The sequence below is a fragment of the Nicotiana tabacum genome, chromosome 17, assembly GCF_000715075.1.
Source record: "Nicotiana tabacum cultivar K326 chromosome 17, ASM71507v2, whole genome shotgun sequence".
In the NCBI taxonomy this organism is placed as follows: domain Eukaryota; kingdom Viridiplantae; phylum Streptophyta; class Magnoliopsida; order Solanales; family Solanaceae; genus Nicotiana; species Nicotiana tabacum.
The window spans coordinates 62,777,816-62,849,904 of NC_134096.1; the positions used below are offsets into that span (position 1 = coordinate 62,777,816).

Here is a 72,089-nt window from a genome sequence, read left to right on the forward strand (position 1 = left end):
GTTGGACTCGTAGTTGGATGGTCGTTCATATTCTGTAACTTTTGTCGGGTTCCGAGACGTGCGGCTCACGGGCAATTTTGAGTTAATTTCGAAATTTTCGTTAAAATGTTGATTTCGTTAATTAGATGAGTCTATTATTGTTTTATTTATGATATGTAATTGCTTTTGGCTAGATTTGGGCCATTCAGAGCTGGATATTCGTGGAAAAGTCATTGTGACCGATTGATTGAGCTTGGTTCGAGGTAAGTGGCTTGCCTAATTTTGCGTGGGGGAAATCCCCTTAAGATTTGGAACTATTATGCTATGTGAGTGCTGTGTACGTGAGGTGATGAGTACGTACACGGGCTAGTTGTGTAAAAATCCAATTTTCTTGCCGAGCAACAACATATTTTCCTGTTATTTTGAGTTATACCATTTTAATGAATACTAATCTATTTTCATTATTAAGTGAGTTATTCCAATATGTGTAGCTATCATGTTTAGTCTAATACAACATGTCTACGTGTCTTAATTGTTTATGTGAATTACGTGCAGCATGCTTAGTGAATTTTCCTGCTTCTTCCTTGACTGGTACTTATACTAAATTGTATGAATTTCGTGATCTAGTTGTATTTCTATCATTCGCGCTGCATATTTACTTTGGGACTACGGAAATCTCAGTAAAATACCACATGCTTTTCAAAATCAGGGTTTGAATCAAAACATCTCGTTTAAACCGAGATCCAGTAAAATCATTTAAAGATATTTTTCAACAGTTTTCAAACAAAGGCTCAATACAAGGTAAGCAAAAATGATGAAATCATAAACAGTCCCTCGGGCAAAAGTAAGCCCCTCGGGCAAAAGTATCACTCATATACAGCCCCTCGGGGAAACCTCACAGTCACTCGTATATAGCCCCTCGGGCATACCTCACAATCACTCGTAAACAGCCCCTCGGGGATATCTCTCCAACACTCATGCCTCCCAGTCACTCAGCACTCAGCACTCGGCACTCGCACTCAGTAGGTACCTGCGCTCACTAGGGGTGTGTACAGACTCCGGAGGGGCTCCTTCAGCCCAAGCGCTATATCAAGCCAAATCATGGCATAAATCAATCAGGCCCTCGGCCTATATCAAACATGATGCGCCGTGCAGCCCGATCCCATAAATATCCTCATAAATTAGGCAATCGGCCTCACTCAGTTATAAACCTCTCGAGCCACTCGGGCTCTCAGTAAAACAGGGTATTCAGCCCAAAACAACATTTATATGCATCAAAATAGAGTAATAAAAACTGTGTTATGCAGTAAACAGGTATAACCATGACTTCGTATAAATTTTCAATCGAAAACAGTGAGGGGATAGTAAGAAAAGGCCCCTAAGGGTCCAAATAGTACTGGCACAAGGCCCAAACATGGCATTCAACTCAATTTATAGAAACTCTTTCTAAAACACATAAGTATCATAGAGTTTCAACAAAATATGTAACTTTACAGTTGCTACGGGACGGAACAAGTCACAATCCCCAATAGTGCACACCCACACGCCCGTCACCTAGAATGTGTGTCACCTCAAAATAGTAAAATGATACGAAATCCGGGGTTTCATACCCTCAGGATTAGATTTACAATCCTTACTTACCACAAACCGGTCAAATCTCTACCCCGTGATGCTCTTGCCTTCCAACCCAGCCTCCAAATGCTCCGAATTTATTCACAATCAGTACAATACCATCAATATATGCTAATGGAATGAATTCCACAAGAAAAACTAACAATATAGACCAAAAATCCGAAATTGGCTCAAACCCGGCCCCCGGGCCCACAACTCGGAATCGGGTAAAAGTCACAAATTACGAATGCCCATTCACTTTCAATCAAATCCGACTTCGAATGGACATTCAAATCCCAAAAATTTATTTTATGAAGTTTCTACAACTTTTCCCAGATTTTCACCTCAAAGTACTAATCAGATGATAAAATCATTGATATATTCATGTATATTAACCAAATTTGAGTTAGAATCACTTACCCCGATGAATTTCTTGAAAATCTACGAAATCTCGCCACTAACCGAGCTTCCTAGGTCCAAAATGTGAAATAATGCCTTAAACCCCGTTTATATAGTGCACCCACTGAACTCTCACTATGCGGTCTGCGAAATTCCAAGCGCTCACCCTCTGAACTCCCACTATGCGGTCCGCGAATTTCCAAGCGCGGCCGCACCTCCCAGGTCGTGCGGTCGCGAAAAACTGGTGCGGCCGCACTTTTTGCTGGCTGTACTGTCAGGCTTTAGTATTTTGGCCATAACTTTATCTAAACATGTCCAAATGATGATTTATTTACCTTTATGGAAACTAGACACGAAGGGATACAACTTTTGTTTATGAATCATCTCAAAATTCCTTGTAGATCAAAAGATATAGGCTTCTGAAGTCGGACCAACGGATCTGCAGAACTTTTCCCCGGAGTGCGGCCGCGGCAGAATTATGCGGTCCATGAAATTCTGCTAAGGTCCGCAAAATTCTGCTGAGGTCCGCAAAATTCTGCTGAGGTCCGCGAAATTCAAAGCACCAGAACCATACCTGAGCTCCGGAAATGCCCGGACTCGCTCAAAACTCACCCCGAGGCCTCCGGAACCTCAACCAAAGGTACCATCAAGTCCTAAAATACCATACAAACTCAATCGAGCTTTCGAATCACATCAAACAATAACAAAAATATGAATCGCACACCAATTCAAGCTTAATGGACTTGAAACCTCAAACTTCCACAACCGATGCTGAAACATATCAAACCTCGTCCGAATAACCTCAAATTTTGCACACACGTCAAAAATGACACTACAAATCTAATCCAACTCCCGGAATTCCATTCCGACTCTGATGTCAAATTTTCCACTGCCGACTAGAAATCACCAAATTTCCAATTTTGCCAATTCAAGCCTAATTCTACCACGGACCTCCAAATTACATTCCGGACACGCTCCTAAGTCCAAAATCACCTAACGGAGCTATCCGAACCAAAAAAAATCCCAATCCGAGATCGTTTACTCATAAGTCAATATCCGGTTGACTTTTCCAACTTAACCTTCTAAATGAGAGACTGAGTGTCTCATTCCACTCCGAAACTACTCTGGACCCGAACCTACCAACCCGATACAACACAACACAACTGAACAACACATAAAGAAGCAGAAATGGGGGAAACAGGGCTATAACTCTTGGAATGACCGGTCGGGTTGTTACATCCTCCCCATCTTAAATAAATGTTCGTCCTCGAACGAGTGTAGAAATATACCTGGAGTCTCAAATAGGCATGGATATCTGCTCCGTATCTCCCATTCGGTCTCCCAGGTGGCCTCCTCCACGGTCTGGCCTCTTCACTGCACCTTCACTGAAGCTATGTCCTTTGACCTCAACTTTCGGACTTGCCGATCCAAAATAGTCACCGGCTCCACATCATAAGTCATATCACCTCCAACTGAACCGTGCTAAAATTCAAAACATGGGACAGATCTCCAATATACTTCCGGAGCATGGAAACATGAAACACTGGGTGCACACTCGACAAGCTGGGTGGCAAGGCAAGCTTATAAGCCACCTCCCCTATACTCTGAAGCACCTCAAAAGGCCTAATGAATCGGGGGCTCAACTTGCCCCTCTTCCCAAACCTCATAACACCCTTCATGGGTGATACCTTCAGCAAAACCTTCTCCCCAACCATGAAAGATACATCACGGACCTTCCTGTCCGCATAGCTCTTCTGCCTAGACTGCACCGTACGAAGCTGCTCCTGAATCAATTTCAATTTATCTAATGCATCCTGGACCAAGTCTGTACCCAAGAGCCTAGCCTTACTCGGATCAAACCATCCAACCAGAGATCTACACCTCCTCCCATATAAAGCCTCGTACGGAGCCATCTGAATACTCGACTGATAACTGTTGTTATATGCAAACTTCGCGAGTGGCAGAAACTGGTCCCGTGAACCCTCAAAGTCAATGACACAAGCGCTCAACATGTCCTCCAATATCTTAATAATGCGCTCGGACTGCCCGTCCGTCTGAGGGTGAAAAGCTATGCTCAACTCAACCTGAGTACCCAACTCTCGCTGCACGACCCTCCAAAACTGCGATGTAAACTGAGTACCTCTATCTGAAATGATGGAAACTAGGACATCATGCAGGCGAACAATCTCTCAGATGTAAATCTCAGCCAACCACTCTGAAGAGTAAGTAGTGCCAACTGGAATGAAGTGCGCGGACTTGGTCAGTCGATCCATAATAACCCAAATAGCATCGAACTTCCTCGAAGTCCGTGGGAGCCCAACTACAAAGTCCATGGTGATCCGCTCCCACTTCCACTCTGGGATCTCTAATCTATGAAGTAAGCCACCCGGTCTCTGATGTTCATACTTAACCTGCTGACAATTGAGACACCGAGCCACAAACCCAACTATATCATTCTTCATCTGCCTCCACCAATAGTGCTGTCTCAAATCCTGGTGCATCTTCGTGGTACACGGATGGATGGAATACCGCAAGCTGTAGGCCTCCTCAAGAATCAACTCCCGAAGCCCATCTACATTAGGCACACATATCCGGCCCTGCATCCTCAACACGTCGTCATCACCAATAGTCACATCCCTAGCATCACCTCTCCGAACCTTGTCCTGAAGAACGAGTAAGTGTGGGTCATCATATTGACGCTCCCTGATACGGTCATAAAGAGAAGACCTAGAGACCATGCAAGCCATTACCCGACTAGGCTCCGAAATGTCCAATCTCACAAGCTGGCCCGCTAAGGCCAGAACATCCAATGCCAAAGGTTTCTCTACTGGTGGGAGATATGCTAAACTCCCCAAATTCTCTGCCTGATGACTCAAAGCATTGGCCACCATATTGGCCTTCCCCGTATGGTACAGAATAGTGATATCATAGTCTTAAAGAAGCTCCAACCATCTACGCTGATGCAAATTAAGATCCTTCTGCTTAAACAGATGTTGCAGACTCCGGTGATCAGCATAAATCTCATAATGAACCCCATACAAATAATGACGCCAAATCTTTAAGGCGTGAACAATGGCTGCTAACTCAAGATCATGCAACTGATAATTCTTCTCACGGGTCTTCAACTGACGCGAGGCATAGGCAATCACCCTACCCTCCTGCATCAAAACACAACCAATGCCTACCCTCGAGGCATCACAATACACGGTATAAGAACCTGAAGCTGATGGCAGAACTAACACTGGAGTTGTGGTCAAAGCAGTCTTGAGCTTCTGAAAGCTCTCCTCACATTCATCCGACCACCTGAATGGAGCACCCTTCTGGGTCAATTTGGTCAAGGGTGAAGCAATAGATGAGAATCCCTCCATAAAGCGACGGTAATAACCCGCCAAACCAAGAAAGCTCCTAATCTCCGTGGCTGAGGATGGTCTAGGCCAACTCTGCATCGCCTCTATCTTCTTCGGATCCACCTAAATACCCTCACTGGACACCACGTGTCCCAAGAATGCTACTGAACTGAGCCAAAACTCACACTTGGAGAACTTTGCATAAAGCTTCTCCTCCCTCAATCTCTGTAATACAATCCTCAAATGCTGAGCATGCTCCTCCTTGCTACGAGAGTACACCAGGATGTCATCAATGAACACAATGACGAAGGAGTCCAAATATGGCTGGAACACACTGTTCATCAAATGCATGAACGTTGTTGGGGCATTGGTCAACCCAAAAGACATCACCAAGAACTCATAATGGCCATAACGGGTCCTGAAAGCTGTATTAAGAATATTCGAGTCCCAAATCTTCTACTGGTGATACCCGAACCTCAAATCAATCTTAGATAACACCCTCGCTCCCTGAAGCTGGTCAAATAAATCATCAATACGGGGCAAGAGATGCTTGTTTTTGACTGTGACCTTGTTCAACTGCCTGTAGTCAATACACATTCTCATGGAACCATCCTTCTTCTTCACAAATAGAACCGGTGCACCCCAAGGTGACACACTAGGCCGAATAAACCCCTTATTAAGGAATTCCTGAAGTTGTTCTTTCAATTCCTTCAACTCCGCCGGTACCATACGATACGGTGGAATAGCAATGGGCTGAGTGCTCGGCACCAAATCAATACCAAAGTCAATATCCCTGTCAGGCGGCATGCCCGGCAAGTCTGCAGGAAACACATCCGGAAAATCACGTACCACCGGAACAGAATCAATGGTAGGAGTCTCTGCACTAACATCCCTCACAAAAGCCAAATAAGACAGACAACCCTTATCAACCATACGCTGAGCCTTCAAATATTAAATCACCCTACTTGGTACATAATCTACAGAACCGCTCCACTCAACCCTCGGAAATCCCGGCATCGCCAAGGTCAAGGTCTTTGCGTGATAATTTAGAACATGATGACATGGAGATAACCAATCTATACCCAATATCACATCAAAGTCAACCATACTAAGCAGCAAAAGGTCCACTTGGGTCTCCAGACCCCCAATAGTCACCTCACATGACCGATATACGCGGTCTACAATAATAGTATCACCCACATGAGTAGATACATGAACAGATAAAACTAAAGACTCATGAGGCATATCCAGAAAATGGGTGAAATATGAGGAAACATATGAATACGTGGAACCAGGGTCAAATAATACAGAGGCATCTCTGTGACAAACTGAGACAATACATGTAATCACAACATCTGAAGCAATAACATCTGGTCTGGCAGGGAGGGCATAAAAACGGGCCTGGCCACCCCCTGATCTGCCTCCCCCTCTAGGGTGACCCCTAGCTGACTGACCTCCACCCCGAGCTGACTGGGCGGGGGGTAAAGTAACTGGTGCTGAAGTCGAAGGCTGACTCCTCTATTGAGATAGACCTCTATGACGACAAGGACACTGCCTCCACATATGCCCAAACTCCCCCACACTCAAAACAACTCCCTGGTGCTGGTGGCGGGAATTGAAGGGAGCCCCGAGCACCGAGATGACTAGCAGAAGGACCCGACATAGACGAACTCTAACCTGATGGAGCACGTGAAGAACTCTGTGCTAGAAGGGCACCAAGAGATGAACGACCCTGCTGATAACTATGAGAACCATGGCCAGATGATGCACCATGGTAAAATGGTCGAGCTGACTGAGCATGTCTGAAATGACGACCTCTACCGTGCTGGAACTGACCCCCAAAAGGAGCACCGCTGAATCCACCCTGACCACGAGGCCTCTTGGCCTCCCACTCAACCCTCTCCTGACCGCAAACCATCTCAATCCGTTGAGCAATGTCGACAACCTCATCAAAGGTAGCACCAGACACCCTCTCTCTGGTTATAAGCAACTGTAGCTGAAAAGTGAGACCATCAATAAACCTCATGATCCTCTCCCTGTCCGTGGGAACCAACCAGATAGCATGACGGGCCAACTCCGAGAATCACATCTCATACTGCGTCACAGACATATCACCCCGACGAAGCGCTCAAACTGTCTACGCTGCTCCTCTCTGCAGGACCGAGGCACGAACTTTTCCAAAAAGACCACAGAGAACTGCTGCCAAATAAGGGGAGCTGCGCCAACAGGCCTACGCCTCTCGTAAGTCTCCCACCATCTGAGTGCAGCCCCAGAAAACTGAAAAGTAGTGAATGAGACCCTACAAGTGTCTAGAATACCAGCTGTACGGAGTATCCTCTAACACCTGTCCAAGAAGTCCTGAGCATCCTCTCTCTCTGTGCCACTAAAAGGTGGTGGCTGGAGTCTCCCAAACCTCTCCAACCTACGCTGATCATCCTCAGGCACAGGTGGTGCCTGAGCGGGTGCATCAACAACTGGAATCTGGTCCCGATCTGGGACAACTGGTGGATCTGCTGGTATTGCCCCAACTGTGGTGCGGGCTGCACCTCTGCCCCTACCACGGCCTCTACCGCGGCCTCGGCCTCTCGCGGCCCTGGCTGGTGGTATTGGTGGCTGGCCCTCTTGACCGGTAGCACGAGTCCTCACCATCTGTGAGAGAATGAAACAATAGATGTTTAGTTACTAGAATCAACAGATTTGCACGACAAGAATTCAAGAATGTGGAGTTTCCTAAAGGTTTTGCAGCCTCTCAAAGATAAGTACAGATGTCTCCGTACCAATCCGCAAGACTCTACTAAACCCGCTCATGACTCGTGAGACCTATGTAACCTAGGCTCCGATACCAACTTGTCACGACCCAAACTAACCCTGTCGTGATGGCGCGTATCGTAAAACTAGGCAAGCCGGCTCATTTCCAAAACAAACCGATATTTTCATTTCAAAGATAATTTTAAGGCTATCTAACATAAAAACCTTCGTAAAGGAGTTCAAATCAAAATAAAAGTGCGGAAAGAAAAGCCCGATATCGGGGTGTCACTAGTCATGAGCATCTACTATAATTTATCTGACAATATCGAGACTAACATAGTTTGTAAAATAGCTAAATACAACTAAAGGAAGATAAGATGGAGAAAAGCAGAACTGCGATCGCCAGGCAGCTACCTCGCTATCCCCGAGAAAATCTGCAACCGAATAGTCAACAACCGGTACCGTGTCCAGCTACACCTGGATCTGCACACAAGGTGCGGGAAGTAACGTGAGTACGCCAAGTCAGTAAGTAACAACAATAAATAAAGACTAAGCAGTAGTGACGAGCAATAAGCATATAAAGTTTATATCATAAAATCTCAGTAAAATACCACATGCTTTTAAAATCAGGGTTTGAATCAAAACATCTCGTTTAAACCTAGTTCTAGTAAAATCATTTAAAGATATTTTTCAACAGTTTTCAAACAAAGGCTCAATGCAAGGTAAGCAAAAATGATGAAATTATAAACAGCCCATCGGGCAAAAATATCACTCATATACAGCCCATCGGGAAAACCTCACAGTCACTCGTATACAGCCCCTCGGGCATACCTCACAATCACTCGTAAACAGCCCATCGGGCATACCTCACAATCACTCGTAAACAGCCCATCGGGCATACCTCACCATCACCCATGCCTCCCAGTCACTCAGCACTCGGCACTCGCACTCAGTAGGTACCTACGCTCACTGGGGGTATGTACAAACTCCAGAGGGGCTCCTTAAGTCCAAGCGCTATATCAAGCCAAATCATGGCATAAATCAATCAGGCCATCGGCCTATATCAAACATGCTGTGGCGTGCAGCCCGATCCCATAAATATCCTCATAAATCAGTCCATCGACCTCACTCAGTCATAAACCTCTCAAGCCACTCGGGCTCTCAGTAAAACAGGGTATTCAGCCCAAAACAACATTTATATGCATCAAAATAGAGTAATAAAAAATGAGTTATGCAGTAAACAGGTATAACCATGACTGAGTATAAATTTTCAATCGAAAACAGTAAGGGGATAGTAAGAAAAGACCCCTAAGGGTCCAAATAGCACTCGCACAAGGCCCAAACATGGCATTCAACCCAATTTACAGAAACTCTTTCTAAAACAATAAGTATCACATAGTTTCAACAAAATATACAACTTTACAGTTGCTACGGGACGGACCAAGTCACAATCCCCAACAGTGCACGCCCACATGCCCGTCACCTAGCATGTGCGTCACCTCAAAATAGTAAAATGATACGAAATCTAGGATGTCATACCCCCAGGACTAGATTTACAATCGTTACTTACCTCAAACCGGTCAAATCTCTACCTCGCGATGCTCTTACCTCTCGACTCGGCCTCCAAATGCTCCGAATCTATTCACAATCAGTACAATACCATCAATATACGCTAATGGAATGAATTCCACAAGAAAAACTACCAATTTAGACCAAAAACTCGAAATTGGCTCAAACCCGGCCCCGAGCCCACGACTCAAAATCGGGTAAAAGTCACAAATTACGAACGCCCATTCACTCACGAGTTCAACCATACTAGTTTCACTCAAATCCGACTTCGAATCGACATTCAAATTCCAAAAATTCATTTTATGAGGTTTCTACAATTTTTCCTAAAATTTCACCTCAAAGTACTAATCAGATGATGAAATCATTGATATATTCATGTATATTAACCAAATTCGAGTTAGAATCACTTACCGAGATGAATTTCTTAAAAAACCCACGAAAAATCGCCACAAACCGAGCTCCCTAGGTCCAAAATGTGAAATAATGCCCTAAACCCCATTTATATAGTGCACCCTCTGAACTCCCACTATGCGGCCCGCGGAATTCCAAGTGCGGCCGCGCCTCCCAGGTCCTGCGGTCGCGAAAAACTGGTGCGGCCGCACATTTTGGTGGCTGCATTGCCAGGCTTTAGTATTTTGGCCATAACTTTCTCTACAAATGTCCAAATGATGATTTCTTTACCTTTCTGGAAACTAGACATGAAGGGCTACAAATTATTTTTAAATTATCTCAAAATTTCTTGTAGATCAAAAGATATAGGCTTCCGAAGTCGGACCAGCGGATCTGCAGAACCTTTCCCCGGAGTGCGGCCGCAGCAGAATTATGCGATCCGCGAAATTACAACTTAACCTTCTAAATGAGAGAATGAGTGTCCCATTCCATTCCGAAACTACTCTGGACCCGAACCTACTAACCCGATACAACACAACACAACTGAACAACACATAAAGAAGCAGAAATGGGGGAAACGAGGCTACAACTCTCGGAACGACCAGCCGAGTCGTTACAATTAATTATAATATAAATATATAAACTCTAAAATTTTACTTTCCTTTATTGTCTAAGTTCATCAATCAACTCTAATCAAGTAACAAGACATTTCTAATGATCAAATTTATTCCTCTATGTACAGTTTTTTCTCTCTGGGTTGATATTTGCTGGTTTTGGACAAAACTTTTGTCAACAAATGCTTTTAGTTTTGTATTTTTGAATAGTTTAATTAAGAATATTATAATTTATGACTCTATACACTAGTTAGTATTCAAATCGAAAGGAAAAAAATGAACCATATCAAATTTAATTAGGTACGGTATTTGTATAGTATTTTAAGAAATCGAATACCAAAAATATCGAACCGAAATGTCTAAATACCGTACCGTAGCGACGACAGCGTAACACCGGAGTAGTATCATTTGAGCTTGCTTAAGGGTACTAGCGTCTTTCCATGAATGAAGTCAACTTGAACACTCATTAAACAATCAGTGGCCTCTTTTGCTCCTGCTGAAAAGTGAAAAGTAGAACACCTTTTTCCTTCTCAGCGCCAGCCATAGTGCCGTACATTCAGCTCTCCTCCTCCATGTACACATAACATACTACTTGAATCCCAATATTCATCTACTTAACTTCACTTCAGCTTTTGGGTGACCTCAAAATTCAATGAGGCTCTTCGTTTAAGAATTGTGTGTATCAACATCACAATCAGGTTAAGCTAAAATGCTTCTCAATCAATTCGATTTTATTATCAAATTATGAAGCTCTAAATTGCATTCTCTGTTACAATCTTTTTTTTATTTTTTTATGTTCGTGTTGGTTCTTCTTAATAATTCCAGTGCTGCACCGCATTGTACCTTTCAGCTATCCTGCATGCTCCTTTTTACCCATTTTATGTATAACCCTCTTGCTTTCAGTTAATGTTAATTAATAGAAACATTCTTTCTTATGTTAGAGAGAGGACCAGTTTCTAAAATGTCTGTTTATAGTCTCAGGGTCCATCACGTTTTGAAGTTACCTTTAGTTATATCTGAAATACAACGACAATAACACTTTGGTCCCAAACAAGTTGGGTCAGCTATATGAATTCTTGCTGGCGCTCGCTACTCCATTTAAACTCATCTTGTGCCAATATTATGCAAATACAAATAAAAAGTATGTAATGTGAGGATTCATCATGAAATTTGCATGTTTTATGCTGGCTGCCAGCTTACCGCAACCTACTCCTTTATTCGGTCTTGGGAGCGGCAATGTGAGCAATCTCATGCAGGCGTAAAATGCCTCTCTTATTTTGTATCAATTAGCTTTTAGCCCTTAATATATATTATAACCAAATAACTTAATAAATTAAAGCAAAATAACTGCAATCCCAAGCACCCAAGGGTGTGGCCTAGGGTCAATGAAGTAGGTAAAGAGCCATTAGGTCTCATGTTCAAATCCCAAAGGAGGCAAAAACACTACGTGATTTCTTCCCATTTGTCCATGCCTTGCTGGACAAAGTTACCTGGTACCTGTTGCTGACTGGAGGTAGTAGATATCCCGTGGAGTTAGTCCAGGTACGCATAAGCTGGCCTGGACACCACGGTTATATAAAAAGAGAAGTGCAATCCCACGATAGTTATCACATGTGTCTCACCTTATAAAGGATTCATATAACAACCTCAAACACATTTGGGATTGAGTAGTAGTTGATTGACTGTTGATACTATGTTTATGGAATTTTGGTTCTTTATTAATTAGTGATCTCTTGACAGGAAGATATGGTTACAAGCACATTACCAGATGCATTATTTGGATCTGTTCAATATCATCCTAGCATTTCTTCGCGCAGACATCATGACCCTGTTCAATTTTTTGCTGTTAAGTCACTTTCCACAGCCAATAGAAGGAGTTCTGGTGGGAAAAGGTGTGACATTCGTTCCAGTATACACAAAGTTTGAATTATTTTGGATGCAAGAAAGGTTAAATGTGATAATCTTATTATTTCAGAAAAGTTCTATTCGCGGAAGCCTGGCTCTGCAAACCAAGACATGTCGTTTTCTCGAGCATGGTTTACATTTCTATGCCTTCTACAAGTATCTTTGATATCTTGTTATTTAACTGAGTTATGGTGCTAGTGATTACTACTACTGAAACCTCATTGTTACTTCTAGGATGATTCAGCAGAAGCTCTCACAGATTTCCTTGATGATGGGGATGGTAATTCGTTGGGGAGTAGCAAAGTAGTAGGGGTTGATGACAATGAATTGTTGGCAACTAGAAAAGCTCTCTCTGATGCTCGAGCCAGAAACAAAGCCATTGAAAAGGAAAGAGATCAATTGCTTGAAAAGTTAGCTCGGTCTGAGGCTAAACAGAAGGAGTATTTGTCAACTGTAATGCACGACAAGGATTTGGCCATATCGGAACTTGAGGTGGCGGAAGCTCTATTTAACAATAAGCTAGAAGAGTCTTTGGAGGAGAAATTTAGCTTAGAATCTAAGTTGGTCTTGGCAAAACAAGATGCTGTTGAACTTGCGGTTCAGGTTGAGAAGCTTGCGGAGATTGCTTTTCAGCAGGCAACTTCTCACATACTTGAAGATGCACAATTACGAGTTTCAGCTGCTGAAGCTTCTGCAGCAGAGGCTTCTTTTCAAATTGAAGAACAAATAAGGAGTGCCTCTGAAGGGGCCATAAACTCTGTTCTGCAACAGTCTAAGGATGCCATAGAAAAGGCTTTGGCTGTAGCTGAATCAGTTGGTGACCATACAACAAAAGCCATGGCTGCATTTGTAGATAACATGGGTCCGGTTGATGAGATCATATCAGTTCAGTCCCAGAATATTAAGTTAAGCAACACTGTGAATGACTTGGAGTCTCAATTACTGATTTATAGAAATGACATTGACAGATTGAAATTAGAGCTAAAGCAAGCGCGTAAAGAAGCAAAAGCGTACGAACTCCGTGCAAATGATGTAGAGAAATTATTGCTTGAGTTTCAGGAATCAAGTAGAAAAGCAGCTGTCCAACAGGAGGAGGAAATAAAATCATTATTAGAGAAAATGAGAAAAGATGCTACCGAGAAAAGGAAGGCAGCATCAAAGGCGTTTAAGCTTGAGATCGAGAGAATGAAGGCTTCGATTGAAGCAGCAAAAGAAATAGCACGTTCACAAGATGAGGCATATATGCGAAGATGTGAAGCACTGCAGAGATCTTTAAGAGCAGCTGAAGCTGCTTCGAAAATGTGGAGGCAAAGAGCAGAAATGGCTGAGGATCTATTACTGAAGAAAAGTTCTTCAGAAGAAAGGGATGAGGAAGCTATTTATTCTGTTAATGGTGGAAGAATAGACCTTCTTATGGATGACGATTCACAGAAATGGAAACTTTTAACTGATGGTCCTCGCAGGCCAACTCCTGAGTGGATGGCACGGAGGATAAGATCTCTCCGTCCCAGGTTTCCACCTAGGAAGACTCATGTATCTGAGGCCATGACAGCAGGATATAAAACTTTGGACTTACCAAAACCTGATGAAGTATGGTCTATTGCCCAAGAAAAGCTAAAGGAAGGAGATGTGCTAGTTGAGCATGTGATTGAGAAAGAAGTTATTGAAAAGAAGAGGAAGGCTTTGGAACGTGCTCTTCAACGGAAGACAGTTAAATGGCAGAGAACACCAGAAGAAACAAAACTAGGTACCGCTATTCATGTCAAAGATCTTAGTTTAGTTCACTCGCGAAGCTTGTTCTCAAATGCATAATTGTGTATAATCGACTCTTTGCATGCAGAATCAGGGACTGGTACTGGACGAGAGATTGTGGTCAGTATATACCAGCTTCTATTTTGATTTGTGTATGAATCAGTTTTTGGCTTGCATCAACTTATAATTGGTTTGACTGTTAAATGTAAGCTTAGTTGTGACTTGAATGAATATTGCATTTTATTTCTCTCCAACTCTTTTTGATACATTAAGAAACATATGACTGCTCCATTGATAACTTCGTCTGTTCAAAAGCCACTGCTAAGCAAGTCGAAGAAATTTATTTCCATCTTTGAAAACTAGCTGACACACCGGTTTGACTTATGTAGATTTTTTCATTTAAAAATTGCTTCCATCCAGCAAGAGCTTTTGTATAAACAGATCACAGAAAGAGGCCTTGCTTCTAAAGTAATAAATATTAATTGTTGGGGGAAAGGTGATGTGAGTCATATATCATATGTCATACTGAGAAGTGTACAGAGTTCTTGCAAGTATTCTTAGTGGAACGCTAGATTTGAGCCTGACTTGGACCGAGTAGAAGAAATAGAAGAATCATTAGTGAAGAAAGCCTACACCTAGATGGGCAGATGGATAGACCTCCTAAGACCCTGCTATCTTGGAGTCTTGTGCATTGGGTTTCTGCAAGAGCAGGGAATTACCACTTCAACTGTGCATGTTATTTCATAGTTCTACTTTCTACAGAAATCTAAAATGATAATCAAGATGATTGGTAAATCGGAGAGTTAACTATAGGCTCCTACTGCCTCCTGATGTTCCATTGCTGCAATCAGTGTTTGACATTAGCTGGGTGCTCAGTTACTACCTACTATTGGGTTAGTGCAGGAGAATACATATTTAGAGGTGGAAATTAAAATTGAAGCGAACTGGTAGTTTTTCCATATTTCTTACTTCCTCTGTGTTAACTAGGATGTCCACCTTTCCTTTTTTACTTCCTTCTGAAATACCGTATACTATCTTAAGAAAAAAATTAAGTATATTTTACTGTCTCGAAAATTTTTATCGGACCACGTTTACTCTTCACAAAAGAACTTTTCTAATTCTCTTCTCGATTAACAAACAAAAAGTATTATGCACCTACATGTTTCCCCTAGAGTAAATAATTCACTTTTAACTATAACCTAAGTCAAACTAAGATGTTCCAATTTGGGAGGAGGATGTTATATATTTTGTGTTTTAACTGTCATCATTATTATAATTCTTATTATTGTCATTGTTATTGTTATTACTGCTGCTATTGGTGTTACTATCATTGTCATCGTCATCCTCAATATTATTATAACCATCAGTATCACCGACCAGCAGTCCAGCACTACCACCGCCACCATCTTCATCTTCTAATGGATTGAAATTCACTCCGAGGCTTTCAAAAACTTATATGAAGCTCTTGTTACAACCACTTTTTATCTGAAATTTTTATCCTCTTCCAGGGTCATTATCATCTGAAAATCTTCACACAGGACACCTGCATTACATCATTATCATTATCATTATCATTATCAATGCCTATACTTCTTTTACACGCAGTCTCCTTTATTCTTAGTAGCTATAAAGCTCTCTTTGATTTTGAAGTTCCAAGGTTTCAATTGGGAAAGCTGGAGAAGAGAGTGGTATCTTGAGCTTGCTAATAAAGCTGCTGATTTGTCCCGCAGCGGTATCACAGCAGTTTGGTTTCCACCACCAACAGAATCAGTTGCTCCTCAAGGTGTCATCTTTGATCAATTTAGATTTAGAAGCCAAATGGGAACTGCTAACAATAACATTTGTTTCTTGATTTATATTATTTTGTAGATGATTGTTTTTAATTCATTATCGTTATTTGTTTCAGAGGAGTTGTTAATAATTGAACAATTCATTATAAGTTGGGGTGAAAAGATGTCCCTTAACCTCCTGAATTAACTACCTTTTATTCAATGATTTGGTTAAATGAGATTTACGGTATCACTTAGTGCATTGTAAATAACACAGAACTATTGCAGGTTACATGCCTTCTGACCTTTACAACTTGAATTCTGCTTATGGTTCTGTGGAAGAGCTTAGAAGCTGCATAGAAGAGATGCACAACCAAGATCTTCTGGTCGGTATCTAATTTAATTAGTGATTTGACTTGTTGTTCTTGGCATTTGTAGTTTAATAGTTTGCATTCACACAGTTACCATGATCCTTTAAGTTTTTTTTCCTTTGCATGAAATGCAAATCTGTATGCAGTTATGTTTATCTTTTTTAACCAGTAATATATGTCTGCTGCTAGGGCAATGGATTTACTAACACCAAATGAGTAATTTCTGAATTATGTAAAGGTTATTAAACTGCTTATGGGCATAGAACAATGTGGTTTGTCTTTTAGCTGTTCTGCTTGTGTTTGCAGGCTTTGGGAGATGTTGTGTTGAACCATCGATGTGCTCATAAACAGGTAATCATTTTCTAAACTGCTGCCCTTGTTTCTTAATATGTCATAAGAATGTTAGCTTCGTCTTGCTTGGAAATAAATGTTCATGTAGGAAAACCTTTTAGCTCTAGAAGCAAGTAGGAGTTGTTTGCAAGTCATATACTTCAAACACTATTTCATTGTGCTTGCTGGCAATGGTTTATTAAAATATCATTTTACATGGCATAGTTAAGTTGGTCCAAGTTCTGGAGTTTATATAGAAAGAAACATTCATCATGGTATTTGATTTATCTGTTAACTCTTATGTTCCGTAATTGCCTATGTCTCTCCCCGTATGAAAGACCATATTCTTCTAAGTTAGCATTGCCATCTGTACCCAATCTTTCATGGATGTGTATAGTTCCTATGCTCCTTGAGATTGTACATTTTGTATAAACCTTGTAGAGACTGCTTTGGAGTAAATCAAGGCAAACTAGTCCAATAGGTTTGCTGATCCTTTTAACTCATACTAATGCTGCAAGTGTTGATAAATGCTCTCACCTGATCGTAGAGTCCAAATGGTGTCTGGAACATTTTCGGAGGCAAGCTTGCGTGGGGACCTGAAGCAATTGTTTGTGATGATCCAAACTTTCAAGGCCGTGGAAATCCTTCAAGTGGTATAAATTTTCTCCATGAAACAAATGGGATATGTTTGTAAATGTCATGTCCATTATTGCCAGATGGAAGAGGTTTATCAGCACATTAAGATATTGGAGAGCTCCTATCACTTGGTGCAATCTTGGTTAATTTTTTAATTTAATGGAAATGACTGTTGTCATTGGTGCTCTTTTAGATTGTCTTCATCTTTGCACTTCTAAGCTTCTGATTTCACTCTTTGAAATTTGCCCAAGTTTTCTATTCAATTGCTCAACATGCTATTTTACTGTAACATGTCTTTGTCCGGTCTTTGATTAAAGAAATTACCAAAACTAATATTCTTGTACTGTAAAATCTTTTCATTGTATTTTCTTTTCTGAGAGCACCAATACGTTTATGCTTCTGCTCAGATTTGTATATGTTTCTGCAAGACAGTAGGGTATGCTTGGGACTATGTAGCATGTGGTGAAGGTGAGGAATCATCTGGAGATAGTCCAGTTTTGGTGCATAACTTTCTTGAGTTTCCAGAATAGCTGAAATCTTACCTTATTGATAAAAAAAAAGTTTCCAGAATAGCCTCTAAAAGTGTTGTTCTTCACCTGTATATTAGATTTTGATGAGCTTCACAGACTGATGAGAAGAGATTATAAGTATTTCCTCTTACAGGATTTTTCTAGTTACCCCTTCTTTGTGTGCCTTTGAAGTGTAGGTGATATATTTCATGCTGCACCAAACATTGATCATTCCCAGGAATTTGTACGACAAGATGTAAAGGAATGGCTAAATTGGCTGCGAAATGACATCGGTTTTGATGGGTGGCGCCTTGACTTTGTGAGGTGAAGCCGTAGCTCTTGTTGGTTTACTACTTTTGAACTTAGTACTTCTGTCTTCCATTTCTAGAAACAAGTCCAGTTTTTTGTAAAACATTGATTTGCATTCATCATATTGGTTAGAAAACTTGAAAATCAAGAGGAAAAACATAACTCTCTTGTTGCAATATGTGGTTATACTGCATTACCTGCTTGTTTTATTGATACTAGTTTTTCCTTTCCCGAAGTTTGTTAGGGGAAGCTGTTCAAGTCTTCTCTATCTCTGTTTGTCTGTCTGTTCTGTCTCTCCTTTCAATGGACGTTGGAAGCTAAATGAAGATGAGGTGGAAACTTCTAGTCACGCATTTGATTCTGCTGGAGTTATATGTCCACATTCTTCATGTCATGTTTGCATTAGTGGACTGAATATATCTTCCACAGAAAAGAATTTTTGGAAACAACAATCATATTTCAGACATCAGACCTCTCATGGAGCTGTATTTCATCTTCATTTTGATCTCCATGTTATCTTATTATCCTTTAGGTATAGTCTAAGAATTATGTTGTGGTCCAGAATGAAACAATGCAAGGACGACTTTGAATGAGATGTTAGGAGGGAAATCAACGTGGCATGTAATACATTCCTGGAGTTTTTAACTTCAATTTGAGTCGATACTCTATGATATTTGGAAAGTGGCTGATCTATTAAGTCCTATGAATCTTTCGACTTGATAGGGTACCTTTGTCATTTGTAGTAATACGGGCTCTTTCTTGTCTGCAGGGGCTTTTCAGGGGGATATGTGAAAGAATATATAGAAGCATCAAATCCCGCATTTTCTATTGGCGAGTATTGGGATAGTCTGGCTTATGAAGGTGGAAACTTGTGTTACAACCAAGGTGAGCATTTTTCATTTGTAGCTGTAGATTTGACTAATTGGTCTCAGCTTGGGATTGTCAAAGGAAAAAGAAGTTTGACAAGTGTTGTGCATGAAGCTAGGTTATGACAACTCATTTGGTCATTTTATGCAAATTCTTTTATCTGGGTATTTCTGAGATCTGTTCGAGCAAATAACAAAATGTGGTCTGGCTCCAACTGTCTGTGCTAGCCAGGGTCATTTCTCGGTTCAGCTTTGAAACTGATTAGGTGTCAATATCCTTAAACATTGAGGACATACAGCTTTAAGTTTCTATATCATGCTTCCATAATGTAGAAAATTCACCAGTTGTTTATAATAGTAAATTTGTGTTATTCTGATGCATCCAGATGCCCATCGCCAGCGCATAGTTAACTGGATCAATGCTACTGGTGGGAGCTCTTCAGCATTTGATGTCACGACAAAGGTACTTCTGTTAGAGCATCTTTTATTTGTAGGGTTTACTCTATCCCCTCATATGAAAGCATCTCAATCATTTGGAAATGATAATGCATGCCTCTGTTCTTGAATGAAGTAGCGCAAGTAGTATGACACATGGTTTTGGATGAGTATCAGAATGGCTATGTATAGGTTGGAGATGATTGATTTCGTGCAGGTTTATTCTGTAGTTTCATACCCTTGACCCACTGGCGGGACAAATGGACAAGGTTTATTTTACTTTACACAATCTTTTCAAGGTCAATGAAATCGAATGAGTAAAATAGAATTAGTATTTACCAAGATAGAAGTTGAGGAGAAACAACACTACAGTTCGTCGATTGTCTTTCAATGTTAATAAACACACCTTCACTGCTTTTATGTAACTTGATTAGTAATGATTCTTTTGGGCGGCAAATTCAAATCCTGTAAACTGCGAGAAAATCAACCACTTCGATTGGACTTAACACTTTTAAGAAACAGTGGAATCGATAAGGAGATCTGTTGTACAGTTAGCTTGTTGGCATGTTAACATTTTAAGGCTCTATCTGAAAAACCTTGACTAACTCTGGTTCGTATAGGAGTGTGACGATGAAGCAGTTAACGATAGAATCTAGGAGCCATATGTCTGTTGGATGAGAGGAATAGGGGGATAAGAAGCTATTTGATGCCAACCGGGTAATTGGATTGAGTGGCTCATCAAAGTTTCTATCCCTATGGCTGGTTGTAGCCTTTGCTTATCATACGAGCATTATACAACAACAACAACCCAGTATAATCTCACAAGTGGGGTCTGGGGAGGGTAGGGTGTACCTTGGAAGGGCAGAGAGACTGTTTCCGATAGATCCTCGGCTAAAGAAAAGACACCACACGAGCATTATGGCAAACAAAAATAATGTCACACTCGTACTGTCTTTTAGCTTTTTCAAACCATACGTGACCTTCTAAAGATAAATTATCAATCCCCTATTTTAAGGACATCTGAGTTAATTCCACGTTTTCCCACCTTTTTTTCTTTTTGGTAAGGCATATTATGTCCATTTTCCCCTTATCCCACTTCTTGCCACTCCATAATTTCGGACTAAAGTTTTCATCTTCAATTTGGTTTGTCCTTTAAGCATATATTCTTTGCTTAATTTGACGCCGAACAAATGGTATTTTGTTATAATTTTGTTCCTGTATATTGATTGTTTATGTTAAATTACAAACATACGATATATTAAGCAAAATTTTCTCTTGTTTCATGTACAATAACTGTACTTTGCTTTAATTTCGTTCTCGTTCTAATTATTGATTGCATGTGTGTAAATTATTTTGACATGTCAATTGCATGACGTACTAAAAACCAAGGGTACTGTCTTAAAAGAATCTAGTCTCTAATCCAATTTTGAGATTTCGTATGAATCAAACATTTGAGTGTGGTGACGTAATCCTGCTCTTGGTATTACTAGTCCTGAGAGACATAATCCCACTTTTGGTCCCGTTAGTAGTCCTGGGAGATTATAGTCTTACATAATCTCTTCGTGAATAAAGCACCCTTTAACAATTCATGCCAGGGTATCTATAGGTTAATATCTTCCCTCTCCTTATTTAGATTTATATTGCTTATTCATGTTAGTGTAGAAAGGACATAATGATAGATTTTCAGCTTGTTGGTGAATGATAATTTTCTGGCAGGGTATACTGCATTCTGCTTTACATAATCAATATTGGAGGTTGATTGATCCTCAAGGCAAACCAACAGGAGTGATGGGATGGTGGCCCTCACGTGCTGTCACATTTTTGGAGAATCATGATACTGGATCCACACAGGTCTTTCTCTTTCTTGCTAACAAACACACATAGATTTACATGTCTACTTGTGCTCTCTCTCATTCAGTGAGACAGATGCCCAACGTAAATGCATTGCATGGAGGTAAAATATGTTTCATTCACCGTCATTAAATTTAGTTCACAGCTTTTGGCTCGAATTATCCTTTACGTTCGGCCAAAAGATTAAGTGGGTCCCTCTAATACGCCCTCCAAATTTCAAACACTTGACAAGTTCGGTCCCATATTAGATAGTCATCACTTTCGGACAAAAAGATAGGCATGCAAGCAGCACATGACTGCACTCTGCTTCTTGCCCTTTGGTTCCTTTTTCCATTTTGGCTCGCAGAATAAGAAATAGAATGGGCATTTTCTGCAGCTTCTCCCCCCAGGCTTTCTCACTGTGAAATCAGACAAAACTCAGTTTTTCCAACAGCTAATCAATTTCCAGTAGCTGGTACCTTGAGGGATGTAGCAGAAAAGAGTTCAGGATAGCCATAAGTGAGATCTCCATCGAAGAGCAACCTAAGAACTCGTGGCAGAGATCGTGGAAGTCCCAAGCCAGCCTTCTCATACAAGTGAATTAATAGAGTTAACATAAGCTAATCTTTCACAATCCTCCAGAATTTGAGCACTTCTGTCTCTGGAGAAGGCCAACTTCTTGCCATGAGATTTTCGGTTAAATGACCTTTGAAACCATGCTAAGTTCTGGACTGACCCAAGGAACTAAATACAAAAATGAAATTGTCCAAGTTTGAAACTTTAGATAATAGTTTGAAGCGGAACTAATACTATTCCTTGTTCTTCATCCTTCATCAGCACCCTCTGATTGCTGCAATTAACTGAGCAGGCAGTATGTAAATAGAAAGAGCTGAAAGGTATTGACAGGAAGTCCTTGGAAATCGAAAGCTCTGAATTTGCTTTCAAAAAGTAAATCAAGCCTTACGAAGCCTGATTCTACCATGCCATCATGTATGGATCCACCTTCATGTGTCAACAACTCCGACCTGAATAGTTCCCTCTTAAATTTGGCCTCAGAAAAAGACTTCCGAAACCTTGGGCTTTCCCACTTCCCAGAGGCATATGTAATGCTTTTTACTGGGAAAAAGGAGTGATGAACAGGAGAGGCAGAATTTCTCCTGGAAAAGGGAAAGGAGAACATTCACCTGAGGTGCACATGACAGTTCTGTTAAAGCTTGACAGAATGTTAACTTCTGGACAAAAGAACTACTCCCTCCATTTTAATTTGTTTGAACCTATTTGACCACGCACATAGTTTAAAAAAAAAGAGAATACTTTTGAAACTTGTGGTCTAAAATAATTCATAGATATTTGTGTGGCTATAAATCATCTTATTAAGGGTAAAAGAAAAATTTTAAAGTTTAATTGTTTCCAAATTTAGAAAGGGTTCATTCTTTTTTAAACTGACTAAAAAGAAAATAAGTTCATTCTTTTTGAAATGGAGGGAGTAAATTTTTGTAGATGGAGATGTTATTTTGTTAACTATAATTTTAGAGGGAACCACTTGATTTTTTCGCCAACTTGAGGAAAGTTTTCGGAAAAAAATTGTAAGTTCACGTGTCACCTAAAATCTTGGGGTAATCCAAAAATATATTCTGTTAATATAGTTTTCGCTTTTCATTTTGGATTCCATTAGTAATGAGGATTCGGAATATCACATATTGATTAATCAAAGACAGATTCAACAACGAAAGGAAAGATCGATTCTTTGGGATCCTTCCTATCTGATCCATAAGATCTCCATATGCAGCTTTACATTTGCATTTGTCCTTAGAAGTTAAATAAACAGAGTAGTTCAGGCATGAGATTCAGCTTTCCTTTGAGAGATTTGGAAATTTAAACTTTAAGTTCACAAGTGAAAGTGTTTAGTCTACGGGATCGCATACCAGAACAGAGCTTGGTGTGAGGATCTGTTGAGCATGGCTCTGAGATGGTACCCAGGCTAACCAAGACGTTTATTAAGGAATGTGCTAGCCAGCATTTATGCTGAGCTAGTTAGAGTCTTGTATCTTGGTCTCCATCATTTGATACTCGTCACAATATCTAAATCTGAGTGATTTATTCCTCCAACCACCCCACACCCCCCTTCCCCGGGCTCTGTCTCGCCGTTCCTCCCTCACACATGCACATGTTTTACTTGCTCATTTTCGAATTCATGGTCCAGCGGTTGATGTGTGTGTCTTCTTTCCAACTCACATGTTTTACCTTGAAAACAAAATAGGTCAACACGAGTTTGTTCTTTTAATGATTGGGGTTCCAATGAAACTATTAAATTTGAATTTTTCGCATACAATTACAGCTGTAGAGATCCATTATCTGAGTGAAGTTTACATAAAGATCTTTTATCAGTTGCTCTATTGTATATTAGGTGCCTGAAGTGTCTCCAGTAAAACTCGCAGTTACATTTGAGCTTAATTCTTTATAAAGGGGAAAGGGTCAAATTTGCCCTTGTACTGTCTGAAATTGAGTAAAATTTTCCCTCCGTTATAGTTTGAGTCTAATCTAACCACCACCGTTAGGAAAATCTCGTTTTTGCCCTTGCCTCCTAACATAGCTCTAACTTGAAGTATAATGGATGGTAATTTTAAACCCTAGTCAAAAGTAGAGGGGTAAATTTGAATATTTACTCTTGAAGTATATTGTCACATGAAGTCCACTGATTTCAGCTGGAGTTTTGTTAATGGCAAGGGCAAATACAAGACGATTTGCGAACAACAAGGGTATGAATGGACCTAAACTATAACAGAGGGTAAATTGAGCAACTTTGGGTAGTACAATGGCAACTTTGGACCTTTTTCCTTTTCTTAAATGACTTCAACTTTAGTTTCCATGCATTGTTTTGGGATGAGCTTAAATGGAATGACATGGACATTGAGGATTCATGTAGCCCACTCCAACTATCTTGGGATTGAGCTAAAGTTATTTGTATGCACTATTATATAATTTTGTCTGCTTTGTGAACTGAAAAGTAATTTGTTTTAATGCATTTGATTCACTGATTGCTGCCAGTTGGAAGATCTGATTCTCACTTTGGCATTTTAATACCAAATAATTCATGGGATCAGGTTAATACCAAATGTTTTATCATGTAATGACATAAATGATATTCCTCTCTTTCAGGGCCATTGGCCATTTCCACGGGATAAGCTTACACAAGGATATGCATATATTTTAACTCACCCTGGAACGGTAATCCTTGTTTCTTTTATTTTTGTGGTAGATTTTAGAAAATTTTCAGCTTTTGCTTTCTGGAAGTAGGAGAAGATAAAACTTCATCCTCTAAATTAAATTGAGTGACTAAAGCTGTCTTTTTCTCCCTTCTACCAAATCAGTTATCTTTCACCTTGTCATTCATTAGTAGTAGCTTTTAAAACTGGAAAGGGATAATGAAATCCAAACTGAGTACATGAGGCTGCTAGTGAGTCTGTGAATTATAGATTTTCACGAGAAAACGAAAAGCATCATGTAGTTAAACATACTTTGACCTATTGGAAGGATGTACCACTACTACCCTGTTGAATTGAAGATGGACTCATGTTGCTTACATCATAAAAGGTTGCCTTCAGCAGCACGCCCAGACACATGTATCTGCATTGATATATACAGAACCATATATGATTTTATTTAGTTACTCTCTCACAAGATTAAATCGTATTGATAATTTCAGTATGGGTGGTTATATGATCTCTCAATCTTGAGTTAAAGCTCCAGAAACATCCTAATTCTTACTCATTTGTTTGCAGCCTGTAATATTTTACGATCATTTCTATGATTTTGGTATTCGGGATATCATAAATGAGTTAATTGAGGCACGGAGGCGAGCTGGAATCCATTGTCGTAGCGCTTTAAAGATATATCATGCAAACAATGACGGTTATGTTGCACAGATTGGAGATACCCTTGTGATGAAACTTGGTCATTTGGACTGGAATCCGTCCAAGGAAGTTCATTTGGATGGAACCTGGCAGAAATTTGTTGATAAAGGACCAGAATATCAAATATGGCTCAGGCAATAATACTACAGACTCTTGTGTTGTAATTATAATATCATTCCTCATATCAGAGATATCAGAAGTCTTTGAAGCTCAACCCATCAACTATTAATAGAATCTCCTTCCAAATTTATCCATGTAAGGTGCAGTAAGTGTTTGATAGTAGTAATTGGTATGATGCAAAATATCTTTTGAAAAATGTTTTTCAGAAACTGTCATTTCCTTGTTTTTGGTTGTCAAGAAAATATGTTTTCAGGGAAAATATTTTCCACCGAAAAGGGGAAAATAACCTCCCTCACTTTTGGATAAGTCTTTTTCATTACAATTATATCAATTCTTAACTTCATATCACTTAGACATATTATCAACTTTATATGCTAATGTAATTAAATGATAATCTCTCTAGTAAGAGGTAAATAAGTTTATAGTATAGTATAGTATAGATAGGTAAATGTTCCTATCTAAAATCCGTTTCTTGGTATTGAACTCCAGTACCTTGACTTAAAGAGAAGGGGTGGGAGTGATCAAATTGCAGTGTTAAAAAGAGAATCAAGTGCTGACGTCCATCTTTTTGAATTCACCTAGACGTAGAATAATAAGTTTATTATTTCTCGTACATAACTTCGTTTTCAATATGTCAGCTGGGACATCTTCCAGATAATGTTTTCTAGTGCTATTTTTAACTCCTTTTGGTCTTCATCCAGTCAGAAAAGAGACGAAAATAATCTATTCTATTTCGTGACAAAAATTATAGCCTGGTGTGACAGGAATGGAATAAGATTCCCCAACTTAAATCGCATAAAACACTAGAGCCAGCAAATAATAATTCATAAATAAATTAAACTTATATACGCTGACCGTGTAAAGAATAATGTAACCGACCTTATTTTCAAGTTATTAATCTAACTTTTTATGACTTGTTATTACTTATTAGTAGTTATATTTTAGAAAAAAATATTTTACACTAGTGTCGTAGAAGTTAAACTCTTGCTATATAAATCTACAATGCTCCCCATACCAATATGCTCATACACATTTTCATAAGAACATCAACAATAAGAAACAAGAATGAGCAAACATCACATACTAATGATACCATATCCAGTACAAGGCCATGTTATTCCCTTGATGGAGCTAGCTCAATCCTTAGTCAATTATGACTTCAAAATCACTTTTGCCAATACTGAGTCCACTCACAAGCGTATTATAAATTCTTTAGGAGGAAAAAATATATTGCATGATCAGATTCATCTGATTTCAATTTTGGATGAATCAGCATCAGGGGAAAATAATAATGTGCCAGGTAAGTTATCTGAGGCAATCTTTAAAGTCATGCCTGGGAAAATTGAGAAGCTAATACGAGAAACCAATGCATTTGAGGATGATAAGATCACTTGTGTTATTGCTGACCAGAGCCTTGGTTGGGCTCTGGAACTTGCTGCCAAGATGGGAATTAAGAGAGCAGCCTTCTTAACAGCTGCAGCTGCTAATTTGGTACTTGGTTTTAACATTCCAAAGCTGATTGATGATGGTATAATTGACAATAATGGTAAGTACTTTCTACCAATTTCTGTTTCTTTGAAAATTATGCATTGTAAACTTTTATGTACGGCTTTAAGTTATATACATTGGGCAGTGTATTACGCTGTCGGTGTAATTTAACATGTGATGTTACACAGGACTACGCACCTTATGCCATGTGGTGTTAAGGGACACCACTTGATCAAAGTTTTTCACTAGATATCTGTAAGAAAATTAAAATATTGGGGATACGTATAGAAAATTACATCGCTTGTCACTATAGTAATTTATTTATTTGTCTTTTTTTATAAATTATGACACCGCTTATGTAAACGCCATTGATGTTACGTGATGCCTCCCTTAAGTGTTTGAGAAGGGTGACATAAGAAAAACGACTGACTTCCGTATGATTATTTTCCGCAAATAAAAAGCTCGTTGAATATGCCATAATACCTAAAAAGTAATCACACGAAAGTCGGTTTCCTTTCCTTATGTCGCCCTTCCACGACACTCAAGAAGGCAAGGAGTAACTGATAGTAAGTTAACCAGTTTTACTAGGTTACTAATTATTAATAAAGATTACTTGTAATTACCTTATAAGTGACATGATTGTGTAAATATTTTTAGATCAGTAGTATTTAGAACTTAAATTCTTTATCTATAAGTGGAAAATTTTACCTTTAATGCAGGGACTCCAACAATAAAGGATCATATTTTTCAGTTCGAACCAACTATGCCTATCATGAATACATCAGACTTGGTTTGGACACGCATGGGGAATTTGACCATGCAAAAAATCATTTTTGACATGATGGTGCACAACAACAAATCTGTGAAATCAGCAGACTGGCTGATTTGCAACTCAATATATGACCTTGAACCAGGAGCCTTCAACTTAGCACCAGAGATTGTGCCTATAGGTCCTCTTTTGGCAAGCAATTGTCTCGAATCAAGCATGTTGCCTCCAGAAGCAGAACTCCGTATTTCTTCTAGAGAATCTCCTAATTGCGAAGTTAGTTCAGTGGCCGGATCCTTCTGGCCCGAGGACTGGACTTGCCTAAACTGGCTTGATCAACAACCATTATGTTCAGTTGTGTATGTTGCTTTTGGGAGTTTCACATTATTCAATGAAGCTCAATTTGAAGAATTAGCATTGGGGCTTGAACTAACAAACATGTCATTCTTGTGGGTTGTGAGGAATGATGCTCTAGATGCTAAAACAGATGTTTTCTTGAAATTTTTTATGGATAGAATAGGGAAGAAAAAAGGGCAAATAGTGAGTTGGGCACCACAATTGAAGGTATTAAGTCATCCTAGTATAGGTTGTTTTGTGAGCCATTGTGGTTGGAACTCAACAATAGAAGCAATAAGCAATGGAATTCCTATCTTGTGTTGGCCTTATTTTGCTGACCAATTTATGAACCAGAGCTACATTTGTGATATATGGAAAGTTGGAGTAGGACTAAAGAAAGAGGCTAATGGGATCATCAATAGGGAAGAAATAAAGCATAAGGTGGAACAGTTGATGGGAAATGCATTCAAGAAAAGAGCTTTACAATTCAAGGAAATGAATATGAGCTCTGTCAAAGAAGGAGGGAGGTCTCACCAGAATTTCATAAATTTCATTCAATGGATCAAGTCATCATAGAAAATTGAATAAGGGGTTTAAACTCATGCATTATTCTGTTGTAATGTGGTTATATCATTGTGTTGTTATGTTATCGGGATTAGGAAATTAATTCTGGTATAAAATTCGGTATTACTTTATGTTGTTTGGTTAGAATTTCACTTCCGCTACAAGCAATATAGTATAATTACATACCACAATTCCGTTATTATTTCGTACCGGATCCATCATAGGACAACTTTACGGACAAAACACCTAAAAGACTAAAATGACCTTTGTTTCATCTTTCTATTTTTATTTATACTAGTATCTATGGACGTTAATAATGACACATGATGATTTAAATATTTATTTATATGAAGAACTAATAAAATTTTATTAATGAGAGAAATTTTATATATAATACTACAATAATCATCTAAATATTGAAAAATATTGATACATTAGCATAATATGTGAATTCAAAATGAAAGGATATCATTAGAACTTACATAAATGGTCAATTTTAGTCATGTTAAATAGATAATTATGTATTATAGTTTAATTGTATCTAATGTGATGGTATCTTACCGAACACTTCTTTATAGATGGTAATTTTTTGTATAAGTTTCCTTCTAATGCTTTGGTTACTCTGCCATAACCAGAACTCTTGTTGTCGATATTGATATCTCTCTTGAAAGTGCAACATATAGTTATTCGTGTAAGAAAACATATTGTGATAAATATAATTTAATATTTAGAATGTTTGTCTTTGTGTTTTATTTATTATAACTACAAAACATAAACACATTGAAAATTATTTTCACACAAATTTAAAAGGATATTCTTTAGTTTCGGAAGACGAAAGTTAAATTCGGGGGTAAACACATACTTAGACGCACATTGGCCAGTATCATAAGTTCTGCATGTATGACGTTATTGTTTAAACTTCTATATACCATGTGTGTACTATTACACAAGCTTCAACGGATCTAAGTTTTCAATAGCATAACGGGCATAAACCTATATGCAATGCAAGATCAATTTTAACTTAATCTATTATATGTATGGTGACACTAACATACGTAATAAATAATGAACTTGACAACAAACATGTACGATAGAAGGCCAACTGGTATTAAAGTATTTAAGTATTCTTCTTGGTAGTTATTGTTGGTATCATCTTCTATTGAGTCAAAACTAAAAAATACTTTGTTTTTACCATAAAACTTAGCAATCAACCTTTTATTTAGTTGATCAAGATATCATTACTAAAAAATATCTATTTTCTGACCGAAAAATGTCGGTCGAAAATTCCGACTAATTCGGTCGCAACTTGTGGAAAAAAATATCTATTTTTTAAAAATAATTTTATGGCAGACACTCTGACCGTATTTGTCGAAAACTTTGGCGCAAAATACCACAAAATATATTTTCGCGATTTTCAACCGTTTCGGTCACAAAATAAAATAAAAATTAATTTATTTTGCGTCCGAATCGGTCGCAAAATATGTCATATACGAGATTTGACTAGTTTGACCCAGTTTGCGACTGCATCGGTCGCACTTTCAAAATTTTAAAATTTTGAAATAAAGTTTCGACCGTTTTAATCGCAAAATAAAAAAATAATTAATATTTTTTTGCGATCAATTCGGTCGCAAAATGTGTCATTTACGAGGTCTGATTAGTTTGTCCCAGTTTGCGACCGATTCGGTCGCACTTTCAAAAATTTTAAAAATTGAAATAAAGTTCCGACCGTTTCGGTCGGAATTTGTTTTTATAACCCCGCCCAACATCCCTTTTTTCTTTTCTTCTCTTTTCCCCCTCCTCTTCACAATCGCTTTCTTCTCCACCTTACTAGTGTCGCTTCTCTCTTTCCCACCATCTCTAGCGTCTCCCCCTCCGGTCAGTCCACTTCTATCTATCTATCTCTATCTATCTATCTATCTATCTATTTATCTATTTATTTATTTCTCTCTCTATTTTCCCCTTTCCCACTTAAATTCCAAACTTATTTATTTATTTATTTATTTATTTATTTTGCAGTTCGGGGGAGGCTGTAGAATCCTTGAGGTTGTTGGTTGTACATGATAAAAATGGCTCGGTGTGTTTTATATCCATTTTCATATTTTCTTTCATTTCTTACATGAAAGGTATTTGTTCATAGTTGAAATATTTTTCTTGTAGTTAAACCTGAGGTAGCAACTATATTTGAATTATTCCTAATGTAGATCCACTTGTGGAATGTGGGTAACACTTTGTTCTCTCAACTGTTGATTTTTAAAGAAACACTAGAGCAACGTATACTGATATTTCATATCTTGTACTGCAGTTGTACTCCAAGAGTTTCCCATTTGGGTCGATTGAACGTTTTCCTTCAAATTAAGCTTGGTTTGGTTTTATTCTTTGTTATTTTCTTTTTGTTTTTTATGTTACTATCTATGCTGAATATTATCCGAAAATTTCCAGATTCGAAAACAAGTAGTAGTATAAATTATTACCTGGAAATTTCCAGATTTGTGACCGATTCGGTCGCAAATTTGAATAATAAAATAATTAAATATTCCGACCGTTTCGGTCGAAAAATTTATTTATTTACTATTTAATTGTCCGAACGAATCGGTCGGAAAACTTAATTATTTAATTATTTTATTATTCAAATTTGCGACCGATTCTGTCGGAAAATTACCGACCAAATCAGTCACAAATCCCTAAAAATTCAATGCGTCCCAGATTATCAATTTTGCGACCAATTTGGTCGGAAATTTTTGACTGTTTTCGGTCATAAATTGTTTGCGACCATGTGTTTTCCGACCGATCATTTTCAGTCGAAAATCCGTCGGAAAAGCTCAATTTTTGGTTGATTTCCGACCGTTTTGACAGTCGGAATTTAGTCATTTAGTTGATCAACATATTCATTTCTGCTAGCTAAGATAGCTCTTTAATTTCTATCATGCAATTTGCACAAATTGTGTTTTAATCTAATGGTGAAAATATTTTCCTTAGTAAATGCACTACTATTACCATTGGGGTTGATAACCAAGTGTTCTAGAAGAACCAAATTATCTTTCATTGGATGCTCTTATTCGTTTCCGACACGAAGCAAGAAGTCACTGAATGTTGGATCTGTTCTTACTTTTATATTTCTTGTCATTTGAATATTTTTCATTTGAGGTCATAAGTATAATTTTGGCAAGCTAGCTTTTACAGTTTCTGATTTGGTCAATTTTGGAACTATTGATTGTACTTGACAGAAATCACCTCCCAAACTATTACTTTTCTACCAAACAGTTCATCGATATCTAATATATCTCTAAAACTCCGGGCAATTATTTCGACCGTCTGACTATAATGACCCGACCAGTCGTTTTACTTTCTAGAACTTTGTTCCCCTAAATAAGACTTTTCATACCTGTTTTTACTGATTTATGACTTGCGGGGATAGTTGGTTCGGGATTTGAAAGAGTTTGGATTGAAATCGGAACACTTGGTTCCTTAAGGTTAGCTTAAAAGGGCAAGTTTGACTTCGGTCAATATTTTGAGTAAACGACCTCGGAATCAGGATTTGATAGTTCGTATGATGGTTTCGGACTTGGGCGTATGTTCGGACCGGGTTTTGGATGACCCGGAAGCGTTTTGGCGTCCAATAGTGAAAGTTGGTTTGGAGCGGGTTTTGGTGTTATCGAGGTCCGAATTGAATTCTGAGACCAGGAATAATTCCGTAATTTCATTTAATACTTGCACCCAAAATTTGATGTCATTCAGAGTAGTCTAAGCATTATTCGGCGTATTCTGAGGATTTGGAAAACTTAAAGTTCAAAGTTTGATTCAATTCGATTTTGGGGTATGATTCTTGGTCTCGTTGTTATTTTTTGCATTTCAAGAGTTAGAGTAAGTCCGTATTATGATTACAGACCTGTTAGTGCCTTTGTACGGGGTTCCGAGTGGCTCGGGTGAGTTTCGGACCCCTCAGAGCAAAGTGTGAGAAATCAGAAATGCCCAATTCCGGTTTCCCTCTTCGCGATCGCGAAGGGACCATCGCGTTCGCGTTGAAGGAGTTGGGGCTAGGAGGAAAATGTGCTACACGTTCGCGAAGGTCTGGGGCCAGTGACCTTCGCATTCACGTGAGGCGACTCGCGTTCACGTAGAGTAACTAGGCTGGGCTGGGGCTGCTTTGTTCTTCGCGTTCGCGTAGTGTAGTCCAAGCCAGCCTCCATGTTCGCGAAACATTGATCGCGTTCACGATGAAGGATCTTCATGGGGAATGTGTCATTTGCCTTCGCGACTTAGGCATTTTTGGGGTCAGTGAGTTTAAAAATCGGGACTTAGGCATTTTTGGGGGTTATTTATTACACTCTTGGGAGATTTTAAGGCTCTTAAGGAGGATATTTTGACCTAGCTTTGTGAGGTAAGTAATTTCTACCTAATGTGAATTTAATACATAGTTTATGGGTAGATCATAACATGTAAATTAGTGAAAACTCATGGGTTAGAGGAAAACCTAGGTTTTTGATAAAAATGGAGTTTTACCACGAAAATGGTTATGGAACTTAAAGAAAATCATATATTTATGTTCCTAAGGTTATGGGTAACAACTTTCTTCGAAAATTTTCGGAATCCAGGCACGTGGTCCCGAGGAAGTAGTTTTAGAAATCTTGCAATTTGAGTTGGGAAATTTCTTTAATAGTTGAAAAATGAACTTTTAAGCCTATATTGATTAGTCTTCACACTATTTGGATAGCTTCGGATTGTTCGGTACCAAATTGAGGGTTTGGGGAATAAGCTTGGACCGGAAAGTAGGCCTTGAAGCGAGGTAAGTCTCTTTTCTAACCTTGTAAGAGGGAAATGTCCCCATAGGTGAACTTAATTAATATGTGATTGTTTGTGGGGGCTATGTACGCACGAAGTGACGAGAGTCCGTACGTGGCTACTATTCCTGTTATGTCCGAGTAGTTTTAGGCTTACACCATGCTTTGTGGACACTGTTAACTAATCATATATGTTGATTGTATTGGATAAAACTAAATTGAAGATTTTAAGAATTTCAAAGGTTTCAAGTAAATTATTATTTTGAAAAGAATTGAGGGAAAACTATGTTATATTTATATGTAACCGCGTCGCAAGTATATTTCGCGAGCGGGGTGACTATATCCTCTACTCTCATGGGAGCAAGCCGTTCGCCTCGGCAGGATGCATCTATGATTCGCGTCGTTCGACCCTCGGCAGTGCACATTTTATATTTTTATGTTGGATCGGGCCGAACATCCTCGGTGGAATTTATGTGTGATACTAGGACTAGAAGCCTTTGTATACTTGGTATAAATCTACTGTTTTAGAGGTCATTTATTTTAAATAAAGGAAGTGGTTTGGGTTCTTAAATATGACGAAAGAAATGTTCAGTTATTTCTTGTTCTGAGTTTATTGTTAGTTATGTATATCATGCTTATTTAGAATCACACATTACTATATTTTTGGCCCTAGTAGGTGTCGAAATCGACCCCTCGTCACTACTTTTTCGAGGTTAGACTAGATACTTATTGGGTACATATATTTTATGTACTCACGCTACACTTCTGTACTTGATCGTACAGGATTTGAGGCAGGCGCATCTGGCCACCAGTCCGACGCGTAGATTGATTTCCCAACTCGAGACTTCCCAGTGAGCTGCCCTTTTGAGCCGTTCTGCAGTAGCTGGAGTCTCTCTTAGGCTTTATTTTCTGTATATTTCCTTTCAGACAGTAGGCTAGCATATGTTTTGTATATTCTACTAGATTGCCCACATACTTGTGACACCACGTCTTGGCACACACTAGTAGACTTGTGACTTTGGTTTTGGCTTACATGATTTTGATTTGTAATCGTTGCTTCCACTTATTTATATTAAAATTGCAACCTTATGGATTTTCTTAACTACTTATTAATTTATTTAAAACGGGAATCACTAATTGATCAGTGTTGGCTTGCCTAACTACGGTGTTGGGTGCCATCACGACCTGTAATGAAATTGGATTGTGACACTGACGCTTAACTAAAAGCACTTCATCCCATATTATCACTTTTGCTTTTCTTATAAATTTAGTACTATTGATCTGATTTGATATATTTGTGATGGTTATTTCAATTATTTGAAGAGGTATATCAAATCTAAATTGAGTTGTACGACCTCATAATAAAATTATTGTTGGTACACCACTTGTTCGTATTGCTAACAATATCATGCCTCTTGATATGACATTTGCAAGTAATGCATGACATAGGAATATTATTTCGATTCGGCCGGAAGCATCTATAAAGGATAATCATGTTGTATCAGGATCGATTTTTTTATAATATAGTCTTGAAAGCTTATTTTTGTTCAGGATATAGCTTTGATTGTGCTTTCTCAAACACTTGTATGGCCTTCTTAATATTATATTTTTTTCAACTTGAAAAATAATTTTACTCATATGATGAATTTAAAAAATAATTTAATTGGATTCTCTTGCTAAATAATTAATTAATTTTTTTAATTATTTGGTTTTAATATAAAATATAATTTATTTTCTATTGATTTAGATTCTTAATATTAGTTCATCTCATGTTTGAATATTATCCACCATAAATTTTATTTTCAAAGAGTAAAAATATCGATGACATTCTACTTTTAGATCTTTATGTTTGCAAAATCATTAGTGGTATTGGATCTTACCAACAATTTTCTTTCTTTACTCACACATTTATATTCTTAAAAAGTTTCTTAGTTGTTCCTTAATAATTGGATATAATTTTCTGTATTATACGAAAAATTAATAATAATAAAATTATTTGAGTAGGAAAGTAATTTAAATATAATATAATAATATATTATCGTGGTGATTGTTTTTCTCAATTTCAACGCTTTATTCAGTCCATTTAGAATTACATTTAATTTTTGTATTTTTGTATTGAATATTATAAATTGGTAATGTATTACCAATATGGAGAATTCTTATCAAATTGATTTTATTAAACCTTCCTACATATTTTTAATAAGAGTTTAATAGACAAGATTGTATTAATTTTAAAATCTTAAAAATTAAAAAATGTAACATAGAAATTATTGTAGTTATTACATCTATGTCATTTCCCTATGAATTCTCCTGTTTAATATTTTAGGGCTATTTTGGTCTATCAATATTATATTAGTGCTTTTATAATAATATATGCTTTCTTGTTTCTAAATAGATTAGGACAATATAATATATTTTTAAATTAAATTAGTAATAGGAAGTTTTTAAGAAGTATATTCTAAAACTAATAGGATTATGTCACGACCCAATTTCACCTATAGGTCGTGATGGCGCCCAATATCACAGCTAGGCCAACCAACTAGTGAATTAAACATATATTTTATTCCGTTAGAATTTTTTTCGAGTAATTAAACCCTTCTTACTTGCACTATTTAAGAAAATATAATCGGTTCTGTTTAAATAAAAACCAAGAAAAATAATTAAATCCACAATTCTACTAGTGTATGTGCCAAGACCTGGTGTCACAAGTATATGAGCATCTAGTAGATTATACAAAATTTCCAAATACTGTTTGAAATAAAATAGACAGCATACAAATCCAAAAGAGAGATACTCAAGGGCTGCAGGATGACTCAGGAAGCAGCTCACCACTAAATCTCTTGATATCTCGGGTATGCACTGGTAGGACCACTCGTCGCACCTCTCTTAAGTCCTGCACAAAAAGTGCAGCAAGCATAGCATGAGTACGTAAACAACGTGTACCCAGTAAGTATCAAGTCTAATCTCAAAGAATAAGTGACGAGAGGTCGACTTTGACACTCACTATGAGTCAATAATATTAAAATAAAAATATTTAAATGAACATGATTTATGTGAATAATAATAATAATTTTCTATACAAGCGAAAATGAATAATTCTTTCAAATTCAATGATTTCAAGTACTCAATTATTTTCACAAGCTGCAATAAAATGTCAAAGCATCATGTAATTACTATTATTAAGCATGATTTATGCCGAGGTCGTTCGGCCCGGTCCAGAGTGTCGTTTACACTGCCGAGGGACGTGCGGCACGATCCATAAATGCATCTTTACTACCGAGGCATTCGACCCGCTCCACAAGAAAGGAGGACATTTTCTTATGAACCTCCGGAATGAGAAGTTATTATAAGGCTAACACATAAGGATGTACAATTTCTATTAACAGTCAAGTAATTTGCACAAAATTTAAGTATATGAAATTTCAGTCTTTTCAATATAATTCCAGTACTTTAATTAAAAGGATGCATTTATCACAAGTAATTCATGATTTGAGTCCTAAACTACCCGGACATAGCATAATTAGTAGCTACGCATGGATTCTCGTCATCTCGTGTGTAATTAGCCCCTGCAATTAGCAATAATTATTAATTTAAATCACCTATGGGGTAAATTCCCTCTTACAAGGTTATACAAGAGACTTACCTTGTCTCAAAGTCCACTTCCCGATCACAACGTCGTGTTAAACTCTCAATGTGATGCCAAAAAATCCAAAAGTATCCACATGTTATACAAAATAATTAATACATGCTCAATAATTCGAAATTAGGCTATTAAATTAATTACCCAACCCAAAATGGAAAAAATTCTAAAATTCACCCCGGGCCCACGTTCCCTAATTCCAGAAATTTTTGGAGGAAATCCTTACCCATAATCTCAAGAACTCAAATGTATAATTTTCATCCCATTCCATAACCATTTTCGTGGTTAAAATCTCATTTTTATCAAAACCTAGGTTTTTCATCTAAACCCTTGATTTCCACGATTTACAGGTTATAATCTATGTATTTAACTCAAAGTGTATAGAATTAACTTACCTTCAAGTTTCTAGTTGAAATACCCTCTCAAAACGCTCCAAAATCGCCCAAGAATGGAGGAAATATGGGCATATATGGCTAAGCCTCGCCCCTTTAAAACGTTCTGCCCAGACAACATTTTTGCTTCTGCGGCTCCGCATCTGCGAAAACGACCTCGCAGATGTGGCTCCTCCCTTAGCTGGCTCGCCTGCTTCTGCGGTCAGCGGCTCGGATCTGTGGGACCGCTTCTGCGGTGCATGCGCTGCACCTACGCGTCCCTTGGACTGCTCCTGCGGTCGTGCATCTGCGCCCTGCTCGTCCGCACCTGCGACTTCTGGGCTGCCAACACTTGGCCGCTTCAGCGAGCTTGCACGTGCGGCTAGCCCTCCGCAGGTGCGATTACACCAGAAGCCTGGTGCAACAGCTGCACTTCAAAATTTCCAAACTTGATCCGAGCCTAGTCCGGTTAATACCTGAGGCCCTCGGGGACCGCCTGAACATACCAACAAGTTTGAAATCATAAAACGGACTCACTCGAACCCTCAAAATGTGTAAAACAACATCAAAACTAAGAATCATACCTCAAACCAAATTGATTCAACTTAAAATTTTCAAATTCTTCAAACTTACTCTGAACGTGCCGAAATATACTTAAACTACTCAGAATGACACCAAATTTTGCTAGCAAGTCTTAAATCACCGACAAGTGAGGCTTGATGAGTTGGTAAAAGCACCTCCACCCACGAACGTTAGGTCCTGGGTTCAAGTCACGCTGGAGAGGAAGTGTGGAAACACTATAAATCCTCCTAATTTGGGAGGGGTTTAAAACAAAAATCTTAAATCACCATACAGAGCTATTCCCAGGCTCGAAATTCCAAACGGACCTCGATTACTCCAAAACCTACTCCAAACCAAATTTAAAGAACCTTAAACCGTTAAATAGCTAGTTTTTACTATTAAGCGTCGAAACGCTCTCGGGTTGTCCAAAACCCGATTCGAACATACGCCCAAGTCCAAAATCATCATACAAACCTATTGGAACCGTCAAATCCCGATTCCGGGGTCATTTTCTAAAAATGTTGACCGACGTCAAACTTGCCCTTTTTAAAGCCAAACTAAGGAACTAAGTGTTCCGATTTCAATCGGAACGCTTCCAAATTCTGAACCAACCATCCCCGCAAGTCATATATTAGTAAAAGCACATACGAGAAGTCTTATTTAGGGGGAACGGGGTACAAAAAGGCAAAAATGACCGGTCGAGTAGTTACATTCTCCACCTCTTAAACAAACATTCATCCTCGAACGGGTTTAGAATTATACATGTAGTGCTGAATAAGTGTGGATATCTGCTCCGCATGTCTTCCTCGGCCTCCCAAGTTGCTTCCTCGACTGGCCCCTCCACTAGACCTTTACCGTTGAAATCTTCTTGGACCTTAACTGGCGAACCTGTCTATCAACAATGTCAATTGGCTCCTCTTCATAACCCAAGCTCTTATCTAGCTGAATTGTGCTGAAGTCTAAAACATGTGATAGGTCGGCATGATACTTTAGGAGCATAGATACATGAAAAATCGGATGAACTCCAGATAGACTGGGAGGCAAAGCAAGCTCGTAAGCAACTTCCCCAACTCGTCTAAACACCTCAAAAGGGCCTATAAACCTTGGGCTCAACTTGCCTTTCCCCCCAAATCTCATGATTCCCTTCAGCAAAACCTTCAAGAGAACTTTTTTACCCACCATAAACGATAAATCATGCGCTTTCTGATCCGCATAACACTTATATCTGGACTGTGCTGTACGAAGTTGCTCCTGAATTTACTTTACCTTTTCCAAGGAATCTTTCACCAAATTAGTACCATATAACTTAGCATCACCGGGCTCTAACCATCCGATGGGTACACGACATCGTCGACCATATAGAGCCTCAAATTGAGCCATCTCGATGCTGGATTGGCTAACTATTATTATAAGCAAACTCGGAAAAAGGCAAGAAACGATCCCACTAACCTCCAAATTCAATCACACATGCCCTGAGTATATTCTCCAAGATTTTAACTATCCGCTCCGACTTCCCATCAGTTTGCGGATGAAAAGTTGTGTTGAGCTCTACACGGATCCTCAATTCACTCTGTACTGCTCTCTAGAAATGTGAAGTAAACTGAGGGCCTTTATCTGATATGATGGAAATTGTCACACAGTGCAACCGAACTATCTCCTGAATATAAATTTGGGCCAACCTCTCTGAAGTATACGTAGTCACAACCGGAATGAAATGTGCTAACTTGGTCAACCTGTCGACAATGACCCAAACTGCATCAAACTTCCGCAAGGTTCGCGGCAACCCAACTACAAAGTCCATAGTAATGCGTTCCCATTTCCACTCCGGTATCGTCATCTGCTGAAGTAGGACACCTGGCCTCTGGTGCTCATACTTAACTTGCTGGAAATGTAGGCACCTAGATACATACTCAAGTATGTCCTTCATCCTCCACCACCAATAATTCTGCCTCAAGTCACGATACATTTTTGTGGCACCTGGATGAATAGAATAACTAGACCCGTGTACCTCCTCTAGGATCTTTTCCATAAGCCCATTTACATTAGGAACACATAGATGACCCTGGACTCATAGAACACCATCTTCGCCGATAGTAACCTCCTTGGAACCACCTCGTAGTACCGTTCTCGAAGTACCAATAAGTGTGAGTCAACAAACTGACAACCCTTGATCCGTTCAAATTGTGAAGACTGGGCAACAACACATGCAAGAACTCGATTGGGATCTGAAACATCCAATCTCACAAGTCTGTTAGCCAAGAAATAAATATCCAAAGCTAATGGCCTCTCCTCTGCTGAAATAAAAGCCAAAGTACCCATACTCTCCGCCTTTCTACTTAAGGTGTCTGCAACTATATTTGCTTTGCCCAAATGATACAGGATAGTAATATCATAATCTTTTAGTAACTCGAGTCATCTGTGTTGCCTCAAATTTAGGTACCTCTACTTGAACAAATGCTGCAAACTGCGATGATCAGTGTAAACCTCACAAGACACCCCATAAAGATAATGCCTCCTAATCTTAAGAGCATGAACAATCATAGCTAACTCCAAATCATGTAACGGGGTAATTCTTCTTATGGGGGTTCAGCTGACGTGAGGCATATGCAATAACTCGCCCCTCCTACATCAATGCACAATCCAGGCCAACACGTGAAACCTCGCAATACACTGTATACATCCCTAAATAGGAAGGTAACACTAACACTGGTGTTGTAGTCAATGTTGTCTTGAGCTTCTGAAAACTCGCCTCATAATCATCGGACCATCGGAACGGAGCACCCTCCTGAGTTAATTTGGTCAAAGGTGCTGCAATAGATGAAAACCCCTCCACGAACCGACAATAATAACTTACTAAACCTAGGAAACTCCTGATCTCAGTCGCCGAAGTGGCACGATGCCAAATATGAACTGCCTCGATCTTTTTGGGAACAACTTTAATACCCTCGCCCGATACAATATGCCCCAAAAATGCTACAGAATCTACCCAAAACTCACATTTGGAGAACTTAGCATGTAGCTTTTGTTCCCGCAACGTCTGAAGCATCACTCTTATATGTTGCTCGTGCTCCTCTTTACTGCGTGAGTAAATCAAAATGTCATCAATGAAGACAATGACAAACGAATCAATATATGGCATGAACACCCTGTTCATCAAATCCATAAATGCCACTGGGGCATTAGTCAAATCGAAGGACATCACCAAAAACTCATAATGACCATATCTAGTCCAGAATACAGTCTTCGAAACATCCAAATCCCGAGTCTTCAACTGATAATATCCCGACCTCAAGTCGATCTTAGAGAACACCCTAGCACCCTATAACTAGTCAAATAAATCATCAATATGCGGCAACAGGTACTTGTTCTTAATAGTGACTTTGTTCAATTGGCGATAATCAATACACATTCGCATAGTTCCATCCTTCTTCTTCACAAATAATACTGGTGCACCCCAAGGTGATACACTCGGTCTGACAAACCCTTTGGCTAGTAACGCCTCAAGCTGTTCTTTTAACTCCTTCAATTCTTTTGGATCTATGCGATACGGTGGGATATATATAGGCTTGATATCTTGAGCCTAGTCAATATAGAAATCAATATCACGATCTGGTGGCATCCCTGGAAGATTTCAAGGAAATACATCGGAGAACTCTCGGACTACAGGTACTAAATCAATCGTCGGAGTCTCTGCAGTAGTATCCCGAACATAGGCTAGATATGCCAAACAACCCTTATTGACCATGTGTCGAGCCTTCATAAAAGAAATAACCTGATTAGATACGCTGACAGATGAACCCTTCCATTCCAATCTAGGCAACGCTGGAATCGCCAAGGTAACAGTCTTGGCATGGAAATCTAGGATGGCATGATATGGAGATAACTAGTCCATGCCCGGGATGATCTCGAAGTCGGTCATCTCAAGCAGTAGAAGATCTGCTCTAGTTTCAGAGCCACAGAATGTAACAATGCAGGACCGATAGATCTGATCTACAATAATAGAATTATCCACATGAGTGGACACATAACTTGAGTACCCAAAGACTCACGAGAAACACCAAGGAAATGAGCAAATAGAGATGACACATAGGAATATGTAGACCCTGGATCAAATAATACAGAAGCATCTTTTCCGCAGACCGAAATAATACCTGTGATCACGGCATCTGAGGACTTTGTATCTGGTATGGCTGGAAAAGCATAGAACCGAGCTAGAGCGCCACCTGGCGGGCTTCCACCTGGTTGGCCTCTACCTCTAGGACGACCCCTACCCACCAGCCCTCCACCTATGGGCGGTCGGATGGCTGGTGGAGCAACTGGTGCAGTAATCATAGGCTTCTGACCCTACTGCATTGGTTTATCCCGAAGCCCGGGGCAGAATCTTCGCATATGGATAAAATCCCCGCACTCTAAACAACTTCTCGGTGCGATGGGCTGCTGACCTGAAGTCTGGTCTTGGTGACCTGAATACCCACAGGAAGAACCCTGAATAGCCGGGGGCCGTAAGAACTCTCTGGCATAACACTGAAATAAGGTCGCATTGGAGCACCCCAAGGAGACGGTGGTGCTACATATGAGGGTCTTCCAGACTGCCCTCTCATGAACTGACCTCTACCCCGAGACGAGCCACCTATGAACTCTCCATAATATCTAAACCTCTTATCTCTCGTAACCTGTTCTCGGCTACGCTGACGCACACCCTCAATCCTCCGAGCTATCTCTACAACCAACTCATAAAAAGTCCCCATCTCAACCTCTCGGGCCATAGTGGCCTGAATGCCAGTGTGCAAACCCGCAACAAACATTTGCACTCTCTCCGCATCAGTAGGGAGTATTATAAGTGCATGGCGAGACAACTCAGAGAACCTCGCCTCATAATTAGTCACTAATATCTGACCCCGCTGGAGCTACTCAAACTGAAACCGCAACTCTTCCCTCTGGGGAGGGGGTGGAATATACTTATCCAGGAAAATACGGGTGAATCTATCCCAAGTCATGGGAGGAGAATCTGTTGGTCTGCCAAGAATAAAGGACTTCCAACATCTACGGGCCCTGCCCTCCAACTGGAAAGTAGCAAAGTATAACCCATGAGACTCCAATATCCTCATATTGTGCAGTGTGTCCCTACACCTATCAATGAAGTCATGGGGATCCTCATGTATCTCTCCCTCAAATACAGGAGGATGTAGCCTAGTCCATATGTCCAATATCTTCTGCGGCTCGGCGGACGCAGTGGGTCTGGGCTCATGTGTAGCTGCTTCCACTGGCTGGGCTCCACCCATGGGTAGTATACCCCGGATCTGATATACAACAGCTGACTTCCCATGAGCATGTGCAGTAGGAGTCTGTGCTCCCCTTCCCGCCTGAGATGTTGCAGGGTTTGCTGAAAATAAAGCAGTCTGAGTCATAATGTCCATGAACCATAGCATACGGCCCAAGACCTCCTGAAATCCTGGTGCAGACGTAAAATCCACCGGAGCTGGCTCTGTTACGGGAACCTCACCCTGCTCCTCGATGATATGATCCTCTACTGGAACCACTGGTGGCATAACTGGAACAACTCTTTGACGTCTTCGTCCCCTACCACGGGCTGGAGTCCTGCCTCGACCTCTAAAAACTGGGGGAGCAGATCTTCCCTGATCTGGAACCTCATTAGAGCGCTTTCTCACCATTTATGAGAGAATAAAAGGAAAATATTTAGTACTACATCAATTGCACGATAGGAGATGAAGAAAGATAGTTTCCTAACACCCTATAGCCTCTCGATGATAAGTACATACGTCTCCGTACCGATCTGCAAGACTCTATTAGGCTTGCTCATAACTTGTGAGACCTACGTGAACCTAGTGCTCTAATACCATGTTGTCACGACCCAATTTCACCTATAGGTCGTGATCGTGCCCAACATCACAGCTAGGCCAGCCAACTAGTGAACTAAAAATATATTTTATTCTGTTAGAAATTTTTCTGAGTAATTAAACCCTTCTTACTTGCACTATTTAAGAAAATATAATCGGTTCGGATTAAATAAAAACCAAGAAAATAATTAAATCCACAATTCTACTAGTGTGTGTGCCAAGACCTGGTGTCACAAGTATATGAACATTTAGTAGATTATACAAAATTTCTAAATATTGTATGAAATAAAATAGACAACATACAAATCAAAAAGAGAGAGATTCAAGGGTTGCAGGATGACTCAGGAAGCAGCTCACCACTAAGTCTCTGGATATCTGGGATATGCACCGGTAGGACCACCTGTCGCACCTGTCTCAGGTCCTGCACAAAGAGTGTAGTAAGCGTAGCATGAGTACGTAAACAATGTGTACCCAGTAAGTGTCAAGTCCAATCTCGAAAAAATAGTGAAGAGATGTCGACTTTGACAGTCACTATGGGTCAATAATATTAAAATAACAATATTTAAATGAACATGATTTATGTGAATAATAATAATAATTTTCTTAACAAGCGAAAATAAATAATTCTTTCAAATTCAATGATTTCCAGTACTCAATTATTTTCATAAGTTGCAATTAAATTTTAAGACATCGTGTAATTATTATTATTAAACATGATTTATGCTGAGGTCGTTCGGCCCGGTCCAGAGTATCGTGTACACTGTCGATGGACGTGTGACACGATCCATAGATGCATCTATACTGCCGAGGCATTCGGCTCGCTCCACAAGAAAGAAGGACATTTTCTTATGAACCTCTAGAATGAGAAGTTATTATAAGGCTAACACATAAGGAGGTACAATTTCTATTAACAGTAAAGTAATTTGCACAAAATTCAAGTATATGAAATTTTGGCCTTTTACTATTTCCTCTAACATTTTCTAATATAGTTCCAGTACTTTAATTAAATAAAGGATGCAATTATCACAAGTAATTCATGATTTGAGTCCTAAACTACCTCGACATAGCATAATTAGTAGCTACGCACGGACTCTCGTCACCTCGTGCGTACGTAGACCCCGCAATTAGCAAAAATTATTAATTTAAATCACATATGAGGCAAATTTCCTCTTACAAGGTTAGGCAAGAGACTTACCTTGTCTCAAAGTCCACTTCCCGACCACAACGTCGCGTTAACGTCTCAATTTGATGCCGAAAAGCCGAAACTATCCAAATGTTATACAAAAAAATTAATACATGCTCAACAATTCGAAATTAGGCTATTAAATTAATTACAAACCCAAAAATAGAAAAATTTCTAAAATTCAGCCATGGCCCACGTGCCCGGATTTCAGAATTTTTCGGAGGAAATTGTTACCCATAATCTTAAGAACTCAAATGTATAATTTTTATCCCATTCCATAACCATTTTCGTGGTTAAAATCTCATTTTTATCAAAACCTAGTTTTTTTTTTATCTAAATCCTTGATTTCCACGATGTACAGGTTATAATCTATCCATAATCTATGTATTTAACTCAAAGTGTATAGAATTAACTTACCGTCAAGTTGCTAGTTGAAATCCCCTCTCAAAAATATCAAAAATCGCCCAAGAATGGAGGAAATATGGGCAAAAATGGTTGAGCCTCACCCCTTTAAAGCGTTTTGCCTAGACAGCATTTTCGCTTCTGCGGTTCTGCATCCCCCCCTTAGCTGGCTCGCCCGCACCTGCATTGGATCCTGCTTCTGCGGTGCATGCGCTGCACCTACGTTGGATCCCGCTTCTGCGTCCCTTGGACCGCTCCTGCGGTCGTGCATCTGCGCCCTGCTCGTCCGCACCTACGACTTCTGGGCTGCCAACACTTGGCCGCTTCTGCGAGCTTTGGGCTCGCTTCTGCGAGCTCGCACCTGCGGCTAGCCCTCCGCATGTGCGATTACACCAGAAGCCTGGTGCAACAGCTACTCTTCAAAATTTCCAAACTTGGTCCGAGCCTCGTCCGGTTAACACTCAAGGCCCCGGGGGGGCCCGCCCGAACATACCAACAAGTTTGAAATCATAAAAAGGACTCACCCGAACCCTCGAAACGTGTAAAATAACATTAAAACTAAGAGTCATACCTCAAAACAAATTGATTCAACTTAAAATTTTCAAATTCTTCAAAATTACTCCGAACGCGCAGAAACATACTTAAACTACTCGGAATGACACCAAATTTTGCGTGAAAGTCTTAAATCACCATACGAAGCTATTACTAGGATTGAAATTCCAAACGGACTTCGATTACTCCAAAACCTACTCCAAACCATATTTAAAGAACCTTAAACTTTTAAATAGCTAGTTTTTACTATTAAGCGCCAAAACGCTCCCGGGTTGTCCAAAACCCGATTCGAACATACGCCCAAGTCTAAAAGTATCATACAAACCTATTGGAACCGTCATGTCCCAATTTCGGAGTCGTTTTCTAAAAATGTTGACCGAAGTCAAACTTGCCCCTTTTAAAGCCAAACTAAGGAACTAAGTGTTCCGATTTCAACCCGAACACTTCCAAATCCCGAACCAGCCATTCCCACAAGTCAGAAATTAGTAAAAGTACATACAAGGAGTCTTATTTAGGGGAATGTGGTTCAAAAAGGCAAAACGACTGGTTGGATTGTTACAGATTACAAGGCTAATGTCTAGAATTCTGATTATGTCCTTTTATTGTGAGTTATTATGCTTAATTTTAAAATGTTATTTTTGTAATCCAACATTTTATTCATGTTTTTATATTAATATAGATATAGTTATATATTAAAGTTATGGGTAAAAGTATACACTGTATATCTTATTTCTAATGCAATGAACCATACATTCGCTAAAAACATGTGAACTAAATAATTTGGTGAGTAGAAAGATTCTTGTATTATAATTCTTGTATAACTACCCCCAAGTATATTTGCTTCTCATTGTTAACTCTTTATCCAAGATAGTGAAGAACCAACGTATCAGCTCCTATCTTGGACCACAAGAGGCAATACAAGGCAGCCTCATTACCAAATTTGATCTAGCACAAGTTTGTGTATATATATGTTTACCTTCAAAATCGGATAACAATTAAATGTGTAAGTGATTTTAAGGATATGCGGATTAATTTAGTACAAAGAGATAAATTAAGTTGCTATTGAATAAAAAAAATTCAAACCACACGAGTTGGATAGTTTCACCCTTAATGAACTATCCACTCTTAAATCGAGCTCACCAAGACCGGTATAGATGAAAAAGAACAAGAGCTTGAGACAAAGAAAATAATAATATAATTGCTTTTGAGTGCGTGTTACAATGTGTTTCACGAATTATCAGCCCCCTTTATATAGTAGGGGAGTTATATTTTAGGTACAACTCTATAAAAGGAAAAAATCTTCTGATTCACTAATTGTCGGTTCCTTATCGATTCATGCCGAGATCCCCGCCATAATATTTGGCCGATCACAGATATTTTGGCCTTCTATTGGCTATTCTAGATTGTTTGACAATGTTCTTTGAAGTCGTTCGAGGCTAGGACCGATTCAGGGACCATGGCCTCGGTATTCTCGAAGGCAGGCGTCATGCCCCCGGGTTCTGGACCGGTGGGACTTTGGCTCGATTTTGGTCCCTTATTGCCATGTCTCGAGCCTATATTATTTTGTCGGAGGCTAGGATTCACTATGAGCTCGATTTTACCTGTAAACATATAGTCCTCTCATTTTTCGGAGAGTAAACGACTAGAAACGATATGAGCTTCTGATTCTTACTTTGATACACCGTGACAGAAACGACAAAACAACCGAAACGTCTTGTCTTTCAAATCATAATGGCATTAAATGCATGTCAGCCACCGGTCGGCCGTCCCTGGATGCGAAACGCCGCTGAACTACTATAAATACCCCATCCTTTGTTTATTTTAACTTTACATCCAAACTTTCTACCCTCGTACCTTTAAGATTTCGATTCACTTTTGCACTTTTACCCCGGTTATTAGAGGTCCTTTGCAAGAATATGTACCCATATTAATCTCAAGATAACAAGTCTAATCCTTCAACTTCCTTTCTTTCTTCATATTTTCTCAGATTTTCCTCCATTTTCTAAAGAAATGGCAAAGACTTCCAAAATCGTTCCCCAGAAAGAAGCTCTTTCTACTTCGCGGTCGGCTACTGAGGCCGAGGAGACCGTAATGCACGCGGCCCGTCGATGAACCAGTATCTGAACCCCTTTGAAAATGTTCATCCCCAAGGGATGATCGGTCAACATCGATTTCAAGGTCGAAAAGCCTTCCTCCATACAGGGCCAGTGTGAGGAGGTCTTGAGATACATCTGTGCGATTACCGAAGAGGTCCTCCCTACGGTCCGAAAAGATTGAAACTGGGCCGATAAAGACATAGTGCCGACCCCAATGAAGCCATTACCACCTATGTCGAGGGATACTAAAGTGTTTACACATATCCCTTTACACTAAGCCTGGTGGACCCGGTCATTTTAGATTTCTGCAGAAGGTACAACGTGTGCCTAGACCAGATTCATCCATTGATCTGGAGGATCGTAATCCTCCTCCGCGAACAAAATCGATGGGATCTCGTTCACCATCGACAATTTTTTCGCTTAAACAGTCCTCGAATATTCCGAGGGGATTGATAAAGCTTGTGCGTCAGTGTAGTAAAGCCCCATTCTCAAGTATTGATGAGGACCGGGATCGGGGTTGGCAAGGACATTTTTTCCGATTTAGGACTTCAGACTTGATCCTAGACGAGTTCAGGCCATTCCCCGAGAAGTGGAATACATCACGTAAGTATAACTTACTTTCGAATGTCGATTTTATACGTACTTCTCTTTTCCTTATCAGTGCTTTGTGATGGTGCAACCGTCGCAGGGTCCTAAATGTTGTCCCTTGATTCAAGAAGTGGGTCGAGGGTATCGTATCATAGATTCCCTACTCCGAGCGCTCTTGGCGCAAACTCTCAAAGGTCCATTATGAGGCACGCTCCCATGGTAAGACTTCTTTTCAAAGTAGGTAGTATTAGGATTCTCCTTTCAACATTAAGCCATACTCTCTTTACTTCTTTTCGCAGGTTTATCTAAGGACGTTGAGATGAGGCTTCCAGTAGGTGGCGAGGACTTTCATGTCGAGTCCCTTGATCCAAGATAGGCCGAAGAGAAGAAAAGGGAGAGGGATTCGAGTTCCCCGAGCTCGGAGAAAAAGAAAACAATGAGAAGGCTGGTGCGCAAGTCAAAAGGAAACACCAGCGCCCGAGCACCAGCTTCGGATTCACTCTATCGGCTCAGGGACGAATACGAAGGAGAAGAATAATCTTTTGTTCCGGTGGCCCACGAGCCGTCGTAGCTCAAAGGGCAGGAGGCGTCTGAACCAGAGAACCGTGAGGCCGATCTGCCTCAAGACAGGGAGGTCGATGAGGAGACTGTGGCCGAGGCCTCCCGAGATGAGGGCAGTTCCCTGAAGAAGGCACAAGGTGTGATAGACATCTTCGACTCACCCTCATTTACTGAGCCCATGTACAATGAGGCCTTCTGCGACTTTTTTGATGGTGCGGATTCCATCGCCATGGATGACATCACTGGATTGGGTGACTTAGAGGTACCAAGGAAGAGCCCATTTTTAAGGGAAGGTGGTCTTAACTTGAGCATGAAACTGATCAACTAGTTCTGTGCCCTGAGTGTGGATCCTAATCGGAAGCGCTCCATCATCATCGCCGTCCTGTAGGATGATCAAGTCCTTTCCGCCCTCACAGGGGTGGCCAGTTACCTCCGGTGCCTGGTGACCAAAGAATACCAAGCCAAAATGAAAGAGGTAGATGTGCCCTGCCTATTCAATAAAGCACAACAGGCGCTGAACCGCGTAACTTTAGATAACTATCGATGATTTCAATTTCTCCTCTTATACTTGAACTAATTCATTGATAATCCTAATAATTTTTTTCATAATTGTAGGCCTCAGTGCTTCACCACGAAACTTTCCTCCAGTATCGGGATGAGCTGAATCGACTCGAAGCCGAAGTCAGAGAACTTATTGAGAAGAAAGACACGTACAAACTTCTCAGCGAGCTGCATGAAGGAGAGGCTTAGATCCTTCGAGTTGAGTTGGAAGTGGCTCATTAAGAACACGATGACCTGGTTGAACAGGTAAAAATCTTTGAAGTTAGTGACAATGATCTAGACACGGTGATTAATGGTCGGAACCCGTAGGTCCAACAGAAGATTGATCGGATCGACCAACTCCGAGCCGAGATGGATGCAATCAAGGTCGAGGCCGAAGAGTGGAGAGGCAGGATGGACCACTTGGCCTCGAAAAATGAGACTGCCCGGGTGCAGCTTACCTAGACAGAGGCCCAGCTTCGAGCGACGAGGGAGAAGGCTGAGGCACGGTCCCAAAAATGGAGGAGCTCCAGTCTCAGGTAAGCTCGGTTGTTTCCGATCGAGAGACCCTTGCCAAGAAGCTTAAAGAGGCCAAGTCGATGGCTGATATGACCAAAGCAGATGCCGACGAGATGGTGGCCCAGTATAAGGCCTATGCCGAGGAAGACCATGACCGACTAAAATATATCGTCGAATATGTGTAGCAGCAGTCCTGAAGGGAGACCCTCGGGGAAGTTCATCCCTGGGGTTTTGATTTGTCGGCCGAGGTCGAAACTGCTAAGGGAATCAAAGTCGAGGCCAAGAAACTGGTGTATCTCGAGGACGAAGAAGACTCCTAGGGTTCGGGCGGATCCGGGGGTGGAGAAGACTCCGATGGTCCCGGTGACGAGACACGCTCTGGTGGAGACCAAGCCGTTTAAGTGCCTTGTAGATTATTCCATATATATATATTTCGACAGATTTTAAGCTCGTTTCGTTTCATTTTTTTCCTTATGATTGTAAATATATTGAATGCATTAGCACGTAATAATTAGGTCTTGTTCGGAGGTTCGAATAGGTCTTGATCTCGATATTATTTTGTTTAAGACTCGTGGGGGGGGATTGGTATGACTGGAAGCTTTCCCCAAAGTACTTAGAACTTCTTAGATTACAATTTGCCGAGGGTAGCCTTTGAAACTAGTTTAGAAATTTTGAAGGCCCTTTTGTTTTTGGTTACGGGTCTCGGACATCTCCGAGCCATTTTAAGACGGGCGTATCCTTTCTAATTCGGGTATTTCCTAGAGGGATTGTTACATAGAGTCATCCAGGCTTAACCGAGATATTCGTTCCCGAATGGGGATAGTCATAGACTTTAAAGTTCGGGCACTACCAAATAAGCTTTGTGCCCACGGGCTTTATTATCCCGGGCTATCCGGACCTGCCTTGGGAGACAGTCCCCTAGTGAGATGGCCCTTGGGCTCGATGTCTTTGGGAGATCAAATGTAAGAAAGAAAAATTTTCAAGGGGCAAAATATTTATTCGCAAGGTAGAAACTTCCTTTCACTTTTGTGCGTAATATACAAAGTTACACATGTGTTCAAGCTTTTTGTTCGGGATCGGGCGGTCTATATAGGCACGGTTCATTCGACTGTTTTCCCCTTACAGTAAATCCTATATAACGAGCCTAGACTATTTGAGCACAAAGTTTCTTTCCTTGCCAAAATCATTATCCGAGGGTGATGCCCCCAAGTGTTCGAGGTCGATCATAGAGAAGCCTCAGATACTATTGACAACCGATATTTGATTTTAAGTTATCACGATCCACTGTTGCCTCGTTAAAAACCTTTCCGAAAATCTCATTTGGGACAAAACCGGTTCAAGGGAAAATGAGTACAACGCGTGCTTTGAGGCCTAAAAAATTGTATCGTTCTTCGACGGTTACCTGCAAGTGTTAGTCCAAAACATAAATAAATAAAAGAAGTAAACGGGGTCATTCCTTAGTAGTAATATCATTTCAAGTGAGTTATGTTCTAGTTGTTCGGTAGTCCCTCACCGCTCATTGCTCCGAGCTTGTACTACCCTTTTCCGGTGATCTCGATAATTTGATATGGTCCTTCCCAGTTTGGTCCCAGCTTTCCTTCGTTCGGGTTCCGGGTGTTTAATGTGCCTTCCTCAACACTAAGTCCCCAACATTGAAGTGTCTAAGGTTGGCTCTTCGATTGTAATACCTCTCCGTTGTTTTTGGGCGGCCATCCGGACGAGGGCGACTTCGCGCCTTTCATCTAACAGTTCTAGGCTCATATTCATGGTCTCGTTGTTTGATTCTTCGGTTGCATAACGCAACCTGAGACTTAGTTATCTGAATTTGACCAGTATTAGAGCTTTGGCACCGTAAACCAACGAGAATAGGGTGGCCCTGGTACTGGACTTCAAGGTCATACGGTAAGCCCATAGGACTTCGGGCAAGATTTCTTTTCATTTTCCTTTGGCGTCGGTCAATCTCTTTCTGCGGTTTTGGAGTATGGTTTTGTTCGTGGACTTTTCTTGCCCGTTCCCACTAGGGTGATATGGTGTTGATAGGAATCTTTTGATCTTATGATATTCAAGAAACTTGCTTACTTTGCTGCCCATGAACTGCTTCCCATTATCACACACGATCTCGGTTGGCATTCTGAACCGACATATTATGTGGTCCCAGATGAAATCAATGACTTCCTTCTCCCTGACTTTCTCAAATTCCTAGGCTTCCGTCCATTTAGAAAAATAGTCAAACATAAACAATATAAATTAAGCCTTACCAGGTGTCCATGGAAGGGGGTCGACGATGTCCATCCCCTATTTCATGAATGGCTAGGGCGACAAGACCAAATGTAACAACTCCCCGGGCTAATGAATCATTGGAGCATGCCTTTGACATCATTTTCGTACGAAATCCTTCACATCCTTTTCCATGACGATCCAATAGTAGTCGGCTCTGATTATTTTCTGAACTAACGATTCGGCACCCGAATGATTTTCGCAGGTGCCTTTATGGATTTCCCTTAGAACATACTCGGTGTCTACGGGTCCTAGAGATATTACGAGTGGGATATCAAACGTTCTCTAGAACAGTGTACCATCTTCAGACAGGCTGAATCGGACCTCCTTCGTACGCAGAGTCCTCGATTCTTTGGGGTCCGAAGGCAGTTTTCCAGTCTTCAGATATCCTATATATTTGTTTCTCCAGTCCTAAGTCAGGCTTGTTGATTTTATCTCGACGTGACCTCCCACTACCGATCTCATGAGTTGTACTACCATCCCCAAGTTGAGCTCATCGTCATCGACTGACAATCCTAAGATAGCAAGGGCATCGACCTTGCTGTTTTGATCTCGTGGAATATGTTATAGAGTCCATTCTTTGAACTAATGTAACGTTACCTACAGTTTATCCAGGTATCTTTGCATTTGTTCCTCTCTGACTTCGAATGTCCCATTAACTTGGTTCACCACAAAGAGGGAGTCACACTTAGCTTCGATTACCTCTACCCCAAGCTTTTGGCAAGTTCGAGACCTGCAATCATGGCCTCATACTCGACCTCATTATTAGGTAATTTTACAGTCCTAATAGATTGTCTAACTACATTACGTGCAGGTGGTTTCAAGACAATTCCAAGTCCGGACACCCTTCGCGTTAGAGGCGCCATCCGTAAAGAGGGTCCAAATTCCCGAAGAAGTCCCCGAATTCAACAACAACTCTCTTTTGACCTTGGGTATTATTACCGGTGTAAAGTCGGCCACAAAGTCTGGCAAAATTTAAGACTTAATGGAGATCCGAGGCCGATATTTGATGTCGTACCCATTGATCTCTATGACCCATTTGGCCAACTGTCCCGAGAGCTCGAGTTTATGCATTACATTCCTCAATAGGTAAGTGGTTACGACACATATGGGGTGACATTGAAAGTACGGTTTTAGCTTCCTAGATGTGTTTAGCAAAGCGAGCTCCAGTGTTTTTAGGTGAGGGTGCCTAGTTTCGGCCTCGCCAAGAGTCCTGCTAACATAGTAAATTAGAAATTGCGTACCTTTCTATTCGCGGACCAGGACTCCATTTACCGCTATCTCCGATACTGCCAAGTATAGGTATAGCTATTCATCTGTCTTGGGTATGTGAAGCAGCGGTGGGCTCGATAAAGATCGCTTGAGCTCCTCCAAGGCCCGTTAGCACTCCGGGGTCCATGAGAAGTTATTCTTTTTCTTCAACAGTGAGAAGAAATGGTAGCTCTTGTCAAATGACCTTGAAATAAATCGTCCCAAGGCGGCTATGCATCCGGTTAACCTTTGTACGGCCTTGACGTTGTCCACAACAGTAATATATTCGATTTCCTTGATCTTATTGGGGTTGATCTCGATTCCCCAGTTGGATACCATGAATCCGAGGAATTTATTGGACCCGACTCCGAATGCACATTTCTCCGAGTTCAACTTCATATTGTATTTCTTCAATATGCTCAAGGTTTCTTGCAAATGTTTCAAATGGTCCTCCACCGATTTTCCTATTTGTACTTCGAACATCTGATTTACTAGGCGTTGGTAAGTGGCGCTGACATATTTTAGTCTGAACGACATCACGTTGTAGCAGTAGGTGTCGTACTTGGTGATGAAGGAAGTTTTTTCCTGATCACCCGAGTCAATCCGAATTTGGTTATACCCGTAATAAGTGTCGAAAAAACTGAGGATCTCGTGGCCGGTCGTCACATCGATCATGCGATCGATGTTAGGCAAAGGGAAAGAGTCCTCGGGACACGTTTTATTCAAATCTTTATAATCCACACACATTCTTAATTTGTTCCCCTTTTTGGGGACTACTACTACATTTGCTAACCAGTTCGGGTATTTAACCTCCCGGATATACCCTATTTTAAAGAGTTTAAATACTTGATGAAAGCATGTTTGACCACGGATTGTGGTCTCCTCTTCTGCTTGACCGAGTGGAACTTCGGGTCCATGCTTAGTTTATGAATGGTTATTTATAGCGGGATCCCTGTCATATCAAGGTGGGACCAAGCTATAAGAAATTGAATGAGTTTTTTCCTGAGCTTGAGATTTAACCCCGTGCCTAGGTATACCTTTCGATCGAGCAAGTGTTCGATCAGTATGACATGCTCCAGTTCCTCGACCGTTGATTTGGTAGCGTTGGAATCATTAGGAGCTACGAAAGACCTGGGAACCCCGTAATCATCGTCCTTACCCATCTCCTACTTCTCCGGTTGGGACGGAGTCAGTGTCAGTAGTTGCTTTTTGGTTTCTCCCTTGTTGACCGGACCCAGCTCCTTAGGTGCCTAAAGTGTTGATATCGGGACCACCTCATCGACTGCGAATATCTCTTTGGCGGGCGGTTGTTCTCCGTAAACTGGTTTTTTTCCTCCCGGCGACGAAACCTTCAACACCTAGTGTAGAGTCGAGGGTATCGCCCTCATGTTGTGAATCCATGGTCTTCCAAACAGAGCATTGTACCTCATGCACCCTTCGTTTACATAAAACTTTGTTTCTTGAACGGTTCCAACGGTGTTCACCAGTAACGTTATCTCCCATTTTGTGGTCTCACATGCCATGTTGAACCTGTTTAGGACTCGGACCGCATACATGATCTGATCTTGTAGGCCGAGTTGTTCCACGACCCTCGATTTGATGATGTTGGCCGAGCTACCTGGATCAATTAACACACGCTTAACTCGAGATTTATTTACGAGTACTGATATTACCAGTGCATCATTGTGGGGCTGCATGATCCCCTCAGCGTCTTCATCGTTAAAAGACAAGGTTCCCTACGGAACGTAATCCCGAGTTCATTTTTCCCTTGTAATAGATACTTTGGTGCGCTTCAGCATCGGCCCATGGGAACATCGACCCCACCGAAGTGCTGAGGTTCCTCCGATTTGATCTGTTTACTAGAATCTTTGTTCCTAAAGTGGTTCTTGGATCGATCGCTCAAGAACTCTCGGAGATGCCCGTTATTGAATAGTATTGCTACTTCCTCTCTTAATTGTCGGCAATCTTCCGTTTTTTGATACGTCCAATGGCGGATACGATGGCAGCGACGACGACATTAAAGTTATAATCCGATAGACTTGGCGCTTCCTTCGGCCGGATGGTCCTGTAGAAACTATTTTTGCTTATGAGTCCCCGATTGTTTTGACCTCGATCACTTATTATTTCACTTTTCACGGGGTTTCGCCCAAATCCACTACCTCTTCGTTCTCCATTGTATGGCTGATACCGATCCCTGTTTGAACTTGGTTAACGATCAATGTCTCTCCTGACTCTTTCAAGCGTTATAACGGGATAAACGGGCCCAGAAGGGCCCCCGAGTTGATCATCTTCTACCTTGATTTTTTATTGATACCGAGTTCCCCGCCGTAATATTCGGCCGTTCACGGATATTTCGGCTTTCTGTTAGCTATGTTGGATTGTCTAACAATGTTCTTCAAAGTCTTCGAGGCTAGGACCAATTTCGGGACCATGGCCTCGATATTTTTGAAGGCACGCGTCATGCCCCCGGGTTCTGGCCCGGTGGAACTTTGGTGGCTCGATTTCGGTCCCTTGTTACCATGTCTCGAGCCTGTCTTATTTTATCGGAGGTTAGGATGCACCATGAGCTCGATTTCACCCGTATACAGCATATATTTACAAATTTCATTTCTAAAAGATAATATGATTAAATTTTATTTTATTTTCTCTATCTCCATTTACGGAAAACATATCTTTATTTTTGTCTCATTGCATAAACTCCTTTCATTATATGAATTACCACTGACTTTTAAGAATTTAAACTATTTTTCATTAGGGTATACAGAGGTCGGGCTGGTTCGGAATTTTTAATTATCAAATCAAACAATGGTGTCGGATTTTTAAATTTATAAACCAAACTAACAAAGTCGAGTTTTTCAATCTCGATTTTTCTCGGGTTCTTCAGTTTTTTCGGGTTTTCAAGTTTCTTTTCCGGTAAAGTCTTTATAGCACAAAATATGCAACTTGTACTCCAAATATTTCTTTAGTCCTAGTAAGATACAACTATATAATATATTTTTTAAGAAAATAATACAATAATATGAGATACGTCATAGCATTATACTAAAATATTCAATAACAAAGATAATAAAATTACATAAATCAAATATTGCTAATTAATAAGGCATAATAAAAATTAACATAATCTAAAAATACTACATATAGCTCATGCTAAAATAAGTATAGCTAATAAGTACTACTATTAATTAAATAACTAAGCCCTAAAGAAAAAGATAAGCTAAGTTATATTTTTTATTATAAAGCAATGTAAAACTAAAAACTAGATATCCAACACTATTGTCATTCCTAGTGTTGAATTGAATTTCTTTTGTTAGCATTAGGGTATTAGGCTCTTGATAGGAAGTTATGGAGGTCGAGTATTATGGTTGTAGGTTAGGAGGTAGTTGAGTCTCCCTTACTTCGTCCCTTTGTGAGGCTAGACTGGTAGGGTTTTCGTCGATATCAGCTAGTGGCAATGTTGTGTCTTACTACTCTTTTGTTTTCCATAGTGCCGGGTCTATGTACTGTTTATCGCATTTTCTTTGCATCTACTTTCTCATTTCCATGATGTTATTTTTTATATGGTTTCTATTGGTGATACTGATATTGTCTCTTTTCGTCTTCTTGAACCGAGGGTCTTTCGAAAATAGCCTCTCTACTCCCTCCGGGTAGGAGTAAGGTCTGCATACACACTACCCTCCACAAACCCCACTAGTGAGATTTCATTGGGTCGTTGTTGTTGTTGTTGTTGTTGTTGTTAGCATTAGTATTGATTTGGACTTTGTTTGAGTTCTTATATTTATGGGCTATAAAATTTATTTACCATTCAAGAATGTAAGTCCAAACTTGAAATAATACGTTAAAAGATAAAATTGTGAGAAACGTTTAAAAAATATTTATAAATTATATTACAATAAATATTTTTATGTATAGAATATTTTTAAAATTGTATAAATGTACTATCGAGTTGGTTAGGTTTCGGTTTGACTTTTTTAGTTAAAGCCAAACCAAATCAATTATGGTCGGGTTTTTTTACCAGTTTGGCTCGAATTATCGATTTGATGCGGTTTATTGATTTTGTGTGTACACCCCTACTTTTCATATCATCATTGAACGTTGATTTGATATGTTCCCAATCCAACCCAACGGTGTAGGGTTGTGCATAATTTGGTAAATACCGAATTACCGTACCAAAATCAAAAATTTTGGTATTTGATATTCAATATTTTGGTATTCGGTATGGTATTTGGTTTAAATTTTTAAAAATATTGTATTAGGTATGGTATTTGATATTTTAAAATGAAATACCGAAATACCGATACCATACCGAGATATATATTATATTACACAATACACATATTATTAATTATAATATAAATATAAAAAAACTACAATTTTACTTTCCTTTATTCTCCAAGTTCATCAATTAACTCTAAGCAAGTCACACGACATTTCTATTGATCAAATTTATTCATTTATGTACAATTTTCTTTCTAAGTTTTGGACAAAACTTTTGTCAACAAACATGTATAGTTTTGTATTTTTGAGTACTTTAATTAAGAATATTACAGTATATGACTCTATGCACTAGTTAATATTCAAACCGAATAAACCGAACCGAATAAACCGAAACCGAAAGGAGAAAAATCGAATCATACCGAATTTAATTAGGTATGGTATTTATATAGCATTTTAAGAAACCGAATATTGAAAATACCGAATCAAAATATCTAAATATCGTACCGTACCGACCGACGAACATCCATCCATGTACTTTAGTCAATGACTCACTGTAGATGAACATGCTCAAATTATACCAACTAGAGAATACTCAACGCGACGGAAACGTGCATACATTTCAGTCATTGTTGTTTAGGTGTATATTGAAAATCATATTACTTTGCTGCCCATGAACTGCTTCACATTGTCACACACGATCTTGGTCGGCATTCTGAACCGACATATTATGTGGTCCCAGATGAAATCAATGACTTTCTTCTCCCTGACTTTCTCAAATGCCTCGGATTCCGTCCATTTAGAAAAATAGTCAATTATAAACAATATAAATTGAGCTTTACCATATGTCCATGGAAGGGAGTCGACGATGTCCATCCCCTATTTCATGAACGGCTAGGGCGACAAGACCGAATGTAACAGCTCCACGGGCTGATGAGTCACAGGAGCATGCCTTTGACATCCGTCGCATTTTCGTACGAACTCCTTCGCATCATTTTCCATGATGATCCAATAGTAGCCGGTTCTGATTATTTTCTGAACTAACGATTCGGCACCCGAATGATTTTCGTAGGTGCCTTTGTAGATTACCCTTAGAACATACTCGGTGTCTCCAGGTCCTAGACATATTACAAGTGGGCTATCGAACGTTCTCCATAACAATGTACCATCTTCGGACAGTCTGAACCGGACCGCCTCCGTACGCAGAGTCCTCAATTCCTTGGGGTCCGAAGGCGGTTTTCCAGTCTTAAGATATTCTATATATTTGTTTCTCTAGTCCTAAGTCAGGCTTGTTGAGTTTATCTTGACGTGACCATCTTCCACTACCGATCTGATGAGTTATACCACCGTCCCCGAGTTGAGCTCATCGTCATCGACCGACGATCCCAAGTTAGCAAGGGCATCGACCTTGCTGTTTTAATCTCGTGGCATATGTTGTAGAGTTCACTCTTTGAATTGATGTAAAGTTACCTGCAGTTTATCCAGGTATCTTTGCATTTGTTCCTCTCTGACTTCAAACGTCCCATTAACTTGGTTCACCACAAGGAGGGAGTCGTACTTAACTTCGATCACCTCTACCCCAAGCTTTTGGCAAGTTCGAGACCTGCAATCATGGCCTCATACTCAGCCTCATTGTTAGGTAAGTTTACAGTCCTAATAGATTGTCTAACTACATTACGTGCGGGTGGTTTTAAGACAATTCCAAGTCTGGACACCCTTCGCGTTCGAGGCGCCATCCGTAAAGAGGGTCCAAATTTCCGAAGAAGTCCCCGAGTTCAACAACAACTCTCTTTCGACCTCGGGTATCATTGCCGGTGTAAAGTCATCCACAAAGTCTGCCAAAATTTGAGACGTAATGGCGGTCCGAGGCCGATATTTGATGTCGTACCCACTGATCTCTACGACCTATTTGGCCAACTGTCCCGTGATCTCGGGTTTATGCATTACATTTCTTAATGGGTAAGTGGTTACGACACATATGGGATGACATTGAAAGTACAGTTTTAGCTTCCTAGATATGTTTAGCAAAGCGAGCTCCAGTTTTTTTAGGTGAGGGTACCTAGTTTCGGCCTCGCCAAGAGTCCCACTAACATAGTTGTTCATCTGTCTTGGGCGGGTGAAGCAGCGGTGGGCTTGATAAATATCGCTTGAGCTCCTCCAAGGCCCGTTGGCACTCCGGGGTCTATGCGAAGTTATTTTTTTTCTTCAACAGTGAGAAGCAACGGTGGCTCTTGTCGAATGATCTCGAAATAAATCGTCCCAAGGCGGCTATGCATCCGGTTAACCTTTGTACGGCCTTGACGTTGTCCACAACAGTAATATATTCGATTTCCTTGATCTTATTGGGGTTGATCTCGATTCCCCTGTTGGATACCATGAATCCGAGGAATTTACCGGACCCAACACCGAATGCATATTTCTCCGAGTTCAACTTCATATTGTATTTCTTCAATATATTGAAGGTTTCTTGCAAATGTTTCAAATAGTCCTCTGCTTGCAGGGACTTAATCAACATATCGTCAATGTAAACCTCTATCGATTTTCCTATTTGTACTTCGAACATCTGATTTACTAGGCGTTGGTAAGTGGCGCTGGCGTATTTTAGTCCGAACGACATCACGTTGTAGCAATAGGTGTCGTACTTGGTGATGAAGGAAGTTTTTTCCTGATCACCCGGGTCAATCCGAATTTGGTTGTACCCGGAATAAGTATCGAGAAAACTGAGGATCTCGTGGCCGGTCGTTGCATCGATCATGCGATTGATATTAGGCAAAGAGAAAGAGTCCTTTGACACGTTTTATTCAAATCTTTATAATCCATACACATTCTTAATTTGATCCCCTTTTTGGGGACTACTACTACATTTGCTAACCAGTCCGGGTATTTAACCTCCCGGATGGACCCTATTTTAAGGAATTTTAATACTTGATGAAAGTATGTTTGACCTCAAACTGGGGTCTCCTCTTCTACTTGACCGGATGGAACTTCGGGTCCATGTTTAGTCTGTGAATGGTTATTTCCGGCGGGATCCCTATCATATCAAGGTGGGACCAAGCGAAACAATCTTCGTTAGCTATAAGAAATTGAATGAGTTTTTTCCTGAGCTTGAGATTCAACCCCATGCCTAGGTATACCTTTCGATCGGGCAAGTGTTCGATCTGTACGACTTGCTCCAGTTCCTCGACCGTTGATTTGGTAGCGTTGGAATCATCAGGAGCTACGAAATACCTGGGAACCCCGTAATCGCCGTCCTTACCCATCTCCTGCTTCTCCGGTTGGGACGGAGTCAGTGTCAGTAGTTGCTATTTGGTTTCTCCCTTGTTGACCGGATCCAGCTCCTTAGGTGCCTAAAGTGTTGATATCGGGACCACCTCGTCGACTGCGAATATCTCTTTGGCGGCCGGTTGTTCTCCGTAAACTGGTTTTGTTCCTCCTGGTGACAAAACCTTCAACACCTAGTGCATAGTCGAGGGTACCGCCCTCATGTTGTGAATCCATGGTCTTCTGAACAGAGCATTGTACCTCATGTCCCCTTCGATCACATAGAAATTTGTTTCTTGAACGGTTCTAATGGTGTTCACTGGTAACGTTATCTTCCATTTAGTGGTCTCACATGCCATGTTGAACCCGTTTAGGACTCGTACTGCATACATGATCTGATCTTGTAGGCCGAGTTGTTCCACGACCCTCGATCTGATGATATTAGCCGAGCTACTTGGATCAATTAACACATGCTTAACTCGAGATTTATTTACGAGTACTGATATTACCAGTGCATCGTTATGCGACTGCATGATCCCCTCAGCGTCTTCGTCGTTAAAAGACAAGGTTCCCTCCGGAACATAATCCCGAGTCTGTTTTTCCCTTATAATAGTTACTTTGGTGCGCTTTAGCATCGGCCCCTAGGAACATTGACCCCACCGAAGATCTTGTTAATGACGTGCTGAGGTTCCTCCGGTTTGATCTGTTTACTAGAATCTCTGTTCCTAAAGTGGTTCTTGGTTCGATCGCTCAAGAACTCTCGGAGATGCCCGTAATTGAATAGTATGGCTATTTCCTCTCTTAATTGTCGGCAATCTTCCGTCCTGTGACTGTGAGTACCATGCTATTTGCGCATTAAGTTAGGATCCCTTTGGGCTGGATCGAACTGTAGAAGTTGAGTCCATTTGGTGTCTTTGATACGTCCAATGGTGGATACAATGGCGGAGGCAACGACGTTAAAGTTATACTCCGTTAGACTTGGCGCTTCCTTCGGCCTAATGCGCCTATAGAAACTATTTTTGCTTATGAGTCCCCGATTATTTTGACCTCGATCACTTATTATTTCACTTTTCATGAGGTGTCGCCCAGATCCACTACCTCTTCGTTCTCCATTGTATGGCTGATACCAATCCCTGTTCGGCTTTGGTTCACGATCAACGTCTCTCTTGACTCTGTCAAGCGTTATGACGGGATAAACGGACCCGGAAGGGGCCCCGAGTTGATCATCTTCGACCTTGATTTTTTATTGATACCGAGTATGCACGTCGGCCCAAGTGACAGCCGGATACTGCACCAAATTTTGTTTCAACTGGTGTGAAGCCAACGAGCTTCGAGCATTGAGTCCCTGGGTGAAAGTTGAACGGCCCAATCTTCTGCGACCGAAGGTAAGTCCATCCATTCCATTTGAAACCGGGACACGAATTCCCTGAGCATCTCATTATCCTTCTCCTTTACTTTGAAAAAGTTTGACTTTCTGGTCTCAACCTTGATATCCCCGGTGTATGCTTTTACGAAGGAATCTGCAAGCATAGTAAACAAGTCAATAGAATTAGGAGGTAGGTTGTGATACTATATCATCTCTCCCTTGGATAGAGTTTCCTCGAATGTTTTCAGCAAGATAGACTCGATCTCGTCATCCTCCAAGTGGTTTCCTTTGATGTCGCATGTATAGGAAGTCACATGCTCATATGGGTCTATCGTTCCATTGTACATAGGAATCTCGGGCTTGCGAAACTTCTTTGGGATCGGCTTTGGCGCTGCGCTCGGAGGAAAAGGTTTTTGAACAAACTTCTTGGAATCCAGACCCTTCAATATCGGAGGTGCTCCTAGGATTTGGTCGACCTTGGAATTGTAGGTTTTCACTTTTTTTGTCATTGACTTCGATTTTCTTCTCCCCCGATTCTATCCGTTTTGTCAATTCCTCGAGCAGTTTTATGATCTCGGGGTTATCCCTCGATTCATTTTCATTCGACCTCTCCGTGATCGGTTCATTTCTGTGGGTGACTTCCCGGGATGGCTAAGGCTCAACCCTGCTCGGCACTCGGCTTTGGTTCTACAACTGGGCTATCGTTGCATGTTGAGCCTGTAATATTTCAAAGATCACCCGCAATCGTTTTCACCGATGTGCATATTCTGGTTAATTGATCGTACTTCCCTGCGCACGCTGTTCTCGGGATTGGTAGGTTAATTTGTGTTGATGGCTACATGTGAACTGGCATCGATAGGGTCCGCGACCGAAACTCCACCGAGATCGACTAGGGGAACCTCATTACCGGGTGCTACATTGTTGTTCTTGCCATGGTGGCTGGACTCCGCATTCATGTTTAGAGGGGCAGACTGGGGGTTTGACATTTAGATTTTAATATGTAATCAAAGACACTTCAAAGAATAAGTGTAAAATAGGGTGTGTTACAGGAATTTGTATCAAATTGCCGCTATTATCCTTAGCCACACGGTGGGCGCCAAACTGTTTACCCTCAAAATCGTATAACAATTAAATTTATAAGTGGTTTTAAGGATACGCCGATTAATTTGGTACAAAGTGATAAATTAAGTTGCTATTGAATAAATAAAGACAAAATAAATTCAAACCACACGAGTTGGATAGTTTCAGCCTTAATGAAATAGCCACTCTCAAATCGAGCTCACCAAGACCAGTATAGATGAAAAAGAACAAGAGATGCAGACAAAAAACAATAATATAATTACTTCTTAGTGCGTGTTACAATGTGTTTCATGAATTATTAGACCCCCTTTATATAGTAGGGGAGTCCTATTTTAGGTACAACTCTATAAAAGGTTAAAAATCTTCTGATTCACTGATTGCAGGTTCCTTAGCGATACGTGTCGAGATTCCCACCGTAATATTCGGCCATTCACGGATATTTCGACCTTCTGTTGGCTATGTTGGATTGTTTAACAATGTTCTTTGAAGTCGTTCGAGGCTAGGACAGATTCCGAGACCATGGCCTCGATATTCTCGAAGGCACGCGTCATGCCCCCGGGTTCTGACCCGGTGGGACTTTGGTGGCTCGATTTCGGTCCCTTGTTGCCATGTCTCGAGCCTGTCTTATTTTGTCGAAGGCTAGGATGCACCATGAGCGCGATTTCGCCCGTATACAGTATATATTTACAAATTTCATTTCTAAAAGATAATATGATCAAATTTTATTTTATTTTCTCTATCTCCATTTACGCAAAACATATCTTTATTTCTGTCTCATTGCATAAACTCCTTTCATTATATGAATTACCACTGACTTTAAAGAATTTAAACTATTTTTCATTAGGGTGTACAGAGGACGAGTTGGTTCGGATTTTTCAATTATCAAATCGAACAATGGTGTCGAGTTTTTAAATCTATAAACCAAACCAACAAAGTCGAGTTTTTCAATCTCGATTTTTCTCGGGTTCTTCAGTTTTTTCGGGTTTTCAAGTTTCTTTTTCGGTAAAGTCTTCATAGCACAAAATATGCAACTTGTGCTCCAAATATTTCTTTAGTCCTAGTAAGATACAACTATATAATATATTTTTCAAGAAAATAATACAATAATTTGAGATACGTCATAGCATTATATTAAAATATTTAATAACAAAGATAATAAAATTACATAAATCAAATATTGCTAATTAATAAGGCATAATAAAAATTAACATAATCTAAAAAAACTACATATAGGTCATGCTAAAATAAGTATAGCTAATAAGTACTACTATTAATTAAATAACTAAGCCCTAAAGAAAAAGATAAGCTAAGTTATGTTTTTCATTATAAAGCAATGTAAAACTAAAAATTAGATATCCAACACTATCGTCATTCCTAGTGTTAAATTGAATTTCTTTTGTTAGCATTAGGGTATTAGGCGCTTGATAGGAAGTTGTGGAGGTCAAGTATTAGGGTTGTAGGTTAGGAGGTAGTTGAGTCTCCCTTACTTCGTCCCTTTATGAGGCTAGACTGGTAGGGTTTTCGTCGATGTCAGCTAGTGGCAATGTTGTGTCTTACTACTCTTTTGATTTCCATAGTGTCGGGTCTATATACTGTCTATCACGTTTTCTTTGCATCTACTTTCTTATTTTCATAATTTTATTTTTTATATGGTTTCTAATGGTGATACTGATATTGTCTCTTTTCGTCTTCTTGAGCCGAGAGTCTTTCGGAAATAGCCTCTCTACTCCCTCAGGGTAGGGGTAAGGTCTGCGTACACACTACCTTCCCCAAACCCCACTAGTGGAATTTCACTGGGTCGCTGTTGTTGTTGTTGTTGTTAGCATTACTATTGATTTGGACTTTGTTTGAGTTACTATATTTATGGGCTATAAAATTTATTTACCATTCAAGAATGTAAGTCCAAACTTGAAATAATACGTTAAAAGATAAAATTGTGAGAAAAGTTTAAAAAATATTTATAAATTGTATTACAATAAATATTTTTCTGTATAGAATATTTTTAAAATTGTATAAATGTACTATCAAGTTGGTTAGGTTTCGATTTGACTTTTTTAGTTAAAGTCAAACCAAATCAATTATGGTCGTTTTTTTCCAATACAAAACCAAATTACAATCGGGTTTTTTTTTCGGTTTGGCTCGAATTATCGATTTGATGCAGTTTATTGGTTTTGTGTGTACACCCCTACTTTTTATATCATCATTGAGCGTTGATTTGATATGTTCCCAATCCAACCCAACGGTGTAGGGTTGTGCATAATTTGGTAAATACCGAATTACCGTACCAAAATCGAAAATTTTGGTATTTGGTATTCGATATTTTGGTATTCGGTATGGTATTTGGTTTAAGTTTAAAAACAATTGTATTAGGTATGGTATTTGGTATTTTTAAATGAAATATCGAAGTACTGATACCATACCGAGATGTATATTATATTACACAATACACATATTATTAATTATAATATAAATATAAAAAAACTACAATTTTACTTTCCTTTATTCTCCAAGTTCATCAATTAACTCTAAGCAAGTCACACGACATTTCTATTGATCAAATTTATTCATTTATGTACAATTTTCTTTCTAAGTTTTGGACAAAACTTTTGTCAACAAACATGTATAGTTTTATATTTTTGAGTACTTTAATTAAGAATATTATAGTATATGCTATGCACTAGTTAATATTCAAACCGAATAAACCGAACCGAATAAACCGAAAGGAGAAAAACCGAACCATACCAAATTTAATCAGGTACGGTATTGGTATAGCATTTTAAGAAATCGAATACTAAAAATACCGAATCGAAATATCTAAATATCGTACCGTATTACCTCCGTCCATGTACTTTAGTCAATGACTCACTGTAGATGAACATGCTCAAATTATACCAACTAGAGAATACTCAACGCGACGGAAACGTGCATACATTCAGTCATTGTTGTTTAGGTGTATATTGAAAATCATCTCATAGTATTTTCATTTATTATGCGTTTTATTTTTTTACAGACTTTTTTTCGAGAGAAAATACAGTAGTAGGAAAATCCAAAAGTCATTCTTTATCGTTTTTTGTTGTTTTTCTTCATGTTTTTGTTAGTTATATATAGGGACATTGTGCACATGTTCCTTATATATAGCATTGGTATTACTACTGCTAGTACGAGTTGTCACTGCCGTCCAGAACAAAGCATGTGACAACATAATGCCTGTCTATTCCACTGAGATATCATGTGAAAACCCTCAGAATCACAACCCCCACACTTGCACTCTGGCCTCTTCCCCTTTTCCCTCAGCTGCAGTAAACTCTATTTGTCACATCATGTAGGTAATTAACAATTTTCTTAAAATGTATGTATATTTATAAATTATTGAATACCCTTTAAATAATAAGAAACCGCTTCCAGTGTAACCGCTAAATGACTCAAAAATTGCTTTAGGTGACATTCTAATATTTCCTAATTTCACTATTGCTTGTCCCCACGGCCATAATGCATCACCTGATCAGACATGCAACAAGAAGCAGATAGAGAAACTACAGAGTTTATGTCTACTATGGTAACTAATTAATCAGGAATAATATTTTATGAGTTTAATTTTCATATACATTGACAATAACTTATATACAAGGTTACTTTAGATACACTTCCGGCTTAAACATGCATGGCTTTTAGAACTCATCATTCTTGTTTACAATATTTTTTCCCCATTTTTTGACTATGGTAGCTGAGGTTTATACCACCATCATCTAAAAAGCTTTTAGAACTCATCATTCTTGCTTACAATATTTTTTCCCCATTTTTTGACTATGGTAGCTAAGGTTTATATCACCATCATCTAAAAAATTTGATATTTGTCTAAATTTAGTTGAACGCTAAGATATGTGCCTCATTGGTGCCCAAGATTTCACGCTAAATGGCTTTGATACTCAACTTTGATATCATAGTAAAAGCTCATTTCACGATTTTTAAAATGTATCATTAGAATCTAAGATTTATTTGCTTATATTCCTTAACATATTTTTCGTGATCGATGTGCCGATTTGAGATATGCTTAAACCTCGTACAATCATAAATTCATAAAAATCGAGATTAGATTTGTAACTTCGAAAGTAAAATATAATACCTGTTACAATTAATATACTAATAGTATTTAAAACTATATTGACACAAGAATATTGGGAAACTAGCTTAGGATTAGACCAGAAAGACAAATTAGCACAGCCGGTACTTTTTTTTTTTTTTGGGTTTCTCCTGTATTTTATTTTTCTAATTTTGGTTTGAATTATCTTGCAATTCGACAAAGAGTAAAATGGTAGAATAAAACAGTTCAAGCATGAAAAGAATCAATCGGTTTTAAGCATAAAAAAAATCATCTCTTACCTATAATGAAAATCTTGGGCATTCGTCACCCCTTCCCATTATGGACATTACAGAAACATAAGCTCAGCAGCACTAAACAAGAAATAGTCTAATACTTTGACTACGTGACCTTGAATTTAGAACCTAAAAGAAAGGGTAAAAGAAAAATAAAAAGAAAAAAGAGCAATGTTTAATTAGGAACTTGTAATACGTACTATACAACACTATGGTGGCCAATATTGTTAGAGCCATCATCACAAAAATCGAGGAGCTTCTGTAAAATAAAGACTTGGGTTCTGAGAAGGACAATATAATCAGCAGTTTCTTGAAATAACTTGTCTACTTTTATTTCACCATTGTTGGCTGCTGGTAAAAGTTGCTTCAGAGCCTCCAATTTTTCAGAAACTGAAGCGTTGGCGTTGGTTTTAACCTCAGTTAAGGGTACTGTGGAGATTTTTGGACGTCGTCTCTGATGGGTAGATTTTCTTGAACATATATTTGATCGTGAAACCATTTGAGTTTGGGGTGGGGGAGGTGAGGGGGGGGGGGGTTAAGGGTAGAGGAAAGAATGAAGAATAATGGAGTTAGTTTCTGTTGAACGGAGAGAACTATAACGGGGAGAGGTGATGAGTATTTGGGGTATAAGTAAATGAAACATCTGATCATTGCCACTTGTTTCTACAGGAATCACAATACTGCCACCACTAGGCCCTTAATTCGAATTCGTGTTGAGAAGACGCACGTTGAAAGGTAAAAGGGTTCGCGTTCAAATTTTATTCTGCTCTTTTATACACAAATAGTATAATTTTTTTTTTGTTGGCCTGGCATTGTCAAGTCACTTAAAACATAAATAGATGTGGGTTTAAGTTATATCATTAATCAGTGCAAGGAATTTTAACACCATTATATTACTTTTACTTTTTATAATAATTAATTTGTCTTATTTTAAAGACTATAGATCTCACACTGACAAATAAATATAACTAGCCATGATAAATGGAATTGATAACTTGAAATCTAAGATAAATTATATTGAGTTAACTTCTATAGATGATTAATTTTGTTGACATTTATCAAGTTATTCAATAAATTCATTACAAGTAATTACTTACAATAAATTAGTTGAATAATTCGTGAAAAGACAAGTAACCTTCTTTGACTGGTTAATTTCACTTATAGCGTAAAATTGGCTAAAGGGTATACTAATTACGTAAGAATTTATTACACAGTCAAGTAATAAATTAAATCTAATTGCAATTTTTGTCCAATAGATAGCTTCTTTGGCCACCTAAAATATAAACCAATCACCAATGGGTATTTATATAAATTTCGTCACAAAACGACAACAATTTTGGTATATAAGAGTTGAAAAATTAGAGCGGGAACATGGGGGCACAACTAGCGAGCACGAAAATTGATCACCACTTCAGGAGCGCAAAAGCTGTCTATCTTCGATGCCACAGTTTTATATCTTATGCTTACATTACATATATAATTTTGTACATCACATTTCCTTTATTGTAAAACACTTTTTTGTTTTAACTTGTTTTAGCAGAGGAATTTATGTCATTCATGAATGGTGAACAAAGGAAAAATGCAATTTGAATCGTCCCTCTTTTTGGTTTGACTTGGACATTATAGTTTTAACTCTTATGATTTATATTTAAATGATTTTTGGTCTTAGTCGTCATACCTGACATATAAAAGAAATCATTTTTATTAACATGCTCAAAATCTTTAACATGCAAAGACAACGAACTAGTTATTATAATCATAAAAAGACATTAAGCCACTATAGTTATAATAACGACAAGCAAAGACAGACAATCTGGTCTCTAGATATAAAGACTAATTAGGTTCGATAAGTAGAAGCATTGAACTTGATCATCGGACATATATTTTAAAGTAAACGCGTTTGTTGGAGGATAATCAACAACTTAAAATTGATTTAACTAATATATTTACACAAACAATATTGTATACGGTCAAATCGGTTTCGACCTTCGTATAATTAGTCAAGATTGAAACATAGTGTATCGAGGAGCGTTTTCGTAATATCATGATGAAATTTGAAGTCAGGTCACCGAGCTCGTATTTTAGGAACCAATCGAATTTCGAGCTCGAGCCAATATTGAGCTATGATGTGAAGCAGAGTTATCGAGTTTAAGAACCAGAGACCGACCAATACCGAGCCCAAGTCAGTACCGGCCCCTGAGTCAATATCGAGCTCAAGTCAATATCGAGTCCGATCAAGATCCAGCCAAGGGACAAGAGCCGTTACAGCCGCACTAAGGGAGAAAATCTTAGCGGGAATCAGAGAAAAACTATTCTATCATGGGTTTCCCACTAAGTATTTTTAATTATATCCAAAGTCGGATCCCTGCACTATAAGTAGCATGGCTATTATTTCTGTAGAGGGGGAATCATCAAGGCATTGATACAATATAACTCAAATATTATTGAGACACTTTCATTTTGGGGAGATTATCCTTTCGAGCTTTATACATTGATTCATCTAGCTTATCCATAAATCATTCTCCATTCAACTTGGTTTGTATTTTATTCTTTACAGTCAATATTCGATATTTCTACTTACTTTTACGATTTGTGTCAAGTTATACCACGTACCCTTAGAACTATGTACAAATACAACTCTATCCATTTTTCGGGTAAACAGTTTGGTGTCCACCGTGGGGCTAAGGATAACAGTGGTTGTTTGGTACAAATCTCTACAAAACACACCATTTTACACTTGCTCTTGGGAGTATCTTTGATTTCAGGTTGAAAACGACGAATTCTCAATTAATGGCCCTACTTATCGACAATGAATGTGGCCTTCAAGATGAGAACAACAACCTAACCCCCGGGGGTGGAAGGCCACTCGTCGATCCCGTTGGAGCTTGGGTCGAAGAGCCAATAGAAGTCAATTCACATGCGGCCATCGAGGCAAACCAGGGTTCCGACCCTGAAAATAGCATTCATGGTGAAACTCGGTTTGCAGCTCGAAATACCCAAAACGCTGATGAAAACGGAATCAGCTTGCGTATGATCTTCGAGATGTTGCAAGCTCAACAAGTAGCAATAGCCCAGTTGCAGAGCCAAAACCCATGCACTGACCAAACTCGAGTCCAGTCCTCCCCAAGAAATCACCCACAAAATGGGGCCAGCTATAGTAAGGTCAAATGAGCAAGAATCGGGGACTAATCCCGAAATTGTTAAGATGTTCGAAGAACTGACAAAACGGATAGAGTCAGGAGAAAGGAGGATCGAGGCAAACGACAAAAAAATAGAAACATATAACTCCAGGGTTGATCAGATCCCGAAGGCACCACCATTATTGAACGGCTTGGATTCCAAAAACTTCATACAAAAGCCATTCCCCCTAAGCGCTGCTCCTAAACCAATCCCTAAGAAGTTTCGCATGCCCGAGATTCCTAAATATAATGGAACGACCGACCCCAACGAACATGTCACCTCTTACACATGTGCCATCAAAGGGAACGATCTAGAGGACGATGAGATCGAATCTGTGTTATTGAAAAAAATCGATGAAACCCTGTCAAAGGGAGCAATGATATGGTATCATAATTTACCGTCTAACTCTATTGATTCTTTTGCTATGCTTGCAGATTCTTTCATAAAAGCACATGCTGGGTCCATAAAGGTCGAGATCAGAAAGTTGGATCTATTCAAGGTAAGACAAAAGGATAACGAGATGCTAAGAGAATTCGTATCTCGTTTCCAAATGGAGCGAATGGATCTACCACCAGTCATAGGCAATTGGGTTGTTCAAGTTTTCACTCAAGGTCTGAATGAACGAAGCTCGATGGCTTCACGGCGGCTGAAGCATAACCTGATCGAGTACCCAGCTATTACTTGGGTCGATGTGCACAATCGTTATCAATCCAAAATAAGAGTCGAAGACGACCAGCTGGGTTCTAGGTCTGATATTAAAAGGGGTATCGACCGAGAACCAAGGTCAAACAAGGAACGATACCGGCAGTATAGCGGAGATCGTAGGGGTAGCGAACCTTCACGCAACCCCGTACGAGGCAAAAAGAGAAATGATCAAGG

The 72,089-nt window shown here is 39.6% G+C and overlaps 2 protein-coding genes across 3 annotated transcripts; both read left to right on the forward strand.

Moving 5' to 3' along the window:
- The first annotated feature begins 11,109 nt into the window (after positions 1–11,109).
- LOC107825671 (uncharacterized) lies at positions 11,110–25,585 on the forward strand. Of its 2 annotated transcripts, none has more exons than XM_016652554.2 (15): positions 11,110–11,355; positions 12,398–12,549; positions 12,633–12,693; positions 12,797–14,309; positions 14,403–14,434; positions 15,965–16,097; positions 16,372–16,469; positions 16,761–16,805; positions 17,332–17,437; positions 18,127–18,253; positions 19,008–19,123; positions 19,491–19,567; positions 21,256–21,390; positions 24,529–24,597; positions 25,152–25,585. In XM_016652554.2, the coding sequence occupies exons 2-15, from the start codon at positions 12,404–12,406 to the stop codon at positions 25,422–25,424; spliced, it is 2,931 nt and encodes a 976-aa protein (XP_016508040.2). In that variant the 5' UTR covers positions 11,110–11,355; positions 12,398–12,403; the 3' UTR covers positions 25,425–25,585. The 2 variants fall into 2 exon arrangements, with proteins under 2 accessions (XP_016508040.2, XP_016508039.2); XM_016652553.2 differs by having other exon boundaries at positions 11,156–11,355; positions 12,633–12,718.
- Positions 25,586–26,376: 791 nt separating this feature from the next.
- Positions 26,377–28,756, forward strand: LOC107825672 (UDP-glycosyltransferase 83A1-like). Its single transcript, XM_016652555.2, has 2 exons — positions 26,377–26,949; positions 27,611–28,756. Exons 1-2 carry the CDS (start codon positions 26,469–26,471, stop codon positions 28,567–28,569), a joined length of 1,440 nt encoding a protein of 479 aa, XP_016508041.2. The 5' UTR covers positions 26,377–26,468; the 3' UTR covers positions 28,570–28,756.
- The last annotated feature ends 43,333 nt before the right edge of the window (positions 28,757–72,089 follow it).

Excerpts from the sequence above, each read along its gene's own strand:
- LOC107825671 (XM_016652553.2), top strand. The coding sequence starts at position 12,426 with ATGCATTATTTGGATCTGTTCAATATCATCCTAGCATTTCTTCGCGCA. Across the intron at positions 12,719-12,796 it reads CATTTCTATGCCTTCTACAA|GATGATTCAGCAGAAGCTCT; the intron begins GTATCTTTGATA and ends TGTTACTTCTAG. Across the intron at positions 24,598-25,151 it reads TTTTAACTCACCCTGGAACG|CCTGTAATATTTTACGATCA; the intron begins GTAATCCTTGTT and ends ATTTGTTTGCAG.
- LOC107825672 (XM_016652555.2), top strand. The coding sequence starts at position 26,469 with ATGAGCAAACATCACATACTAATGATACCATATCCAGTACAAGGCCAT. Across the intron at positions 26,950-27,610 it reads TGGTATAATTGACAATAATG|GGACTCCAACAATAAAGGAT; the intron begins GTAAGTACTTTC and ends CCTTTAATGCAG.